This window comes from Pipra filicauda, unplaced genomic scaffold, assembly GCF_003945595.2.
Source record: "Pipra filicauda isolate LSUMZ 115617 unplaced genomic scaffold, ASM394559v2 scaffold75_size2874737_pilon, whole genome shotgun sequence".
NCBI lineage: Eukaryota > Metazoa > Chordata > Aves > Passeriformes > Pipridae > Pipra > Pipra filicauda.
In genome coordinates, this window is record NW_024104931.1 from 57,457 (window position 1) to 129,545 (window position 72,089).

At 38.9% G+C, this 72,089-nt stretch overlaps 1 protein-coding gene and 1 long non-coding RNA gene across 2 annotated transcripts; one reads left to right on the forward strand and one right to left on the reverse strand.

Annotated features, from left to right (window-relative positions):
• Positions 1-4,972: 4,972 nt before the first annotated feature.
• CLEC14A (C-type lectin domain containing 14A) lies at positions 4,973-7,036 on the reverse strand. The gene is given in 2 exon segments (XM_027720053.2): positions 4,973-6,878; positions 6,881-7,036. Coding segments are annotated over 2 exon segments (1,413 nt in total). The 5' UTR covers positions 7,026-7,036; the 3' UTR covers positions 4,973-5,610.
• A 17,797-nt stretch (positions 7,037-24,833) lies between these two features.
• On the forward strand, positions 24,834-31,682 carry LOC120324910. The gene is made up of 2 exons (XR_005566603.1): positions 24,834-25,054; positions 29,694-31,682. It is a non-coding gene; the product is annotated as an uncharacterized LOC120324910 (long non-coding RNA).
• Positions 31,683-72,089: the final 40,407 nt, after the last annotated feature.

Sequence of the window (72,089 nt, forward strand, 5' to 3'; positions counted from 1 at the left end):
CATTGTATAATATTAATAGGTGGATGCTCATGTTGTATATTATCTTCATACTCCTTTAAGCTTCAGAATTTACAGAAGAATGAAAACCAAGCTTGTTTTACTTAGGAAGACTAATGCATAGTGTTCTTATAATTACTTATTCTCTTAGGATATTAGAATTGCTTCAAATGGACCAGAATCTGCATCATCATCTCAGTGGCTGGGTATAATTGAAAGGCAATCAATTCACTTGCAGTGCCACCAGTAACACTGCAGAGTTGGGAAGGTTATTGCCATGAAATCTAGGAGGCTTGTGTACTGACAAAAAGCTGCATGCACTGCTTACACATCATTCAGTACTTGCTCAGAGAGAGAAGAATTTAAACACAAACGTATTGGGTTGAAGTTCTTCACAAATTGCTCCAGTGTGGGTCCTTCCCATGGGGTTCTGTTTCTTCCTTCAGGAACAGACTGCTCCAGCATGGGTCCCCCATGAGGTCAAAAGTCCTGCCAGCAACACTGCTAAGCATGGGCTCCTCTCTCCACAGGTTCACAGAGCACCTGCTCTAGGATGGGCTCCTCCGTGGGCTGCAGGTGGATATCGGTTCCACATGGACCTCCATGGGCTGCAAGGGGACAGCCTAGCTCACAAGCTGCAGGAAAATCTCTGCTCCAGTACATGGAGCACTTTCTCCCCCTCCTTCTTCACTAACCTTGGTGTCTGCAGAGTTGTTTCTCTCATATATTCTCACTTCTCTTGGCTGCAATTGCTTCTGTGAAGCTTCTTCCTCCCTTCTGAAATGGCTGCTACCACTGCCAGTGATTGATGGCTTGGCCACAGCCAGCAGTTAGCTCTGTTGGAGATGGGGGAATCTTCTAGCAGCTTCTCACAGAAGCCTCACCTGTAGCTGCCCCAATACCAAAACCCTGCCACACAAACTCGAAGAAGGGAGTCTGTATATAAATTAAGAAGGATGATAAAAAGAAATAAAAGGAGCAGCTAAAGGGTAAAAGCTTGCAGGTGGCACCAGGACTATTTACTGATATTACAGGTTCAGATTAAACATTTATTACCTATCAAAAGAAGATATTAGAAGAGCTCTTTCCCCTCAAAAAGCCTAAAAGGTTAAACAATATATGACAGAAAAGGACGTAATTTAAAGTTGAAGCCATGTGCAAATAACAAAAACGGAACAAAAGGTGAACTTTAGCAAATAAACAATAGCATTTTAAAGCAGGCCGAAAATCGATTATTTGAGGAACAATTGTATAAACACACAGCAACTACCAATGCTAAATCCAGTAGAGCAGGAAACCAACCACCGTACTTGCTGCTGATGAGTGATGATTGTATTTCGGAGTGTTTCTGGAAGAAAGAGCCATGCAGAAAAAGCCATGAAATCTTATTGCCTCTGTTTATTATAGACTATTTTTTTTCTTTTCACTGTGAGGAGACCTGCTGAAGGCCCTCAGGGTTCTGTCCTAGGAATTGTCCAGGTCAAATTTCTTATAAATTATTTGGAAAAAAATCTTATAAAATATCAACACAGTTCTCTGAAATTGTCCAAACAAGAAAATGGTTATGTTTTAAACTTCTAAAAACCAGAAAATACTGTTAAGCCATCGTAGAAAACTATACTGCACTAACATCTCCAAAAGTTTCTAAATACAGATTTTACAAGGAATCTAATAGTATACAAAGAGCTGCAAAAAAAGGATAAAAAAACATTTAGTTCCATAGAATTATTTCTGGAAAAGAAGAAACTAATTAGACTTCTCAACTTGCGATAGAGATGAATAAAGGACTGTATGGCAAAGGTATGGGAAATCAAGATGACGAACTGGTCTACTTTTTGATGTGACTGGTTGGATGCCAAAACTAATAAATCAACTCCAAATTCTGTTAGACAAATTGATGGAAATTTACGAAGCCTGACATGAACTCACTCTTCAACTCAAAGTCTTTCAACCTTAGAATACCCAGGAGAAGTGTCACTTACAGATGTCAGATTTCCTATTCTATTTCCTAAAGCATTTGCTGTTCTGGTGGAGACATCACAAACTTAGATAATTTTTAATCTCACTCAAACTATCTGTATTTATGCTCCCATGTTATGTTCCGGGGAACAGTGTATACCATTCTTATCAGTCCAAAACACAAGCCCTGCTGGTTACATTCCAAAAACAAAACCATGCTTTTCTGACATGTTATAGCCTATGTGCTGTTCCTGGCTTAATGACTGAAAATGTTCATTTGTTTACAAACCACCACATTTTGAGTAACACCTGAAAAAATATGCAGCAAGAGGATGGTTAGGATGGATACATCCTGGTAAAGATGCCTGTCTTTCTTATCTCTCCCTCCTCAGCTCATCCTCTCCCTGGACCTGCAGGCTTCTTGCTACTTACATTATCCATAAAATACATAATAGTATTGTTTTCCCAGCATTCTGACTCAAAATGCATAAGGACTGGCAGGTAGGAGGAGGGAAAGGACATAATACATGCAGGACCACCACTATGTCTCTGCCTTCCACAGTTTCACTGCTGCCTACAGTGAAGGAGCCCCCACCTAGAGTACTGTTCTACTCTGCGGCCTTCAACTAAGAATAATGTGGACCTGCTGGAGCGAGTCCAGAGAAGCCCACAGAGATAATCACAGGGCTGGAGCACCTCTCCTACGAAGACAGGCTGTGATAGTTGGGGTTGTTCAGCCTGGAGAAGGTTCCAGGGAGACCTTATAGAAGCCTTCTAATACCTACAGGAAAGCTGAAGAAGAACATTTTACTAGGGCATGTAGTGAATGGGGGGGGAATGGCTTCAAACTGAAAGAGGGTAGGCTTGGATCAGATAATAGGAAGAAATTCTTTACTGCGAAGGTGGTGAGACACTGGACCAGTTTGCCCAGAGAAGCTGTAGATGCCCCATCCCTGGAAGTGTTAAAGGCCACGTTGAATGGGGCTCTGAGCAACCCGGTCTAGTGGAAGGATTGGAAGTAGATGATCTTCAAGGTCCCTTCAGTCCCAAACCATCCTCTGATTCTATAATTCTAGTCAGCAATACAGAAAAGGAAAAAGACTTGCTTGCCAACAGAGGACTCCCTTTTCACATCCACCTTCCAGTCTTCCAGTTCCAGACTATAAGTCCAGAGGAGAAAGGCAAGGTTGCATATTGGGGGGAAGAAGGAAAGACAGGAAGTTTAATCTGGTTTGAAGCCCTGGGAGAGCGGTTACTGCTGCTGCGTAGCTGTGTTTGCCTTTCAAGTCAGTTATATATCATTGGTGAAATATATGAATCACCACTGTACAGCCTCCATAAATGTCCACATACTGAAAAAATAGAAAATAGTATTTCTAGGAGGAACTGAACTGCATCTACCAGTGACTTCACTCCATGTAATAAATGAGGAAAGACATATCGGGACTGAAAACACACAAAAAAATTAAGTGATAGGAAATTACACTTCCTGGGGGAAGCACAGAATCCGTTAATTTTTTTAATCATCTTTAAGCTATATACCACACTTAAAACAGGAAAAAAGTTATCTGAAGTACTTGAATTTTGTCCATGTCCACTTTCAGATTTCACTTTAATCCCGCAGCACATTTAATTAAACCCTCAGCAGTATAAAATAATATTTTAAAAAATGTGGGGAAATTAAAATTTTATTTCTGTTTATTTGATGAATACAATGTATTTGTATTTGATGAATACAAACCATTAAAAATTCATCAAGTGTTCATAAATAAAACGTGCAGCTGACAAATGATGTGTCTACCAGTCAAACTATCTTTGGAGGAATTAAGGAAATCTAAAAATTAGATTTAATAATTGGCAACATGGGACACTTTTCAGGTAACTGCAATAGACAAGAGATCTGGACATTCCTATTCTTTGCAGGAACTACTATTTTAAAACGTGGACTCACAGATTCTTGCACTCACCATTTCATTACCACGGTGTTATTACATCCAGTCTACTAGTCTACAACTATGCATTACACCAGGGAATTAACAATTTTTAAAAAATTCCACCTCATCAATAGAATTGAAATGACTAAATTATTTTAAATCCTCCATAAAAACGTATTCATTCTAAAACTCACAGATACAAAGTTTCTATGTGATTTATATGGCTTTAATATAGGGTGACATAATGTTTTTCCTATACTAGAAAAACAGTTGCAATATAATATGCTGAGTCAAAGGACATGTATGTAATATAAGGGAAAAGGTCAAGATTTGTCTCCATCTCTGGTACATTTTGGAAAAATATTTATATTTGATTGTGGCATTACAGTTAGGAATTAAAAGAAAGTTGCATCCAGTTTCATAACCAGACACTTTTATTATCTCAGTCCTTGTTATGATTATCTGTACTCATTATGACCTTAGTTATTCTCCTCCTATGGATGTAAACAGCAAACCCTGCACTGAATCTGCCTTGCAGACCACTGAATCACGGTTATGAATCAATAATTTCCCTACCCTCCCTGCACACCAAAAGACTTGGATGGATCCAGTTAGTTGTGTCTTACTGCACTCAGAAAACCTTGAATCAATATTTAGCATTACCACTTTAATTGAAAAACAACACCATAATAATAAGAAGTGAGCATCAGCACTCTGAACTGCAAAGAAAGCAAGTTCTGTGGCCAGGATGAAAGCTCCTCTACAGGAATTCCCAAGGGAAATCACAGAGGAAGTGTTTACTCATTTAGCAAGGGGCACAAATGGTGAATATTTCTTTCCTTACTCTCAAGGGACATCATGGAAAATAATATATCTGACTAAAAAGAATGAGATTTGCATGATGCATTTAGACTCACGTTAATTCCTCTCACAGTGTGGTGTGTCAGCACCTTGTCTGATTGTAAGGGAGCAACATAATGCATACAGAAAGCAAATTTTGCGCCAACACACCTTAGGAGAAAAACTTTGTCCTCTGCTACAATAAAAAGTCATATTGTATGGAGTAAAAAACAGAGCAGTGATTTAGCTTTTACATCATCCTTTATTCTTTTCATTAGCTGAATTATGAAATTGACTCCTCATTAACCTCCCACTTCCTCAGCAATTTAATAATCTTCTAAGTATAGAAATGCTCTCTCATTTTTAAGAATGCAAGTATGAAAGAGTATGGGTCACAGTTTCATCCAAAACTATGGCAGTTCACCTTTCCAAACGTTCCAGCAATCAGAAAGAAAATTACAGCCTCCAAGAACCACTCAGGCAAGGAGTGACTTCTAAATTACAAGATGCAAGTGCTCAAAGTGGTCCCCTTTATGCTTGCTCTAAGTAAGGTACTCAACGAAGAGGGTTTGAGAGGATAAAACCCCACAACTGTTGCAGCAGCAATCGCTCTGTCGGCCAGGATGATGTATTTATTTTTTACTTATGTCAGCACCTAAATAACTGTTTTTCGGGCCGACAAAAACTCTTGTCCAAAAGCTTCAAACCCCTCAAAAAGTGCCCCCGCGTCTGACAATCTGCAAGTCCTGCCCAGCCAAGTCCCATGGCACCTCTCCCTCGGCTCCCCGCGGCAGGAGAGACGCGGGCAGACGAGCGCTGGCCCGGAGCGGGAGCTGCCGCTCGGGGCAGCCCCGAGGGACGCGGCCCCGGCCGCCTGGGACTAATCACAGCCCGCTGCTCCGCTCGGCTCCGCGGAACCCGCCTCCGCCTTGCTGCCAGCTTCGGGCGACTCCTTGTCCCCACGGCCCTCGCATTTCTTGTTGAAGCAGATGTTGAACACCCCCAGGACGGTCATGACCATGATGACCAGCACCACCACCGCGACCGTCACCAAGACGAAAACGTAGTTGGAGGAGGAGGAGGGCAGCGGAGCAGCCGTCTTCTGTCCGCCGGCGACCGCGGTGGTAGCGGCAGGCAGCCCCGCGGAACTACCGTGTGTCGGGATGGAGGGACGCCACCCCTCCGCTCCGGCACCCGGAGACTCCGCGGGACCGCCTGCGGCGGTGGGGGCTATCCCCGTGCCCGGGCAGAGAGTCCCGTCCCGCCCGCCCGGGGTGCAGGCACAGGCGAAGCCACCGGCGGCATCGCGGCACCCGGCGGCCTCGGCGCACCGCCCGCTGCCGGGGCGCCGGCGGCCCAAGGGGCAGGGGCAGAGGGGCTCCTCTGCCACCTTCCAGGCGAAACCGCCCGGATCGGACTGGCACGTGAGCTGCACCTCCCCGCCGGGGCACGTCACGGTCAGCACAGTGCCCGGCGGGCTGAAGCCGGGGCCGGGGCTTCCCTCCTCGAACGGGAGGCGGTAGTCAAGGTCGAGAGCGCCCGCAGGGCTGAGGTCGGGGCAGGCGCCCTCGTAGTGGTACTTGCAGACGTAGCCTGGGCTCTCCCGATGGCAGACCCGCTCCTCCCAGCCCCAACTGGGGCTGCTCTCGGGGACTGCCGCCAGGTGCAGCCCAGCGCAGCGTGCGGTGAGGCAAGACCGCACGGGCTCCTTCACCCAGCGGCCGAGCGCCTCCGGCACGTCCTGCGGGGCCGTCCCGCCTCCGACGCCCTCCCAGGCGAAGCCGCGGAGCGGATGCTCCGCGTGGGTGCAGACGGAGGCGTTCCTCTTCAACCCGACCCAGAGCAGCGTGGGCGCCGCCGCCTCTGCCAACAGCCCCAGCAGCAGGCGCAGCTCCGGCTCGCCGCTGACCCAGGCGAGGCCGCCCTGCCGCTGGCCGCAGGCGCCGCTGGCCGCAGGGTAGGAGGCGTTGTCGAGGTGGGCACTGAAGCAGGTGCCGGCGGGCGAGCAGCGCACCGCGGCCCGCGGCGGCGGCGGGGGCCGGCTCAGGGCGCAGGCCGCGGCCAAGAGCAGGCACCAGGGCCTAGCCCCCCTCATGCCGGCGGCGCGGGGTGCCCGGCCGTTCTGGCGGCGTTCGGCCCCGGCTCGGACTGGCCGCCGCCGTACCCGCGCCCACGGCCCTCCCCCGGACCTGCCGGAGGAAACGTGTCGGGGGCCAGGGCTGACCTCGGCATCCTCCATCTGTTGGAGGGCGGGGGACAAGCAGTTCCCTGAGCCGCCTGGAAGCGCTCGCCCATCCCGGTGGGCGGGTGTCCAGCCGCGGGGGAGGACGGTGCCAGCACCGCTGCCGGAGGGGCCGGAGGGTGGCGAAGCCCAGAGCCGCAGCGCTGGGACCGGGGTAACCGGCCCCGTCTCAGGCCCGTATCCCCGAGATGCCCGGGCCCGTCTTACACGCTTCTTGTAACAGCCTTCAAGCCAGGAGAAAAGCGGTCCAACTTCAGTGATCTCTTCCTTGAAGGATGGAGGCTTCTGGGTTAGGTGAGGCTGTGCAATCAACCCCCTAGCTCCCCATATATGAGGTGATTTAACACTCACAAAAACTGATTCAGCTCGCAGTTTTCCAGCAGGTTGGCCTAAGTACATCCCAGATTAGGTGCCAACAATGACTTCCAGTAGGTTGTTCTTGAATGAGTTTAACTAACCCACTGTAACTGCTCCTCTGTATGCAGTCCCCATGTCACCTCATTTTTACACTGCTTAGTGTTATTTCTGTGTGCTGTTACCTGACATATACATTCAGATACAGCACACATCCAAGTTTCTTCCGCAAGTATATTATGTGGCACAAAACTGCAGGCATATGTGTGCATTTCATTTTTCCAGCTGTTACTTTGGAAGAACCCCTGTCAATGTTTTTGGTTTTGTGAGTGTTATATAATACAGATTTCTAGTGTTTGAAGCCCTGGAGGAAGGGGGGAGGCAAAGGAGGAAAAAGCAGAAAATAAATAATCAATCTGGATTTTTTTAAAAAGTGGAGTTCCTCAGTAGTTGCAGTCCATTGGGGCATGAGTTCTACAGTCTTGGATCGAGGCTCCAGGTGGACTCTGTCTTGTGCAAAGTGCCCTCACTGCTCCAGTATGCTTGTAGGCTCTGCATCTGTTCAGCCCTTGCTTAAGAATTTAATTTTTCTTTGGAGGGAATAAATGTGGATAACAAGTCCCATTCAGCCAGCTTGTCACCAGCCTGCACAGATTGCAGACTCTAGGCCTACCCGAGATATAACACATGTTCGCTGGACACCTCAAAGAATTAGATTAGAAAGACACACTCTGCGATGAAGCTCCAAAGCAATATAAGAAATATTTTTTTTACACTAAGAATGATCATTGACCAGAACAACCTTCCCAGGGGTGTGATGGAATCCCCATCGCTGCAGGTTTTCAAGATGCAGTTGGACAGTGTGCCAGATAATAATCTCATCTAGGGTCCCTTTACCACAGAAGGTTGGAGCAGGTGATCTTTCAGGATTCCTTCCAACTTGCACAATCGTATGATTCTATGAGGGGTACAATAATTTAAAAACTTATTTCAGATTTATATAAAAATACAAAAATCAAATAGCCTATCCTCAAAATATGCATCAATTAGTTAATTCATTTTTGCTTTGGGAAACATCTTGCTAGTTGTTTCTGCATCCCCACTGGATGTACACTGGATCCCCACATGTACAGAAATTCTGCTTACTGCAAGAATTGTAATCATAAGAGTTAACAAAGCAACAACATTTTGAAATACATGAAATAGATGAAGTTGTTTAGAGGCAAACTGAATTTACACATTCATAACTTTTTAGTTAAGAACTTGTTGGTGTACTTCTAGATGAAATCAGATTTTTGTTTAATCAAGATATAGAGATGGTAACAGTGACCCACCTAAAAATCTACAGTGTTGTAGCAGCTGTGTTTTCAGAGATCTGCTGCCTAGTGGAGTTGTGACTCCTGCATTGAATCTTCTCCACAGTGCATCAGGCACTCAATGCAGCGGCATTGAACCATATGCCTGTGTCGGTCAGCATGTGGAGATTCTCACTATCTGCCTGTGCTTTAAGTTGGAAAGATGCAATTCATTTTGCATCTCGTATTTAGATCTCTAGTTCTTCACTGGATCTAGCTTTAAATGCACCCAAACTAAATGAACTATTGCTTTAGCCCTTTAGTTTTCTCGAGGATGTACAAAAGCTGTGCTTCTGCATGTACCTTAGTATCTTGAGCCAGTTTCCCCAAGTTTGGTGGATAGGTTTGGAAGAGAAGAGAGAGTGCTACAGCTTTACTATTGCTATCTTGCTGGGGAATGCTTACAAGGCTTTGCCTAATATTCCACTATAATCCTACAGCTTCAGTTTGTTTTCTCTTTCAAAACTGAATTCATTTATTATAGCTGAAGAGAAGCTAAACATTATAAATAGAAGGGATAATCTGGAAGCCCCAAAATTTCCATGTTATGCTTCAAACCTAAGACTCTGTCCCTAGGGAGGAGAATGCAGCTCAGTACATGAAAACATTTGCTCCCTTGCTTCTCATCTCAGCTGTCAACAAGGGCGTGATTTGAGCTGTCCGGGATGATCTCTCCACTGGGTAATTGATGGCTACTACCAGCTCATTTCACACAGGCCATGACTTTAATTTCTGATGCTATATTTGAACCAACAAACTGGCAAACCAGTTTAGAAACAACAGGCTAGCCACCAGTGCGCCGGGCAGTTCAGTCTCATTGAGGGAGCCCATAGTGCACAGAAAGATGAAAACCCTGTGTGCCAAAGCCAAAGGCTTTCACCAGCAGGATATAGAGGCGGTTGCTTTGTGTCTGCTTTATCTGCCTGTATACCTGCTCTTCTCTCCTCTGGCTACCTCTGAGAGTCCTACAAAATCTTTTAAAACTAACAGGTCTACTAGATTTCCAGAAAACAGCTCTTCCTCTGGTTTGCATTATTCTTTCTAGTTCTTACTTTTAAGTAAATAAGAATTCACTCTTTCATTAAGTGTCTTCATGGGGCTTTGCCTGAAGAAATAATTTTTTGAAAGAGAGGATTAGTTACACACAAATGCCGGTACCAGTCTGTTTGTGAGGTGACTAAACTTCTACATAAAGAAGTCTTTATTACACGAAATGTGAATATTATGATTGATTGATGAACCCTAATGTAGCTGTTCTTAGCAGTAAAAGCCTTATTTAAGTGTAGTCATTCCTTAGTCTTTTTCCTGTGTAGATCTGAGTCCTTGAAAAACCAGTTGCTTGCTTTAACTGGAATTTTATTAAGAGCCATTAGGTTATTTTTTTTTCATTGTGTAACTGTATATGTTTTATTATTATATGTACATTTTTACTAAGGAGTGATGAGAGAAGCACTGAATTAATAAAACTACTTTTCTCTTTTAGAGTAGCTTCCTTTTGCATTTTTTTAAGGTAAATTAAAGCTATTCTTTTTGTAACTAAACAGAAAATATGTCAGCCATATACCAGCACATACTTTGCTACTGCTAGGGCCTAAGGGGGTATATTTTCATTAGAAGTAGCCTTGTAGAGAGATACAGTATCCTGATCTTACTAAGAGCCATATTTTGCTTCTCGGAGGTAAATGGATGGTGCAGTAACTTCTCATCCCCAGAAGGGATACAGAAAAGTGTCTGGAAACAGATCTGTCCACAAAACCTGGATGCAGCGTCTAACAGGAGAAGGCAGCTGCAGCCTCTCTTTTCTGCTAGTGTAAAGGAGGGCTGCTGATGCAGCTCCATTTATCACCCGGCCTGTACAGGTAAACTTATTGCCGTCTGTTGCATGATACAGATTTCTTTGGGGTTGGAAACTGTGGAGAGGGAGCAAGAGAGGAAGAAGATCAATAGTATGGCAGCATTGCCTGTTTGCACAGCTCCAGCATTTTAGCTTGCTGCAGCCTTGTGGAGTCTACACTAGTTGGCAGTGGACAGTCTGTACTGTCCCTACGAGCTCTCTCCTTCCCTCTCGTCCCAACTCATATGTCTATTGGATCCAGACATCCTTCTGCTGAACTTTTTGTGGGTGAAGTCAAAATTTACTCTCTATCTTTCAGTATTCTGCTAAGATATGAGTAATAATTTAAATAACTGAATGTGAACACGTATTTTGAACAAGTGAGAATTGATGTCATTTGACAGTGTGCCTCAAAAATTATGAGTTAAATCCTCCTTTCCTCACTGTTTCATGAAATTGGTATCTGTATGTAAGAAGTAGTTTATCAAATAATAAGGCAGCTCTACATTTCACATGTAACTTGTGTTTAGGCAAAGAAAAGTATTTTCTCACTAAACGGTTATAGTCTTCTTTAAGGAAATACCTAAATTTTAAAAATAAGATCCTCTTGAAGTCAATGAATGTCTCATTTCAACAGTGTGACAAGATTTGCATGAATTTCTGTGCACTCAGACAAACAACTTGCAACAGGGAGTAAAAATGCCAGTTGGAATCCAGCATGCTTTGGTTACTTTTCCAGGTAACAGGACAGGGAATGAAAATAAGAATTTTTGTCTTATTGTAAGAACTTGCACGATTGTAAGAATTTAATTATTCACCTCTGGAAAGGACTTCGTAGATTACAAGGTTCACCTACAGAGTTTGGAAAAGATAACCCAGTAGGGGTCATGCAAGTTCCTGTCTACTGTAATAATAGTTTCCAATGACATTATCACATAGCTATGGGACTTCTTTAATAATAAGGAATAATATTTAACTGCTGTTATGAACACAGTAGTATATTTGTTATGTTTATGACATGGACATAAAATATAACTAATCCTGACTTGCTAGGGGGACATTTAGTAGGTGAACTGCAGGTCCCTTCCAACTCAGAATATTCTGTGAAATTTGTGAAATCTGTGGATGTAGCATTACCCAATATGCATATGTTCACCTTAAAGCCTGTTCAGTTTAGATGTTCATGTTTCCATTACTAATTATGCATTCCATTCATCTTTAATGAGTTAAGAAAGATTCCAGGGAGGGGAGGAAAGGGAGGGGAGGGAAGGGAAGGGCAGGAGAAGAGAGGGGAGGAAAGGGGAATGGAGGGGAGAGAAAAAAGATAATAAGGCTGAGAATGCAGGGTAAATTGAGGGAATAGAAAGATGCAGCACAGAATAAAATGAGTAGGCAGGAAAACAGGGAGTAGACACAGAAAGAATAGGGAAGAAATCTAAAGAAAAGACAGGAAAATTAAGATCATTCACCACCATTGAAGTACCAGAGTGGCAGAGGGGGCTGAGAGGCCATGTCCCTGCTGCCGCTGCCCAGTGTGGCACGTGTGCTGGTGTGAGAGCTGGTGCAGCTGACCGCAGGCAGGTCTGCACATCTGGGCAGTCCCCACAGCAGCCTGCTGCCAGGTGATGCAGGGCTCTCAGCAGAGAGCAAATGACAACCACAGCTAAAGTAAGAGGCAGTTACCACATAAAAACAACCTATGGTTCTTCAGGCATATTCTTTTAGGCAGCTGAGGGAGACCCGCTGTATACTGAGCGATGCTCGCAGCCTTTTTAAGCTACTTTGTGGCTCAAAGACCATCCTTAGAAAGCATTATTGTCATAATGAGTTCTACACCACCTTTATGCCATTTCCTTCCTGGTCCATGGGGATGCTATCACTAACCAGTATAAACTATAGGGTTTGGAGGCCTGGAAAAATGTTGAGTACAGTTCTGATGTCCTCTTATCCTAGGAAAAAAGCAAGCAAAAGAGGAGAATAAGAGACTAGTTTAGATTTACCCATATCTTATCAGAGGTTTCTAATATTTCATCAGATTTTGACCTAAATAAAAGCATTTTTGAAAATCAATGAATTTTCATTTGAAGTGAGAAAACCACACCCACATTTTTAGTAACTTCCTATATTATTGTACTTCTACAACAAAATTCTGAGACTGGCAGCCTTTTTGAGATGAGGCAAAGTTTCCTCAGGAAATAAAGTAAAATAGAAGGAAATCTAGTGGTAAAGAGTTGATTTCACTTCCTGGCCTTTTGCCCAGACTGACCATTTGAGAGAGTCTTGAAGTATTTGCTTGAAAATGGGCAAGGGATAGATATTAGTAAGAATAAATTCAAGAGAGAGCAGCTGTGAGATGGAGAGGCAGCAGCTGCTTGTCTACACAAGTAGCTAATTCAAAATGAAAAAAGTAAAAGGAAGGAAGAATATTCTGAGCCTAGTGAAATAATTCTTTTCAGGAAGTTTATGGGAGATAACCATACCTTCTATGGAAACATTTTTTGCCATTCTTTTTGTGAGACTAGACAGACTGAAAAGGCTTTAGTTCACCTTACTGATACGTTTCCACCCTTTCCCTTTTTAAATAATGGCCCTTCTTGAAACATTTCCTTCTGAAGAAAGTCTGTTTTAAAGGTTCCTCATTGTTTGCTTGCAAGAAATAGAAGCGGAGTGTCTGTATACTACAGAAGGGGGAGAAGATTCTAAGAGGATCTTACTGTGCGGCATATGGCTTTTTTTCTCTGTTTATCATGGTAAAAAGGCCAACAGTGCTGTTCTTTGCACTTGTGTGCTAAATGTGTGTTCAGCAATACTTACCCTTGCTATCCTAAATGGCTCTATACTCATAAAATGGTACCTAGAAGCCTGAAATTTTACAGGAAATAAAGCCAAGGGAGTTCTCTATGTGCTCTGGAAGAAGTCCATTTTAAATGCAAATAGGCTCAAGAAGCAAATTACTGTCTGCCTTTGGACTTCCCACATACCAGGATGTGGAATATTCAGGACTGGGCTGCTAGTCTGTGTCTAATTAAAATAGGAAAATTAAATTCATATCTTAACTTTATTTTCCAGAAATGATTCATGGTCTAAGTAGTGGATATGTCTTACCTGCACTTCTTTCATGAGAAGGTTAAAATCCTAGCAACTCTGACAGTTTTTCACAATTTAAATGAAACAAATATCTCTGTTATGACATATGAGAATGTTGTTTTTCAAAGATTAAGGTTTATCAACACAAAAGGCATCAAATCAAAGCAAACTCATTTCAGAACACAGTCACATATTCCATACATTAGCAATTATACATTCACAATTATTGATCTACTTTTTCATCCACAAGCAGGTTCTGTTATTTTGATTATAGTTTTTAATTTTTGTATTGGGGTTGTGTGCCAGGCTCTGGCTTGATTGACTTATTATTTCCATTAGATTATATCATATAATAGCAGCACACAGACAGACACTCCTTGTACTGGCGGTATGAACATCTCAGGACTGCAGACAATGCGTGAACATCATAGAGCTGTGCAGACTGACTCCCACCTGAGCCTGTCATTGGTCTGTTCTGTGGTGGTTATGTGTATGTAAAAGGAAAGGTGCACATATGCAAATTGCATACCCATTTGCAGTGGGTATATCTATACCCATTCTGCCAATATCTGAACATTTCATCCCCAAATATTCTGGGAATCCTTGAGAAAGATATGCATTCTCTTTATATGACAAAATAAAGCTCTAACTACTGGTTAGCTGAAGACAAAAAAAACCAACCAAACAAAGAAAAACCCACAACACCAAAAAGAATCTTAACATCCACATAAACATATTTAAAACAAGCTGCGAATAATAGGATGTGAAAACAAAAAGTGACCTTGCTTCGTGACGTCATTGAAGTGATGCCAACCAGAGGCTGCCCTTGAAGATTGTCAGAGTGCAGGAATTGTCTGTGAAGGGAGGGACAGTCATCACTGCTCTGCTGGTTTCAGATTTCAGCCATCATGCACTTTGTCTGCTTTTATGTGGTATGAAAACACAGTCACAGTAATTTGTGCTTGGTGCTCATCAGATACACTATAATGCGGGGAAGAGCCTAGGATCTGCAGGAGTTTAATTTATGTACCAATGAGCTCTACAAACAGGTCAAGTTCCCTAGGAAGTTGGTTCACAGTCAGCAGTGTTTTCACAGATAAGGCTGGAACCAGCAGTGCATGTTGCATGTCATTACTTTAGCTGCCCATTACCCAGGACAGTAGCCTGCAATCCAGCTGCACCACGTGGCATTTGGGTTCAGAGGGCCTTGGTTTTATATTAGTTGGATAGAAAAGGTCAATAAAAGGTGAGAGACAGTTAGTTGAATGTGAATAAGTAATACAGGAACGAGAGCTGCAAGTGTTTGACCCATCCCTGATGATGTGATATTGATCTGAACTAGAAATGTCAAACCCTTCTCCACCCAGAGGTTTAGAAATGCTTCTGATGTGTGTCAGTAAAAGATAAGAATCAAACCAAGAATATATTAGCAGATGCCACAGGGAATAAAGCATATACAACCCAAGAACAATAGTTACTGTGTCTTTGGTACAAATAAGATGTTCTTATTTGGCAGAGCGTGTTCTGCTTATGCCTGATCCCCCAGGGCAGTCTGGGCATGCCAAAGAGGCTTCTTCTGAGAGGAGAGGTCAGGTACAAGGAGACTGTATAGGAGTAAGGTAGCGTGTTTGTGGGACTGCATCTGTGCACCACATGGAGGGATGGAAGAAAAGCTTGAAAACAATGGATTTGCTCTACACTGAATTTCCGCCCTATATATGTTCTGCCTGTCCTTCATATTTTACCCGGAGAACACCCAACTGGATCCATAAAGGACTTTAGGCATTGTGCTACCACTTCCAATTAAAGAATGCATCTTCAAAGCCTCTGCTATGCCATGATTTAACACTCTAGAGGCACCTCCTCTACACACTCATTTTTCTTCTTGTAAAGTACTTTACATTTTTTCCATTAAACACATGTGCAGCTTGACTTTACACTTGACAAGAATTGTCCCTTCTGTATTATTCTTATTCTTTGATCTCAGGTGAATAAAATCAGCTTAGTTCCCTAATGCATAAAGCCTTGCACAAAATGCAGTCAGCAAAAGGATGGAGAAAGGAAATCCTGTAGCCTGAAAGTTAAGGCATTTTTCATGACAAAGCAGAGTTACTTCTGCTGCAGTGATATTTCTGTATTTTATATCCACTGAAAAAAAAATTGTCAGGAGAGACTGATACAGAAGCCCAACTAAGATTGATGGATCTTCTCCTGAAGCACAGGTTTTTGTTTCACATCCCTGCTCCATAGTCTGACAGAAGAAGGATTGAACATATATTGCTGACATTCAAGTAAGCATATTAATCACTGAGCTGTCTTTTTTTTTTTCTTTTTCTTATTTAGAGACACTGACTCCATACCAGTTTTTTGATGTATCGGAAAGCAACACGTGGGGATTTGGACTAAATAAAGCTCTTTTCCCTCCTTTTTCCATGACAGAAAGGGTGTCAGTATGTCTTCATCTTCAGACAGCCTAGGAACATGGTGCATTTGACAGAGATTGTTCCTTTGAAGTTGATACTAAATTGAGGCCTGTCTACAACATTCAGTTTGCATTCCAAAGGAAAGAGCTCTTACAGAAATATCTAGAGAAACAGTGCTCTTGGTCAATGTGTTCTCTATTAGTCTCTTACTGGTCTGGACCAAGATTACAATGTTTGCTGCTATAAAGCCAGTGAGAATCATCCACTTTTAAATGTATTGGTTTTAGTCTTACCTGTGCTTTGCGCCAGTGTATAAGAAAAGGGATTTTTATTCTTCAGCATTTAAATATTAAAGAAAAAAAAGAAGGAAAAAATTACTTACTTGAGTAATTCCCAAAGACTTTCTATGTCAGCATAATAAAACTTAGGGGAATGAATATACCTAATCTTAGCTAAAATCTCAACATTATGTTTTAAAAAAGATTCCCAAGCAATTGTGACTTCAAGTCACTGCTCACAATGGATAACATTTCCAGGGAAACAGGAAGGGGGCTTGGTTGCTGTTTTAGATTTAACCAGACTCCTTTGGTGAGAGATAAGCAAGGGAGAGAGGCAGACAAGATAAAGCTTCCAACTCTGAGTCCTCTCGCCAGACTGGTCATATTAGTTACTACAGAGAGAATTTATCCTGTCCTGACACTGTAAAGATTAGCTTACCAGTTTAATTATAATTGGTCATGAAACATACACAGGTTTTTTTCTCTTCTTTTTTTTTTTTTTCTTTTTTTTAATGTGAAGGGACTATCCCATAAGCACAAGAAAAGTCTGTAAGAGCAACTGAATTTTCAGTTTCTTTCAGGAAAATAAGTTAAACGGGATTAAGGAATCCTTCAATAATTTAAATTGCTTTCTTTCTAGGTCAGCAAACATTACATGAAAAACCCTTCCTTCAAAAGTAGGCTTTATATAGACCTTTAGCTTTAGACTTCAAATTTAGACTTGTATAGTCTGTAGTCTATAGTATAGTTAATTACATGTATCTATGTAATGCCAGTTCAGCGGTGTACTTGAATACATTCATTGCTGATGTGGTGGAATTATGGCAACTGGACCAGAGGACTGTGAAACTCTTCTCATTCCCAAAAGGATTGAACAGCTTCTGCTGTTCAATAGTCTTGTATGCTTGTCACCATTAATCTTCCCTCTAATTTATTTCTGTGTGTGTGACAAATGACCTTCTCAATACCAATGTGAAATTTGTAGCCCTAATTCACACAAGGCAAGAAATAGGACAGCAAGATATACGAGTGTGCAGGTCCTTTCTCTTGATATTCTGGGGCTCACTCAGTTCATGGTGCAAGTTGCTACAGATTCATGGTTTCTTCATCATGTTAGAAAGTTAAAAAAATTTATTTTGCACTGTAATGTGTGCGGACCCCCAGATTATACTGTGTCCAGGGAAACATAGCTGCATCACTGATAGAGACCTCTTGTGCAAAAACCTTGAGCGGACTGAAAATGCACCTTCCCAGTCAAGTCTTCACTTTGAGTTCTGTCATTCCAGTAATAGGTAAGAAGAGAGAGGGAGAAAAGAGAGGCATTGAGAGTATCCAGAATTATCATTTATGTGGTTGGCAGCAGTAGCACACCTCCTGCTCAGGAGAAAAATCCCTAAGAAGAGCAGCTTGCCAGTCTGGATCTATCTCTGTGCTCCAGAATTCTGGCAAGATATCAAGGAGGATGACTGAATTGGGTTTCAGGGCTGGGAGAGCACCAGAGCATCTGGGAGACATGTGACACATCTCAGCATAGCCTGTCCTGGTCCATACGTTTGCAGGTTGAGGCTGTTGCAGATGGACTTACAGAAGCTTGAACTTGTGTTGACTTGAGACATTATCACCCTCCATACACATCCTCCCTTTTGCCCACTGGCCAGAAGCAATAACCTCAGGGGGCTAGGATAAATCAATGTATGCTAGTCATAACCCTGTCACATCCAGATTTCCTGACCATTGCAGTGGTCCCTAGTAAACCTGTTCATGGCTTACAACTGCACCTGGCACAGGCTGCTCACTTTTATGGCTCCTCTTTTAGGCACGATTGCCTGTGCAGGGAGTGGGAGAGCTGTCCCATGGCTGTGTCAAACTGCTACATGCAGTGTGTAATACATCCTCAAATAGTCGGGCACAAAAGCACAAAATTAAACTTTCCAGGAGTAAAAATTCATTGCTTTAGTGATGAAAGAAAGTGAATTCGAAGAGTGAGCAGGCTTGGGTGGAATGGCTTCACTCTGAAGCCTGAATAGAGAAAGACAAATATTTTGGAGCCAAGTACCATTTTTTCTCTATAGTGCCATATTTCCTAAGGTGTCTTATTTGACCCCAGCTTGTACTCCAGGATGTGCTTTCTAGAGCATCACTAGTGCACATAAGCACATAGCACAGATCCCCTGTCTGAATGCACAGGGTCACACTGCATGTAAATTGTACCACTTAAAATAACAATCCTCTGTGCCTGAAAAGCAGGGTAAGGGGTTGAATGAGCAGGGATCATACCAAAACAATAGTTGAAGGCTGAACTAAAGTGATCTACTCAAGTGAATGCCCATAAGACACCTGTATGAATATGCATACATAGAAAAGAAAATCCTTACTCCCATCAAAAGCAGTGGAATTTTACCATTGGATTCAGAAAGGCTCAAATTCCATGTAAGGCATGTTGGAAAGTGTAAATTAATGGTTTCTGTAAAAGACATTGAAATAGAAATATCAAATTTCTTTTCCTTCAAAAAGAGAAAACAGTATTTCTACTTTAGAAGAATGCATTAAAAAAACCGTTTTTAATTTGACATTGTCATGTTACTACCCACAGCAGAAATGAAAATTGGCTGTTATCCAGTGACAGAGAAGTAGGTTACTGAAATTACTGAGGCTTTACTGTTCCAGCATTCCTGACACTAAGCCTGATTTCTGTTCTTTAGATAAAAAGATTTTATATGGTTCTATAGAGTAACAGGCAACTTTCCTATTATCTTCAGATTATGAGCATATGCAGATTATAAACATTAAAAAAACCAATCTATACAGTCTGGAGAGAGACTGGTACAGAGTATTGACGATAGCCAAAGCTCTTCTGCCTCATTGTCCTAATGCCATAATTTTTATCTTGGATAACCTCAGGATGTCCTGCCTATTCATTGCTTTAGTGATGAAAGAAAGTGAATTCGAAGAGTGAGCAGGCTTGGGTGGAATGGCTTCACTCTGAAGCCTGAATAGAGAAAGACAAATATTCTCATTCTGCAGGAATTCTCATTCCAGTAGTCATCTGCCTAATAATGCCTAAAGCCTTGATGATCATGGGGCAGTATGCACTGTAGTTACCTATGATGCATAAAGTCTGCAGAAAAAAACCAAGCAGTTAGATTTCCAGCATTATCTGCTTGACACATACCTTCAAAAAGAAACTATAAAGAAAGGGCACAAGGGTTGCATTTATTGTCTTGATTTTATGTGTATCAGCTCTTGGCAGGACTGAATGGCAGTGAAATCAACATTCATAAACAGAGCAAAAAAAAGGTTCATAACATAAGCTATTTATTTTGCTCTTTGTTTACAATTCTTGTGAATACAAAATTAAAACACTAAGCAGCTGTTATCTCCTGTTTATGGCTTAGAGCAAAAGCCCAGCAAACCCCAGAATTTTACATAGTTCCACATCAAAACCATGATTCGAGCCTATCCTGATCCAAACAGAACACACTCCTCTCCCAAAATATTGATGCAAATGGGAAAAATTTTTCTTCTAGATTTTTGTTGGTTGGATGTACTGATAGCCCCAGGAATGTTTTAAGTTATGTCCTCTTTCCATAGCACAGTCTTAACCCCTTAGCAGAATCCTCATGGGCGAATATTAGTATTCCCCTTGAGGAACACATTCTATCACAGCGATGTTCTCCATTTATCTTTATCCTTTTTTTTTCTCTTTTTTTAACTTAAAGCAACAGAATTGCTTTCTATCTTTCTTCATAGTCTTGAAAATGACTGTGACTAACTAACAAACCTGTTGAGACCTGAGGCAGCTGTACTGCTGGTCTGCGAGGAGTCAGAGAGAAAGCCGTAGCTTGCTTTCTGTGCTTAGAAAGCACACCAAAGAGTCGGTCAGGGGAAAATCACTGCTTTATCATGGTGACATTGAAAGATGCTTAAGAGCACATGTTGTGGTTGGGTCTAAACACAGTTATGTAGTAGAAAATGCTTGTGAGGGCTTTAACCAGTAGATCTGCAATCCTTATTGAACTGGTCTTTACAATCTGTGCCCTTTGAACCCAAGGTTCTGCAGGTATCCAATAGGAGTTTTTTTAAACAAGTAATGGAATAATCTTCCATTACACTATGACAGTATTTTATTGCTGGGTGATGGCCCAAAAGTAGTTTCCTAAACAGTTTCAAATTCTTTTAAAAATACAGTGGAGGAAAATACTTCTTTTTAATGTTAAAATTCAAAAGGCAACATCAAAGGCAGAGAGGGCGTGAGTTCTGTTGCCATAATAGAGATGTATTTGTAATAGAACAGAATTCTGAATCTCAAGCTTAAGTGTATCAAGTACCAATATCAACAGATTTCTCCAGAGATCGTAGGCAGCTATGTTAGTTAAAAAACTAAAGCACAGTTTCTGGAAGATGTTGAATTTCCCTCAACTCTCTCTGAACTCGGTGGGAAAGATAAGGGTGTTCAGGGCAGGAGAAATTATAAAGGTATTGGATAATGGTGTTCATCATGTTGCTTTCTAAAATGCAAACTCCTCTGGGTTTCTTTTTGTCTCTCATCATTTCTAGATTATAGCTCAGGGAGAGGGTAGAATATTAAAATACCATCCAATTTATAATTGCTTACTAAAGTCAATTCACAGATGACCTTGAAAAAGAATTAATCCAGCAAGCTTATAAAAGAGGATGACCCAGTCATTCTGATTAACATCAGAGCAGGAACAGTGATGTGGCTGGACTAAAAGAAGACAGACAAGATTAAAGCACCCAATATATTAAAGGATTTCTTTAGAAATGTCCTCTTCCCTTGCATCTTGACAAAAATCTACAGATTCCAGTTAGAAGTATAAATATGTTATAAATTCTGTATCTGGTCAACAGCTCTTGCTACATGTTAAACAGGCAATTTCAAATTCTGTCAAAGTATTATTGGCTAAGATTTTTGCATCATTAGAAGCAGACTCTCTCTATGAAAATATAAACCAAATTTATGAACATTCAAGAATCTAGAATTTATTTCTAGGTTTATCTTCCTGTCTTTTGAAGCAAACTTTTATTAAGTCATTTTACCTTGAGTGAAGACTGTGAGGAAGAACAGACAGGTGGAGGATGGTGAGAGAAAGGGGTTTCCTCAACATTGTTAGAAACAGGATAAAACTGGATGTCCTAAATTGTTAATACTGTCTTTAAAATATGGAACTTCAAGGTTTTTCTTTAAATCAAACAGTTATGCATCTTCTAAGTGTCCTCACCAAGTATCTGGAAGGGATTGACTAAAATGTATGATTTTGTAATGTCTAGAGTTTAGACGCTTAAATGAATGGGGAGGAGAGAGAAAAATCTGAAATCAGCTTTATGGCATGAAATGGAGTCTTAAGGGAACTGCACACCAAAAGGAGCCTGAGTGGCCTGTTACATAATAGCCATAGTTCAGCTGCTGTGGTAAGCTTAGTCAGACTTTTGGACTTTCTTACACTTCATGACTTCCTGAGAAAAGTTTTAAAATAAACCGGGAAAACTTCAGCTGATATGAAATGGCTGCACTCTGATCTTGTGTATTTGCCAGAAAGAAAGTGCCTCCAGTTCTGAGTCCTACAGCTCCTTACTAGTGTTTCCCAAGGGCAAGAAGGCAACCATATTCAAATCCTTGGAAACTATGTATTGAGATTTACCTTCAGGGCAAAACCTTTAAAGTTTAGTGCTGACTTCCATAACCTTCGTGTCAGATGTAAAAATGCAGTACTGTATAACAATAAAATCAAAGAGCACAAGCAGTAGGCGTACATCCTTTTTAAATGAACAAAATATTACACTAAACATACAATTTCTTCCTCAAAGTACTATTAGTGACAAATGATTGTCATGTTTCTTAATGTACTCCTGGAGGCTTTCCTATGAAATATGTAAAATCCAAACAAAAAAGACAATAGTCTTGCAGAAATGTAAACTTTGTTTCAAATCAGAAACAGTACACCTGCTCCAGTGATTTTTAACCTAATTTTAATCTTCAGTGGCCAGTCAAAGTCTTTATACAGATGTTAGAGAGGCAGAGGGAGTTATCCCTGCGTTTGAAACACTAGAAGAGAAAATAATCTATAGATGATGGCATCTCCAACACTTAATGTAGGGTTTCTGTCAGACAGAGCTGCAAACACATAAATATGAGCGAGTGAGGAACAGGTTTTAGTCCTGAAATATTTTCACTTTCACTTACACTCTTTATGTAAATATTGTCCCTATTCAACAGGAATCCTTATAAAACCAAAAGTAAAGAACCAAATAACAGACTGTTGTAATTCTATGTGACTTTCTCAACTGTTCGTTATTAATGTCTATTTAATTACACCAGTGTATACAGTTGTTATTAAACTTAACTTGGTTTGCTCTCTACAGGTGCAGCAATAGTAGACTGAATATGAAAACACAACATTTAATATTAGATTTACTATCATTTTGGGGTTTTTGTAATTGATCAATAAAAGTAGCTATGTCTTTGGATTGTGAAGAAATTGGGGTTTTATTCCATATTTTTAGCTAAGTTTAACTAATAATGATTAAGTTTATTATTTGATAGTGAGCCATTTTTATTTTGCTCTGTGTCAATTTAATGATATTTTCATTTGATTTTAGCTGTGGTTTTAATTTTAGAAATGATACACTATTGGAAAGTATTGTCAAATGTATTACTTAGCCAGGCAGATAGTGAAAAAGAACTTCATGGTTAGCAACTCGTTACTGTTCTCATATCCTTCAAAACCAAATGAGTTAGAAGTGTGTACTTCCTTTGGAGACAAGGATTGCATTTAACTACACAGATCTACACTTTCGGAAGTGCCCAAGACATTTTTTTATGTTACTTTAATTATGCGGTACATCACAAATGTAATTTATTATTGGGACAAATACATCATCCTTATTTGAATGCAAGTTACTGCCACTCCCTAAATCCTTTTTTCTTTTTCCTCTGAAAAAAGGGAACAGAGAAACATGTATTATCTCGTTCAGTATGGTATTTTCAACAGCAGCCAATACCAAATGCTTAAAAGAGACGGAAAAAAAAGACCCTTGAATTAAAGACTAGTGAATCTACTGAAGATATTTTGGCACAGCTTGCCTAGTTGGACTAGATGATGTGAGGTTGGACTAGATTATCTTTCAGAAGCTGCTTTCCAGTCCAAACTTTTCTATGATTCTATGAATATAAGGAAAGATAATATCTTCAAGCATTATTTTCTTCAAACCTGGAGAGTTCACTTTTCTTCTTAGACCTTTAGACTGTCCCAGAACAATCCAATACATAAAATTTTACATATAGTCATATCTCGCTAAGGCTCTATCCACTGGGGATTAGGGATAACATAACAGTTATAGCTGTTTCTAAGTTTCATACTTGTACAGTACAAAGGAAAAGGAAAAGCAAAACTCAGATTTAATTGTGTCATTGCCTGAGGCATTAAGGAATTTTGTTAAACACCAATTCATCATGCTCTAGTGATACAGCTGGGGGATAAGGCTCTGCTTCGCTCTAGTGATAAGTCTGTCTTTCTTCTCATGCTTGACAAGCTTAGAAACAAGTATTAATGGAAAATTTCAGAAGTGTCAGTTCAGTCACTCTGAGGGATCAAACATGAAAAATACAGTTTGAGAAGCTTAAAAAAAACAGCTGAAGTTTCAAACTATCTGCTCTAAGGGGAGCTTGAATTCCTGGTCTGGTCAGATCAGGAAAACACAGCAGTTTCTATTCAGTTTTATATTATTTTGTATAAGAAACTGTCAATTTGAATGTATAAACCACAGCTAACCCATGCCTGTACTTTCAGCTTATAATCTTAGGAAAACTGTTACAGTTCATATTTACATACATTTTTACTTTGAGTCATTGATAGTTCCCTCTACACAACAGTCGTGCTTATGAGCAGATATGTGTGCAATGTGTTATGAATACATGCTATTAATATCTAATTATAATGCTACCACAGGTACATTATCAAAATTGCTTTATAACAATGCAAATACAATGGAACAAGAGCTGCTCTGAAGGGTGAGTGGTGTGGCCAGATGGGCGCCAGTGTCTGCTCTCTCGCGCACATCCCTCTCCCCAGTGGGCTGTACTGCCAGTGCTCGACTTCCCAGGAAGCTTTCCTTTCCTCCCACACCTCCTATCACCCCAGCACAGCCTGCCCAAGTGGGTTGCTATGAGTCCGTTACACAACTTTAGCTAGTTGCCTTTGGAATCCTGAGTGAGCAAGGAAAGGGGACCTATTAGACCTCACAGCCTGTAATTTTATTGCTGCTTCTGTTATTGCTTTTCCTTTACTAATGCCATGTGATAAGGTTGGGAAACCAGTGGGAAGGACACATTGTAGGTTTCATTAATCCTTTCTCTTTGGAAAACCAGATGTCAACTGTTGCTTACATTTCAGGCTCCATTTTCCCCTCAGGTGTAGCAAGATCCCAATGGGTTTAGGCAACTATCAGAATTGAGCATTTTCAGCAGTTTCTGGCTCCAAGTCTGACTGTTGCAGTGTTGTTCCCTTTTATCTGAGCAGAAACGTCTTATCTTTGTTCCTGAAATATGCCTGGGCTCTGTTACAAGCTCACTGTGCTGCTTAGAGATGCCTTGCTAAGGCTTACACACAGTTCTTTTCCTGTTGCTTCTGGTGCTGCTGAATAATTCTCCCTGTTTCTTTAGTTTCTTAGAGATGGATGAGCTTCTTGGAGAATAAGAAAATGTATTGCTGTCTAGAGCCCTGATCCTGCCAGGTGAGAAATGCTCTCAATTCTTAATAAATCATGACTCCAACAAATGCTAGGACTGCCTGTACACTGTAGGACCAGAGGTTAGCACATGGGTCCATGTTACTCACTAGGCAGTACTAGACATGCTGCTGTCTTAAATCCAAATGCTTTCTGGAACTGCATTAGTAGCTCACATAGCTCTAGCAGGAGGCTTTCCTTTCCCTGGTGGAGGTCACTACCCTTAACCTTATGCTTCAGGTTCCTGCGAGAGAGGTGATTTCTTTTCCAGACCTTGCTTGAAATGACTATTTCAATATTTTACAAAATGGTTGTTTATTGTAATGCTCAAATGCATTTAGAAGACAGTTCCCAATGCTATTCCTCCTCTAATAAACATTTGAAATTCCAGCATATCTTGTGCTCAGCTCATTAACATCATCTTCCTCTTTAGTTCTTTGAGTACTGCAGGGAGGGTAAATCAGCTTTAACTGGAATCAGCAGAAGCACTTTTGTATTTTTTGCTTAATTGGAAACCAGATGGTTAGACATTCTCCGCCAGGAGAGACAGAATGATGACTGCCCTCCTGAGAGAGAATTGAGCCCCTGATTTGTTTTCCCTGGATTACACAGTGACTTGGTCACAGAGAGACTCCTGTGGCACTATTTGTGGTAGAAGGAGAATCAGCCCATGTTTTTGAATTGTGTCTCCCGGGCCAAATATTTAAGTGATATAAGCAAAGTAGGTCCTACGATATTTTAAAATACTACAACAAAGCTCTTTATGATCATAATTTTTATTAAAAATTGAGTGAGATCAGAACTGGACATGTAATTTTTAAAGTTTGTATCTTCAAATAGTATTGATATACTTCACTCAGATTATCTGACCTCAAATCTGTTTGTGGTGATTAATAAAACGTGAGCACAAGCATTAACTGTTTTCAAACTGCTGTTCACACTTGTTCATTTGACAGATTTTCTGAGCAAGAGGGTATGACAACACTGTTTGTGCTAAAAAATGTTGGAGTTTATGTTATGTTAAACATTCCTGTTATAGCGCAAGCAATTCATAAAATCATCTCCTTTTTACTCAGTAAAAGCATCCTAATAGTATTGTTTTGCAGTAACTATTTCAAATTCCTTTGCTATACTAATAACTGCAAGAATATTCAGAAAAGCAATCATCATTTATAACACATTTAATTTAAGGAGAACTAGATGTTTTTAACAGCTGCTCTCTTACTCCGTGATTAGACTACATAAAAGTCTTAGGTAAAATTAATGATGGAATATTGTGGCTTCACACCATGCAAGGCTCAGCACATCCTCTTCTCTGCTGGTTTTAGGGAAAAGCTATGTTGAAAACAAAATGAGGAACAAAGTCATCCTCCTTTTTTTCCCCCTTCCCACAAAACACCTTTGAAGTCTTGGGCAGACACCCAGATCCCAGCTCAGAGACATGCAGTTTTGGGGTGTGGTATTATGTAAAGGGGACTTCTGTGGGATTAAGAACTGAAAACAGGTTTCCGAACTGTCCTGCACTGGTTAGCAGCCAGTGAAAATCCTCTTTGCACAGGACAGGCAGGATGACAATTCCAGCTCAGAGAGTCCTGGGGCCAGCATCTAACCTTTCAGTAAACTCTTTCCCCCTGCAGTGATTGGAATCACAATAGTAGCAAGGGGAAGAGGGGGACAGCAAAGAACAAAACATGTAAGTCCTCAATCACGTATCTGATTTAAAACCCAGAAGTGCTTTTGTCTAGAAATAACAATAATAAGAACAACAATGGGACTTTAGCTCAACCAGTAGAATCGTGCAGAGCTGAACCAAATGGCTGTGGTATCAAGGGTACCAGCTAGCAATAACCTCATCACTTCCATGCTCTGAATATAAATTAATATTTCCTGTACTGTTGTCATTACAAATCTCTTTTTGGTTTCAGGTAATACTTTCTCAAGCTCAGATACATTCTTAATTAAAATCAGGTAGAGAAAGCTCCAAGGGAAGCCTATAACAAAGACCCAAAACAAATTATAAAGGCTTCAATAAGTGTAACACTGAAGATTTTTCCAGTAGGCTTAGTTTAAGGGACTGATCAGCTGTTAAAGACTGTAGACTGTAGCTTAAACGTTTTAGTCTTAAAAACTGAATGTCGTCACAGCTTTAGCACAGAATTAATTTGGCTTTACTGGCCTTACTTCAGTCAAATTACCAGTGAAATTTATCACCCTTACAGATTAGTCCCTACTCACCACAGAATTTTGCCAGATGTCTTGTATCTGCAGCTACAACACGCTGCAGGTCAATAAATACTCAGTATCACAACATAAATTTTAACTGGCTTTATTACTTTAATCGGTCAGGCCAATCCTCACTTCATCATTTTGTGAGAAGTCAACTGAGGAGTCTTTTATTTATATTTGTTCTTAGAGCCTGACCCTACATAGTGCCATATGTCGTCAGCTCCCAGGGAAGTCACACTGAATTGAGTTACTTTGTGCCCTTCAAGACCAGCTCCTAAATTGAGTTATTAGCTGTACAGTCATAGGGCACCTTACTTTGCTACCTGAAACAAGCTGCAAGAACAAGTTACTTTGCTAGAATCAGCATTTCAGCCCAGGCAGTTTTAAGAAATCATCAGTTAAGGGACAAACCCTTGGGGCACTGAGCCCTTCTGCTGCTGACCTGGCTGGCTCTTAGAGCTGCTCAGCCCTTCTCTGTCTTGCTCAGCACTAGCTAGATTCAGCCTTCTAGGGTCAGCAGCTGCCATTGCCTTCAAGGTTAATAGCCTTAAATGGCTGCTGAAACATAAAAAGACTGCCAGCCTTTGTCTCCCCATGCAATTGTAGTGCAGCAGTTCTTGCCACAGCAGTCATGAGTGGATCAATCATGATTTTTCTCAACATTGTTTTCAACTGTCCTTGAAAACTTGCCAGCAAAGAGAAGAAATGGGGGAAAAAAAAAAGCTTGGCAAGAATTCAGTGATGAATAGGAGGAAAATATGGAAATAGTGTTCATTTATCGTTAAGGGAAAAGTGGTGATAATTTTGCTAAACTGGTGAACAGTTATGAAATTAATTCAGCCATAATATCCTGGTGGATGGGAAGCCTGTGACACTGAATTGATGGCTTAACAGTAAGATGTGAATCTTGATGAAACATATAATAATGTAAATTTTTTCTGGATGGTTTCCTTTTTCCAGTTCATATATGGACTATGAATGGACTAGACCTTAGTCACATAGAAGAGAGAGAGTGAGCCTCCACCCAAAAGTCTTACTTCCTTGGGCTGTGTGGGGTTTAGCATTGTTGCCTAAACGTGCCATTCAAGATGTCCCACAGGTATTTGAGACATCCACATGGGGCTGCAGATAGGAGCTAGAAAATATTTGACAAGACAGTTTGCTACCATACATCTGTCTGAGATGTTTAGATTTCACTGTAAGACTGCAGGCAGAAAGCAATGGGCTAGGATAGAGCCGGCCTCAGCCAAACCCACATAATTTTGAATAATGAAATGACACAAGTATGCAGCTACTGTCAACTCCTGGATCTCCTTATTTATTCTAGTATTTATTTCAAAATGCTACTTTTATTGCTCCAAGAAACTGAAAGATGTGTATGAGAGAAGATATAACCAATGGCAAGGGAAGGATTTTTGCTACTGTAGTTTTATGTCCCCTGTGCTGTATGCTTTCATATCCCACCATACCAGCTGTGGTGAGTTGAGAGTGGCTGGCTGCCAGACCCTCACCCAGTCACCACCTCACTCTTCCTCCTCAGCAGTACAGGGGGAGAAAATATGATGGAAAAGCTTGTGAGTGAACATAAAGACAAGGCAGTCAACAATTACCATCACAGGCAAAACAGACTCAGCTTGAGGAAGATTAATTTAATTTATTGCTATTTAGAAATAGAGTAGAACAGTGAGACACAAAGACAAAACTAAGCCCACCTTTCCCCACTTCCCCCTTTTCCCAGGCTCAACTTCATTCCTTTGTTCGTGACTCTTCTTCTTCCTCCTCCCTGCTGCAAGTGACACAGGGTTTGGGGGAATGGGGTCTGCAGGCAGCTTATAGCACTTTGTCTCTGCTTCCCCTTCCTCCTCACAGTCTTCCCTGACTCCAGCATGGGGGATGCAATCCTTCACAAACTGCTCCAATATGGGAGCAGGAATAACCTTTGTGCCTACGGGGTCGTTTCTCTCACATTTTTATCACTCCCTTCTCACAGCTGCTGTGCAGTGGTTTTTACCCTTAAATTTTTTCACAGAGGTGCCACCAGCCTGACTGCTGGGCTGAGCTTTGTGGAGCCAAGGGTCTGTTTTGGAGTCATCTGAAACCAGTTCTTCCTGGCATGGGGCAGCCCCTGCTTCCCTCTCACAGAGGCCACCCCTGAAGTCCCTTTTGCCCCCCGCTAATACAACCTTGCCATGGACACCCGCTTCATCAGCATCCCCCTTAAGGAGTCCCAATGCTGTGTGTAAACTCAGAGACAAGGATATGTTTGAGCCGAGCCAGGCAGGATTATTGTGACAGTGTCTGTTTTGATCGAAGTTCCAAGAAAAAACCCAAACACACCAAAAGCAACCAACAAACAACACAAAACCACCGTGATTCATTTCAGGTACCTGAATAAATGAATTCCTTTCCAAACTTTCAGGTCATGCTGGAAAGAACATTTTCGGAAACATCTGTCAAACTGAAAACGCTTGCCTTAAATGATAATGACTGGTTTGGATCTTTGTGTAGTGAGAACTTGAACAAGTATTCAATTACTGAAAGAATTTGTTACTCTATTAACCTCCCCTTTCACCTCTAAAATGTTAAGCACAACTTATATATTTTGTCTATTACACATCTGCCTTTATCTCCTCATTGGTCACATCCACTATGACTTCTGAAGCTGTCAAAAGAAAACTGTTGTCAAGAAGAAACTGGAGAAGTAATTCAAAAGTAAAGTATTCTATATTTCTCACATATTTAGATCCTCATCCAGCTGTTAAAAGAAGCTTAATAAGAATAAGTGGGGTCTAGAAGACAATTTTTGTCTGGCTGAAGGAGTCATTGTACAATTAAACTCACAGCTGGTTGCTCCAGTAGATCTTTGCAGTCTTCTGGCTGTACACTGGCTCCTCTCCAGTTTCTTGTTTCTGTGTTGGATAAAGCTGCTGAGTGATGCAAAGGCGAGACAGTGTTCCCTGCCTCGTTACCTTGTGTTGAGTATCCCCACTTCTTTTACGGAAAGACAAACACAAAAAAAATTATCTCTGCCAGTAGCAACACTTTGAAGAAGTCTTAGATTTCTAGGTGTAAAACCAGGTTTGAACTTTTCCTTCATTTAGAGCAATTACAAGTATCTCTCATCATTAGCATAATGATAATAGGAGCTTAATTATCTCAACACTTCTGCCAAATGGGAGGGGAATTATATGGTGAATTAGGGGAATTCAGAAGTTCTTGGCAGAGATGTTCACTTAGGCTGCTAATGGGACTGCAGAAAATGGTACTCTTGGCGAATTCAATTACACCGCTAAGCCTGACTTTTATATAAAATAGTTTAGTGATGAGACCTACTAGACAGGGCTTTAGACTGGGACTTAGGAGAACTGGAGTTTGTTTCCAGTCCTATTGCAGGTCTGCATAGTGACTATAGCAAAAACTTTTGCTGTTTCAGTTTCTGCATTTGTTAAATAAGTTAGAGAAGATCACTTTCAACTAGAACTTTGAAATCTGATTTCAAACGTGTATTGTTTTTGAGGACCTTAGACTTATTATTATGGGAAGGATAGCAGGCAAACCGATCTGTTTACCTCTGAGTTACAGCAGGACTCGTGTTGTAACATAAACTGGTCACTAGAAAAGTACTACAGCACTTTTGTTTTTAACTAATGTCAACCTAAGATGAAGGTGTTTTCTATACTTTTGCCAGAAGTGTTGCATTACTGCAGAAATATGTAGAATTTATTTCACAAGCATTGCATCATTCTGAGTTACAATTTTTGTAACCCAACCTGACAGGATTGTAGTTTAAATAAGATTTGTCTAAACCTGAGGTATTACTTTCTGTAAAAAAAAAAATATTAAAATATAGGAAAAAGCTACAAGTGTAAAACACTTTATTTTTTCAAAGTCTTAGTAACTTATCAGACTTGTTTTCATTTCAGGTTCTCCCTATTTCTGTTAAGATGTTTAATGTTATTTGCTTAATGTGTTGCCGGGACAGAGAGATTTCTCTGAACAATTTTTCCTGCACTCTTTAGGCCTTGCTTGCCATGGAAGTGACAAGTGTGTATTGTTTATACTTATAGACTGTGTGAAAATATGTGATGCTTATACTTGTTAGCTGTGTGTCTAATTATAAGGTTTGAGAACATAATATGTTTATAGAAAGAAAACCTTGAGAAACTGAAGATAATGAAACACCTGCAAATTTAGTAAAACCCTAAAAGCAGATTAATTAGAAAGAGGTTTCTATGCCAAGGATGATTTCAGATCGCGTGGACAGAACATCAAGTCCAATGAACTGGAGACATGAGACGCGTGCACAGACTGAGCTATCCAATCACCTTCTTATAAGCATGTGTCCCAAACAAACTAAACTGTATAAAAGTTAACTGATTTAAATAATAAAGTTGACATATTTGCCGACCATAATGGCCTGTGAGCATTATGTTCATGCCTCCCCATTGATATTAATGTCTTAGATACAGCACTGAAAACAACTCTGCACTGTCAAATGTATGAAACAAATTACCAGGAACTAGACAGCTTTCCATGAATACATGTAATTCTGGGCCATATGCACTGTTGATAAGCAAGATATGTTTTTCACAGGAGTGCTGAAATATAAAACATATGTACTGATACCTAAACTGCCCTAAGGACAGGAATAACACTTGTATCATGTTGTTCTTTAGGCTAAGTCCCTATAGGAAGACTTTTAAAAGCCTATTGTTTAAACCTGTATTTTTGAAGATTGTTGCCTTGAGGCATGTCTGATTTTTTCACACTGAGAGTCTTTGTCTTTTATCACATCCTGCTTAGTTGTTGAAAATTTCTGGAGAAAACTGTCTTGTGATATTAAAAATAAATGCCCAGATAGACCCACCTGGATTCCAGTTTTTTAACAAAATTAAACAAAACCCCAGAAGCCAAGGTCCACATTTCAATCTGCTGATGCCATGATTATCGGCACATATATTACTGCTACATAAAAGCATCATACTGCACATAAAACTGTACATTTTCCAAGGACTCTTGTTTACTTTGTGCAGAATAGGGTGGCTCCCAAATATTGCCACATTGATTCTCTTCCCATTAGCAAGAAAGGGACATTTCTAGTGATTTCTAGTTTTTGGAAGTAATTGTCCAGGTTCGGTGAAGCAAAATAATTTTTGTAGTAGTCACAAGGATGTGTTTTAGCATCATTTAGTCTTAGAATGGGAATTTGCATTGGTGACACAAGCTTCTCTGCTACAGACATTCGTCACATTTGCTGAATCTTGGAATAGTCTTGTTGAATATAAATGCCATTTCTAATCATGCAGAGGTATTTCAAACATATGGGTAATGTAGAGATACATTAATACATGGACAAATTGCCTGGGTCACGTACTTATGTGGTGTTGGTCACCTTTGTTAGGAGACACTGAATCCAGTAGCCTGAGAGAGACAGAGCTGCAGCAGCTCCATGGTCAAGCTTCCTTGGTTGAGCCAGTAGCATGTATTCCTTGTGGGCACACGTGTATACACCTGATACACACATGTAAGCATGGACAGACACAGACAGAAACACTCATGCAAGCACAGACTGTCTACTCAAAGATGCTCCATACAGGCAGAGAGAATACTCTAGGTGCTCAAGACAACAAGGAGTTCACTATACCTTTAAAATGAATCAAAATGTGTTGTAGTAATTTAGATGAAAATTTTCAGAAAATAATTTAATATTCTCCACTTTTACAAGGTTAATTTTTTCATGGCCTCTTGATCACACAGATATCTAATCAACACCCAGATTTAGCCTTTGAAAGCATTTATTTGCCCTCTGTTTTTTTCAGTGCTGTTACAGTGTGTAGTTTAAATCTTTTTTAATCTACTTCAATTTTGGCAGACTGATTAATAAACATTAATTATAAAGGTGCTGAGTAGGCATTGTGAAAGCAGAGGATGAAGAGGAGGTAGTGACTGGGGAAGGGAGGGTAATGTAATGATCTTTCTAGTCTGATATGTCACTATATATGAGGATGTCTTTTGCTCCCTATTATACCAAGTCTAGCAAGCGACCTCCCATAACTAACCCTTGACTTTTGCTGCCACACAGTTGAAGCTTCCTCTCATGTATTTGCATCACTGTCTCAATCTCTACTCTCCCCTGTGGTTGAATGTTACAGACCTTGTCCGTCACAGGTTGGCCATGTGGTTACATCTTGCACTCAGAAAACCCATAATCATGAGCACATTCACCTGCTGCACCCTGGAGTTAGGATTTTTCTCATATGACCTGATAACTGGCTACATCCTTGAGCTCATAAGTCAGCACAACATTGCTTCATGCATCAGAGTTGATATGATCAGAGCAGCCTTTGTGCCATCGAAAATAGGCCTTGGTGGGAACAAACTGCTATATTCATTTTTGTTTTCTTCTCTGTGTAACAATTTTTTTGATGCTTGATTGAATAAGTTAAGAATAAGAAGGTCTGCATAACTAAACATAAAACCGCACCATCAGTTTGTGCCCCTGAGAGCTCAAAGGATATGTCAGCAGTGGAGAGTGATGTGATAGAGCAGGAAATGCCAAGGAGAGCAAAGAAATCTGTGAAAGAAGAAAAACTTATTTTCCAAGTCAGAAAAGTCAATGAGGATCAGGTTCTCTGGGAATAGAAGTGGAAAATAAAATTCCTGCTAATTCAGGAAGATATATTTAGACCTGCTGAAAAATGGTTGCAAATATTTGTGGGTATGAATTATGATTAGAAAAAGTATGTCCCTAATTTCTCCTACTTGCTAAATCCAACTAACAACACAGCATACAACTTTCATATTTGACAGTATGATTTTGTGGATGAACTAGTGGACTGACACATAGTTAAATTAACTCATTGGTCTGACAAACCCATTAAAATGGAGAACTGTGAGAGAGTAATACCTTCAACTTTGTAAGCAAAAACATTTGCTTTCCCCATAGATACTGTGATATTTCTGTTTCTACTATGATGTCTGCTAGTTGGTTTCCAAGTCCTTTCTATGGTCACTGTTCCTTTATTACACCAAACAAACCCTTTTCTTTGCTATGTGAAGCCATTAAATTGTTTTTCTAAAGTCTCACAGAGCAGAATTATACTAGTCACTGAAAAAGACCGGACCTTTCACCAGGCACTATTTTTCACCATAAAGACCTAAAATCCTGTAAATGCTTACACAGTCATCCCTTGGCTCTGATACTGAAGTAGGCTTAGGAAATCCAGATTCTTCTCTTGCTCCTGCTGCAGGTTTCCTGTATTGTCTTGGGCAAGTGGCTTAGGCCAAGACTTAAAAACATGGCTGTCATTTTTATGTGTCTTAACTTGAAAAATTTTTAATTGTTTTTCCAAGAAAAGCAGCTCAGGATATGCAGGAAGCACCAAATAATTTTTAAATTCTGCATTTTCCTTCCCATCCTTCCTTTTTTTTTATTTTAATGCAATGATTATTGGTGTTTATAGTAAAGGGAGTAGCTACAAGAGCTGAGAATTCAAAGTTAGAAAGCCAATCTCTTTCAAAAAGCCCTGATTTATACCCTTAAGCTTGGTGTTCTCAAGGTTCATTCATCTTGGACCTCTTAGTATTCATCCTGCTGAGTCTCAGCAGGACAGGCATAGAAGAGGGTGTACAAATATATTTACATCTGATAGAGGTGTGCCATAGAAAGACTTGAAATGAAACAGACCCCTGAACTTCAGAGGGATGACTCGGTGGCAAAGGTTTCTGTCATCTTTCAATCACATGAAGGCTTTGCTTCAGAGTCATTATCTTTCCTTTGTGTCTTATGTGCTGTACACATTTTAGAAACAGTCTTCACTGTATTTTAATGTCTTCTAGTTTGTTTATTTTGTTAGGAAAGGATATAAGTTTAGATAGGTGCAATGATTGATTGCTTTTTCTGTGTTATTACACCATAGCATCTTCCTTGTGTGTTTTCAATTTCATGGTGGATTAGAATATATTTCTTGTTCACTAGCAGAAATTGGCATCTGTTTAATAAAGTATCCCAGAGATATATTAATTCTTATGGAGGTGCTGTTCTAATGATTCCCTCCATTTTCAAAGCTATTTTGAGGCATTCAAAGTCAGATTTATTAAGCTGATAGACCAAGACTGGGAATTTAGGCACAGAAAAGCTCAGCACTGATAAACCTAACATATGTGTCTAGCCCTCATAGTGTCATTTACAGTGCTGCATTATGTGTCTAGGCATAGTATTTCATAAGGTCCTTAGCTCTTCCTGGCTTCATCCCAAAAACACATAATTTCTGGAAGACAGTTTTTATTCTCTTTAGACCCCATTCTATTGTACCCATGGGTACAACTCTGTGAAAAAGCTGCCTCTAGTCTTCATGAAATATTACTTTCACATCCTGGCTAAATCTAAATTAATCCTGAGGCACTGTCAAAAATGCCCTCCTATACTTTACCTGACAGAAAATGACTAATGATTATTTGGCAGTCATGGCATTTAAATATTGATAGCTTTCCTCAAAAGCTCTTTTATTTCTTTATTTGATATTTAATTTTTTTTACTTTCTATAAATGTGCAAGCAATTTGCACCTAATTATGCACTTGTCACTTAACTCCCACCTGCAGTTTTTCACACTCCTATTCCAGATAAGCATAAATTAAAATGATTTAGCTGCAGTGGATCAACTATCTTTTGCTTGAAAATTCTTCATGTCCAGAAACATTGATGTAATAATGATAATAATTATGATTATGATGAAAGTAATAATAATAATTTTAAAAAGAAGAAGAAGAAGGAGAAGTACTGTTCTAACTAAATAAATGTAAACTAATAATGCAAACTACTGATGAAAGCTAGTAGTATCTATTCCAACTATCTATCCATCCACATATCCATTGTTTTGGAAGGAAGCTGTGATTGCAGGGTTTTGTATGAATCTTTAAAACAATGGCATTGAAAATGGAAATAAAAAAATGTTTCCTTAGCACCACTGGCTAGACATCTGACTGAAAGTTGGAAAAAGAATATTGAAAGGCAGGAGCTGTGAGAAAGCACAAAAAAGCTTTTGAATGAGGAAGCATGATAATAAAACTCCAAAGCACTCCATGGTAATTCTGATGCACTAAATTTTAATAATACTGATGTATTTTTATAAGGAGTAGGTAAGAATAATAACAACATCCTCTGCACAGTAAGGACATTGACCTGTTGGAGCAGATCCAGAGGAGGGCCACCAAGATGGTCAGAGGGCTGCTGCCCCTCTCCTATGAGGAAAGGCTGGGAGAATTGCCATTGCTCAGCCTGGACAATAGAAGGCTTCTGGGTGACTGTATTGCAGCCTTGCTTCTGGGACTGTATTGCAGCCTTTCAGTACCTAAAGGGGGCCTACAGGAAATCTGGAGAGGAACTGTTTACAAGGGCATGAAAAGATATGACAGGAGATAATGTCTTCAAACTGAAAGGGGGTAGGTTTAGATCAGATATTAGGAAGAAATTCTCCCCTGTGAGGGTGGTGAGTCACTGGAACAGGTTGCCCAGAGAAATTGTGGATGCCTCATCCCTGGAAGTGTTCAGCGCCGGGCTGGATGGGGCTCTGAGCAACTTGGTCTAGTGAAACGTGTCCCTTCCCATGGCAGAAGAATTAGAACAAGATCTCTTCCAACCCAAACTGTTCTATGAGTCTACAATAGAGAATGAAATTGTAATTAACTTGATAATCATATAAAAATGAGAGGTTGTGTCTGAATTTGTTCTTTAATGAGTTTTCATTGCATATGAAAATAAGTAAAGACACAAATGTTACTCATAACCACAAAGAATGCCTCAAAAGACGCTGCAAGAAAGAAAAGTACGAATAGCTAACATATGTAATGTTGAGAAATAATAAAGCCAAGGATAATTCAGCTTGTGATCCAAAAGCCATTGCGCTCTTCAAGAAGAAAGGTTTGCAGGACCCAAGGGACTATGAATTAGCTGAGACTTGCTAGAGTACAAAAGTATTTCTACTGCTGCCTAACACTGTTATATGTACACCAGTGGGAGAGCCTACATCCCAGCCAGCTGGACAACTCGCTGAGCAGTTGAAGCTGAGTTCCCAGAAGGAGAAAGATAGTACCCTGAAGTGTGAATGAAGTTAAATATATTCTATCTGTGAAGAAACCATACATTAATAACTAAAAACTATCTATGCATCTTTCAGTATTTATTTTGACAGCTTTCACTAGGGTTACTGCAAGATGTAACTGTTGGCTACCAGGTTTTGAGTGGTCTAATGTCCCTCTGTGACAACTGTATGTCAGAACCACAGGAAACCTGTGTGTGTGTTTGTGCATAGCGTAAGAATTATGACTTCCCTCCCACTTTGAGTTTCTCAACACAGGAATGTAAGTCCCATTATCCCCTGGTGCTTTTATTTAAACTGTGTATCCCACGAAAGCAACAACTAGCAGTTTGCACACTTAAACAGTGCTGCAGTTTAGTAGATAGATAGCAACATGGATAGCTCTTCTGGCTTTTCAGCCTTTTCAGAACAAAGATGTAGAAGCACTCTTGAACATATTTTCCCGAGCCTAACCTTTGTTTCAGAATTTGGACTGCAAAGAGCAGAGCAACAAACACTCCCATGGTATTTCCTGGTTTCTATTTTTGGTTGACATTGACAAATTCAGAAATATGAATAGTGCACTTCTCTGTGTTCTTCATGATGGGATATGATGTAGCACCTCAGGGAGGGTGGTTCCCTGTGTGCTGAGATCAGTAGCTGTTGAACCATTCTGCAGCTCTCAGCTGTGCACCTGAGCTTACCTCCCACAGAAGGTGTGGTGGAGGAGTGCACCTTGTCCTGAGGTGGACAGGAACAGCTATACAAGGGAGGCAGTATGGACCTTCAAGCAAAACCACTCAGAAACCATCTAGGTTCCATGGGCTGATCTTGTTCCTGTTAACTGAAGTGTATTGGAGCCAAGAGGTGATAATAAAATCGTGTAAGCACAGAAATTTTAAAGCACTGAGGGGTGAAGAAGAAATAAAACAAACTCAGAGAGATCTAGAGAAAAAAATATCAAACTGCAAAATGAGCTTCATTCACTATGTAAATCAATCTGAATCTGCATTTGTTTTCTGCCTTACAGCAGGCTGTAATTAAAACTGTGCTGACTACTGTTTGTTGCTGATACAGGAGCCGAAAGTAAATCTAGTTAATTGCCTAAAATTGCAAAAGCCTTACAGCTTGGAGGAGAGCTTCATTTAATGAATCAAATTCTGAACTTGGTCCACTGATGCTCAGGGAGCTTTTATACAGTTTATTTTTCATGCAAGAACATTTCTGACTATCCCTCAATCCAGCTGAAGGTTTGGGGAGGGATATTATTAACTCAAAAGTTTAAGCCTGTCTGTCTCAAATTAAAAAAAAAAAAAGTTACTTATTAACATAGTGAATGTATTTTGTATACATCAGTTCAATGGATACCATTACTGGTTAATATTTAAAAACACCTAAACTATAATTTACAGGCTATATGGTTTTTAAAGGCATTTGCAGCTGAAGGTCCTTTGTGTTAGCTGCCCTTCACTTGCATGTCCTTTGCTTATAATATATCTGGCAGGTTACAGCGGAATAGGTTATGATAACTCAGCACATCACTTTAAAGAAGCTACTTAGATTTGTTTTCTCTTATAATTCTAAGTCTAATTACAACTGTCACCTTTAGGGACAGAAGAGATCAGAATTGCTTAAAAAAATTAAAAGATTCAGATAACAACAAGAAACAGAAAAACAAGTATAATGGACATTAAAAGTGATGGTATCACACGACTGGACTGTCACATGAACAGTTTTAGGAAGAAATCCTGAGTCTTCAGTAATACATTCAATATTTATAAGCACAGAAGACTGCCATGAAGACGTCAGGCACCCCAGATATTATCAGAATGTGAGTTAAATATTGAGTAACAAGATTGTAACACACAATACCATGTAATGGCCACTGCACAAACATGCTGCCCAGTTTAATTAATTAGTTAATGGATTAAACCAGTTATTGAACTAAATAATTTGATAGATGTATTCTACTAATTATGCTCACAATAATTAAATAATTTCTGATTCCATTCTCATCAATATTTCTTAGTGAGTTTTAGCTTTCCTAAATGAGCTCCAGGAAATTCACACTAACAATTATTGTGGTGAAGCTGTTATCCAAGTTGCAAAAAATGTACAAAAGATTTATCATAGAATTTCTTACCTACTGTCACAGGTTTGAGACCTTAAAAAAATAAAAATGCAAAGATAAAAGTATACTTCAAAATAAAATCTAGTATGACATGAAAAAAAAATTTAAACATTCCAATCTAACATGCAATCTCTTAGGGACAAATTCATAATGAACTAAAATCTACCAAAACCCCTCTAACATGGCATCTGCTTTAGGCTGGTTCTTCTTCTGAGAAGCCTAACCATGAAAAACTGTGGTTAATCTCAACAAAATCTTCTTAGAAAAACAAATCAAGATAAGCCAGTGTTTTGGCAAATGGTTTTCAACCTTTTCTTTTTTTAAGAATTTCCATCCTCTTAACAAGTTTTGTGACATCTTTGTTTGGCAAGTTTTTCTACCAGAACTGCCAGAAGCACAGGATTCTGTGAGTTGATGCTGTAGGTGACAAAATCCAGGAAAAATTCCCCATCCCTTGCTAGTGCCCTTCCTGCAAGAACCAGGTGGCACTGGGATGATCCCTGAAGCCTCACAGTGAATCATTCTGTTGTAATAACATTTATAAAAGCAACATATAACCTGATGTGACTGCATGTCAATAATGATAAGTTTCTTCCCTCAGGATAATAAACCATTCTAATTATTATATATTAGCCCTCTAGGTTATTATGGAGATGCAGCATTCATTGCAGAACTGTCTATAGATTTCTTCTACAAACTTTTACAATAGCAAAAATGAACATCACACAACTTAACATCACCTTTTTTGAATAGAAATCCATTCTATAAGAATCAAAATTTGCATCTTCCATTGATTTCAATACAGATTAGATATTCATGTTTTCACTGAATCGCATGTAATAAGTGGGTATGTGACATCTCACAGTTGCTGTTATTAGTTTGTGAATATCATCAGTTGAAAGACTGAGCTTTACTAACACTGAACTGCTCTAAAATGCATTTAAAGCATGACTTTATAGTTTTCTCTGCAAAAATCAAATGCCTTCAAAGCTTTTCTTACTCTGAAAACCCAACAGCTCATAGTGAAATTACATTCAGACTGCTTGATGCACCTTTAATCATAGTGATTCTCCTCAGTTTCACTGACAGCAGTGGCATGATGTCCTTTGTGCACAGCTCTTTATCTTTCAAAGATTTTTCTTCCTTCTTTCTGAAGTTTACAATTGTTAGCATCACTTTGCTTGACCTTTCTCATTTTTTTATAGTGAGTTACACTTGCAGAGGACTTTTCCAACATTCCTCTAGATGCTTATGCCAAGATTACAAGTGTAGAGGATTCACAAATTAATTTTACTTTCTTCCCATGAGACCAGATGCGTGAGACACTCTAATCTTTCCTCCTTCTGCAGTAATATATGACTGATGGCTATATGATTACATGCACTTTTCCCTCTATACAGGGACATGAATAATAAGTAGAACAATCAGAATGCCTTGGCACAAACTCTACCTTGCAATGAGTCCATGAGGCTTGCCATGACTATTTAATTAATCTTGAGCATCCTCCTATGACTGTAGGGTTACATCCACAGTTTTCATAGTTTGGCACAGTTGCCAAAAAAGTTAACATAAAAAAAGTATCTGAATCCCGGTCTGCCAGAATGCTAATGGCAATTACAGTATCTGTCTATTAAGAGGCAATTTAGTTTTCAAGCATGGAGTCCTCCTCATGTACACAGATATGGAAAGATGAACCAACTGGCACAGAAGCTTTGGGAAAACATGGGTTTTTTTAGTTCACCTCAGATAAACTTGTCGACACAAAACAGTGCTTTGAAATATATTTGGAAACAATTGGGCATTACTTATTCATATCCAGAGAATTCAAAGGTTAGTCTGCTCTTTTATTCAAGCAAAATTATCAGCTATATTTAACTAACCAATAAAACTCTCACCTCCTGCCAGAAAGGAGAACAAAACTGTCCCTCTGCATGTTGGGGACTCTGTGACACAGCTATGCAGAGGCCTGTGTCGTGTTAAACTATTATCTCCACTCTACCTGTGGGTTATTGGCTTTTGTGAGCCTGCAGGTCAGATATTCACCTGGTTGCAGAATATGCTTCTAAACCACTAGGAAGATCTGAGCGAAATACCAGTTTTATACAGACCTCTGAGACTTCTATACCTACCTCCAAGTAAAGTATGGCATTTAAATTGGACCACTTTGGGATTTGAGCAGAGGGCTGCTACAACTCAAACACACCTCTGAAGCATTAAGTCTTTCTTAAGTACCAATTCACTGTCAACCAGCCTTGACAGAATTTCATTACTGTTTTCTTGCTAGGTTAGCTACTGGTAGAGAAAGGTAACAAGAACTCCATTTCTCATGCATTTTCTTCCCTTATAGTGCTGCGTTCTTTCACTCAGACTGTACAGGTATATGCCTATACCATATAAGTAAACTAGCCTCTTGTTATGCACAAACAGTACACTCACTTTTACACTACAACATTGTAGGCCCTGAGAACTCTTGTATGTCTGTTGTTAAAGCTGCCTGAATGCTCCAGATTGGAAGCAAGCCAGTCTTATTCCTGCATTTCTAGAGTGAAGCTGAAGTCTCACACCTTGTTTATAATCCATCTAGAGTCATGTCAGCAGCTAAAGTAATTTTCCACACCCCTCATATTGTCACCATCTCTGATGTTGATGAGGTTGCTTCATTGAGTGTTCCCTAATACATTTTTTTGGAAAATGAGCTTAATTGACCTTCTAATCTGTATAAACAAATGGAAAAAAAGGAGCTGAAAAGGACACTATCTCTTGCCCCATTTGCAGATATATAAACCAAGTCACAAGTAGCCAATATCATGCTTATGATGTTTTGCAGCAGAACCTTCTTGTGTAAAAAATCACAAAGCTATTTGGTCAATTAAAATAAAAAAAAAGCTAGTAATTCTAAGCTGAAAGTATTTTGACAACCCAGTGAAAAGTATGTTGGACTAAAGAGTAAATACAAGCTCTCAATAGCAAATCAACCTTCATGACACTGTGATGTATTGAAAGTATTTCTTGCATTACAGATTCTGCTTCACTTTTAAAAGTAGATGATAATTATAGAGAAGACACGCAGGTTCAGAGACACTAATAATTCATGCAACATTCAGCCCATCAGTAGCTATCTTTGTCTCTAATGGGTCTTTAAGAGCCCATTTTCATTTCATGTTGAAATGGTGAATACTGTCCCGCAGAACACATACTGATAAAAAAAAGAAATGCATTGTATTAGACTGGCAAAATAATTTGCGCCTTCTTGACCTCCAAACTAGTATGTTCTGTGTGCTGTTCTGCAGTGTGGTAGGAAAGAAATTAGTTATTCTGATAAATGTTAAACATAGGGTCATAGAAGCATGGAATCACAGAATGGTTGGGTTGGAAGGGACCTTAAAGATCATCTAGTTCCAACCCTTCTGCCATTGAAGGGACGCCTTTTGCTAGACCAGTGAAAGGGTTAGCCCATCCAGCCCCATCCAGCCCGGCGCTGAACACTTCCAGGGATGAGGCATCCACAATTTCTCTGGGCAACCTGTTCGAGCGACTCACCACCCTCACAGGGAAGAATTTCTTCCTAATATCTGACCTAAATCTACCCCCTTTCAGTTTGAAGACATTATCTCCTGTCGTATCTTTTCATGCCCTTGTAAACAGTTCCTCTCCAGATTTCCTGTAGGCCCCCTTTAGGTACTGAAAGGCTGCAATACAGTCACCCAGAAGCCTTCTATTGTCCAGGCTGAGCAATGGCAACTCTCTCAGCCTTTCCCCATAGGAGAGAGGCACCAGCCCTCTGACCATCTTGGTGGCCCTCCTCTGGATCTGCTCCAACAGGTCCATGTCTTTCTTGTACTGAGGGCTCCAGAGCTGGATGCAGTACTCCAGCTGGGGTCTCACCAGAGCAGAGTAGAGGAGCAGAGTCACCTCTCTCGACCTGCTGCCCACCCTGCTTTTGATGCACCCCAGAATACAGTTGGCTTTCTGGGCTGCAAGCACACATGGTTGGCTCATGTAAAGCCTCTCATCCACCAACACCACCCAGTCTTTCTTGGCAGAGCTGCTCTTGATCCGTTCATCCCCCAGCCTGCATTGCCAGAGGGTTGATCCAACTCAGGTGACTTGTACTTTGCCTTGTTAAACCTCATGAGTTTTCCATGGTCTCACTTCACAAGATCACTCTGGATCCCTCATTTCTGAAAAAATTATAGTGAGCTTTTGCACAGAGTTGTAACACCTGCTTGTGTGGCTGAGCACTTAGTCATACAAGTAATATTACTGGAACCAACAAATTTTCTCCCAAGTGTCAGTCTTCATACAGTTAATCAAAAATTCTTATCTGGCTCAAGGGTGTTTAACAGAATATTTTCTGTCTGCTTTTTTGTTTGAGATTGCAAGAAACTGTCTCCTGTTTATTTTGGATCTGTTCCCTGCCTGGGGAGAAATGTCCTTCCAAGAAGAGGATGACAGCAGGGTTTATTATTTGTATGTGATTTACTACATTTAAGTCAGCTTACTGCATGATTATCTTGGGAACACTGCAAAATTTTCACACACAATTACATTTCAGTAGTGTACTGTATCAATAATTAATTATTTAAATGAGAACAAGATATAGAAATTTTCCTCCAAAAAGATGTACTCTATTCCATCAGCTGTAAGCTCCCTCTCCATTTTCTTTCAGAAAAAGTAGACAAATGATGAGGAGGATGGGAAAGCAGTGTATTCAGTGACTGGTCCTAGAGCAGACTTGTAACTCTGCTCGCCTTCCTGCCTCCAGTCTATTGGTCTGGAAGCTCTTTGCATAGCACTAGAAATTTTCCTCCAAAAAGATGGAAAGTTTGCATTCTATTCCTGAATCTGTAAGGTCATCCACTCCATGTGAAATTGAAAAAGTAGACAGATGAGGAGGAGGATGGGAAAGCAGTGTATTCAGTGACTGATCCTAGAGCAGACTTGTAACTCTGCTCGCCTTCCTGCCTCCAGTCTATTGGTCTGGAAGCTCTTTGCAGCTAGCGCTTCTTTTTCTATAACATAATTGGTTATTTGTAAAAATGCAGAGCTGGAGTCTGAGTTAGAGACTCTAGAAGCCCTTTTTCCCCTAGAAAGAAAGGCTGCAGTTGGAAAGTTTGCATTTTCTAAACTGAATCTGAAGCCGGTTCATCATTCACTTGTGAAATTGCTTTTGTGTTCAAGAGGAAATGCAAAAAGAATAGATACAGTAATACTTCTTAAATTAGTTCATACTTTGAAAGCATACTACTGTTTCAGAAACAGTAAAAGGAAGCTAACACTGTGAATTCTGTGTAACATTAGCTATTCTATTCTTCTTCAAATTCAGATAAGGCTAAGGAAAAATAATGAAGTTAGATGAGGATTGCCTTTGTTTTATTGTCTGTTGCCAGGGAAAAGCAAAATTTAAATGTTCTTTTCACCCCATGGAGTCCAAATGTATTCAAGTACTAAAGATGATTAGTAACAATGCAAGTCAATATTAGGGTAAATTAAACTGTAAATCATTATATTCTACATGATGGGATCAAATAACTTTCAACGTCTCATCTAAAAACTAATGAAAAACAATAATTAAATAAAATCAAGACTTTTAAGTCATTGCTAGCTAAAAACATATCTGAGTGTGTTCTGCCAAATATTAACTAAACTGAATTAAGTGTCTGCTACTCTCTACACTTGTCTTCTCTGTTTACAGGGTATCAAGCTATATGGTTAAGAAAAAAATCTTGAACTAATAATTTATTAGCCTTCAGTTAGCACTGGAAATACAGTGGTGGGCACTCTGAATGTTCAGTTAGCGCCACAGGGAGTTAAAAGCAATGAGGACTGATGACTTTGATAATGTAGTTATAGAAAGAACAAAAATGACTGTTAGCATTTCATAAACTGAGCAGCTCCTATGTACAACTACTAGACAAGTTTAACAGGAGCATTTTCTTGCATAGTAATTGATTTACTTTACATACATAATGCATTATAATTTTACAAGGTTCTCCATCATACCTTTGGACTTTAACTGAGCACTAGGCATGAACAGGATGAAAAATTTTTTTGTTAGTTATGGTATTGCAAAGGGGTGTCCCTCCAGTTGCTGAAATTTTTTCTTTCTGACAGCATCAGACACAAATCTACGTAATATTATTATCCCTCTCTTTGGCAGAATTCCTGGTTCCATTATGTTTACAAGTATCATTCCTGTTTTACTGAAATTAATTTGCCCTAAGGACCAGAATTAACCTGTGTTTGGATCAATAACTTTAACAACATAAGACCATGAAAATAATTTCAGACAGTCATCCCCTCCTAATTCCCCCCCCCCCATTGTACATTCAATATATTAGTATAGCTTTTACTGTTAAACTCATAGCTTTGTATCAAAACTGTGTAAGAAAGTTTAAGTCCATTCTGCCTGCCCCATTGTCCTGTTAGGGACCTTTTTACCAAGATCCTCTATTATGAGTTTTTAGGTATACGTTACTTTTAAATTACCAGATCCCTTGGAAGCTGAAACTTGAGTCAATATTATGCTAATTTAAAGTTTCTTGTAAAACTCTGCCCTAAGCAGAGTTGTCAAGTGCCATCTCAGAGTAACCTGACCTGTTCTCTCACATCATTTAGGGTGTCTCCTCTCAGATTGCTGTAACAATGTCCCATTTCTCTCAAGCTGGCTCTGGGCCAGTCCAGCTTCCTAGCGCAGCAATTCCTGTTCCAGTATAATAGGTAAGATAAGCTGCTGTCAGTGTCTCTTACAGTAAAGTCTTCATAAATTGCTTTAGTTTGGAAGGACTCTATCTCCTGGATGTCCCATATAAAATTCTGGAGACTAGTTTGGCTAAAAAAGTATTCTCCAAGCACACATTGCATGGCACATTACACAAAAACACTGCCTGTTTACAAACATTTTACTTGGACATAATGACAAGAAGAAAACCTGTGTTCCAGAAATGTGCATATGCAAATGCACATTTAACACAATTCATCCAAATGAATTAATTCTTTCTAAGTTTAGTACAAGGAGTCTTAAATTCTCTTTGCTTCATATAGACATGAAAATATTGCAGCTCTTTCCTATATAAAGGAGATCGGTCAGATCTGGTGTTACCCTCACCATGCAGCAATAATTCCTTCTGTATCAAAGCCCCTCATACATTGAGCAAAATCTACCAAGACAAAGCAATGGGATGGTTTCTTACACAAATTCCAATACACTCTCCTTTTTTCTCAAATGTCAAGTGGTCCATTCACTGTATGTCAGGAAGCAGCATATCATGGCTTAAGAATACATGTTCATAACTCATTGAACTGATAGATACTGCCAAATGAAAAGGTAAGTTTTCTGGCACACAGGCCATTTTTATGGTCTGAAGCAGAAGTAGCAAGCCCCACTGGATGGAAAAAGGTACTTGGTAGTTGTGAAGCAGGAGAGGATATTTGCAAAACAGGAGGTGAGAAGGCAGCTATCCCTGTGTTTAGAAGAAATAGAAACAGGTATTTATCACCTCTAGAGCACTGAAAGATTTATTGTGGGAAAATCAGAGTAGGAGGTAAAATCAGTATCTTGATGGATTCCTTGATTTTAATATCTCTCAGACTTATATTTTAAAGGTATTCATAGGCCTGGATTGTGACAAGACTTCCTCCACTTGAAACTTTTTTGTTATGATGACAATTGTTTGCTTCAGGGTGCATAACCATAATAGGGTTTGCCTCCACATGTTCCATGAAGTATACGAAATACTGAATAAGGTGTATATAAATTCAGTGCCATGGAAAGTGGATTATGTGAGGAAAAAGTATGCAAAAGAGCTTGGGAACACCATGTATTTCCTACAGCCACCTTTTAGATAACTCCACAGAATGTGGTGCTAGTGGCAAATTGTGTTTTGCTTCTTTTTGTATATTTCTGTACGTAGTATTCTGTTGTTTCAGTTTAAAGCTCTTTAGAGATACTACTGTTTGTAGAAACAGCTCTTGCTTTGTTAAATAAATAAAAAAAAAATCTCATTTTTAATTTTCTTTTCAAAATAGAAAATTTTCCTAGAATACGGGTGGGTGAAATCTATAGAGTGAATGCCTCATGAATGCAATGTCTTGCAATCTATAAACTCAACTGGAATGATTATTCCAAATTCTTTGGGTTTAGAAGTAAACTTAAAGTTTCTAAAGGAAAAGTGGCATGAATCATGATTTATTGTTTTCCAGCTGTGCTAGTGACAATTCTCCAGTCATTTGAAACAATTTTCCCTGACAGGATTCTCTTTTTACAATTCTAAGGTGTGTTTGGGATGAGCTCCACAGGTCTGGTGCTTCTCTGTGCTGAACAGAGCAGGAGGACCAGTGCAGCATGATTTTCTTCTTTCTGCAGGTCCTGCTTTATGGTCTAGTTTGTCACAGTCAAGGTCTTGATGCAAAAAAAAATGGGAATTAAAATGAGTTGAGTGGGACAAGAGAAGAATCATAGAATCATAGAATCATAGAATCATAGAATCATAGAATCATAGAATCGATTGGGTTGGAAAAGACCTCCGAGATCATCGAGTCCAACCCTTGGTCCAAATCCAGTCCATTTACTAGATCATGGCACTCAGTGCCACGTCCAATCTGCGTTTAAAAATCTCCAGGGATGGTGAATGCACCACCTCTCTGGGCAGCCCATTCCAATGCCTGAAGAGTAGCTGTACAGGACTGTGTGCCATTGTTTATGCACTGTGGAGAGTAAAAGGCATGAAAAGGCAAGACATAACTGTTGCATAAGCCAACCACCAGAATTAAATTCAGTGAACAGAAAAAACTGGACAGCTGTGTAAGAGAGTAATGCTGGTGTTCCTCCGTAAATCCTTATAATACTACATTAGATTTTTTTTATTTATCTTCCTCACATGCCTTTAACTATGCCAAACTCTTCCTTTGATTGGATATTTTTGTTATAGCTGTTTAGTGGTAAAAATCAGTTATGTTCTTTTTTCACACTTGAGCTTTACCCTGTGATACAGAAAATGGCTAGTTATTTTTGGAACAGACCTGGCTGCTGCTTCAGGGGGGAATAGATTAACTTTTATGATTTTATCCAGTGGAAATTTTTTCACAGGCACAGCTCCAAATAAAGCAAAGGTATATCAGTCTCTGACTGTCTCCAGTCCTAATCCAAAGCTGAGAGGCCAGTTCTGATAGTGTTTCACTAATTTACAGTAGCAAAACCAACAGAATTGCATGATGAATGCTGCAAGTACACTGTACACAGTATCCATAAAAGATGAACATAGTTTGCCATTTAAAGTATGCTCAAACCTTTTTAACCAAATACCATTTTACCAAGAAGCTCCATGATAGATTAACTAATACTAGAATGCAATAAGTAACACATTTTGTTCTACAAGCACCATAAATATGGTATAAAAGCCTCTACAAACCTTTTTTTACAAGGGTCCACTGATGAACCCAGTTTTGATGGTAGATAAGGCAGTGCAAATATCCAGACTTAAGGTCTGTGAAGCATGGTCTCAATACCCAATGCTTTTCTGCTATTAGTAACAATCATGAAGCCTTAGTGAAAATTATAAGGGCACTTAAAAAAAATTTAGTGGAAACTTTCCTAATGCAGAAAGATTAACACAAGTTATTCAGTTAGATGTCAGTCTGTAGAATGCCCGATTCTCTTTCAGCACTTGAAAATCTGTTGTCAGTGTGAACAGGATTGTGGTTATCAAATGCTCTTTTCCACAGTCTTGAATTGCAAATTTGCATTTTAAATTCAAATTTAAAAATATTGTGCATCTGCGTGCTTATAGCTATATACATTATGGGAGGAAAAATGCTTGTCACAGATGTATGTTTGATGTTAATTTTGTTTGCTAGATCCTCAGGGAAGGTTATTTCAAAACAGCCTTGTTTTCGATAATACATCAAAGCTTTTCCATTCCTTCAAAATAACTCTCTTATTGAAAAGCTGTAATAGCTCAGTTAGAGTGCATGTGAATGTGTGTATCTACCTCGTAGCACATGAATGACTGACAAGAATCAGTTTGTAGTCCCAGATGTATACTACATTACCAAATCCCAATCAGAATCACCTTATTTATTCTATTAACTTATTCTTCAGCTATAAATGTTGCAAACTGCACAAGTTTTCTCATTTTTAGGAATCTAATCAGGTCTTTATTTTCTTCAGTTTTATGGTCTAATCTACAGCATTGTCTGCTGAGATAAATTATTTTTCAATGTTAAAAAGGAAACTGGTATAGCATTTCTTTTCTGAGATGAAAAAATATTTGCCAAATAAATGCCAAGGATATATAGTTAAAAGGGAAGACATTTTTCGAAAAAATGCTTCCATGAAACAGTTCTCTAGTTATCTAACCTGTAAAACATACACAGCAGAAAACTTCACCAATTCAAATACTTCTTTGTCAGGATGTTGAGTCATGCTGAGTTGAGGTGAACATCTATACCTGATCTAAGTATTCCATTTATAATGTCCAACTGGGGAACAAAATAGGATTATCACACTCCCATAGCTAAACATCTATCTATCAATAGATAAGACTATATGAATATATTTTAATAAATTTCTAAAATTAACATATTAATCAGAAGATTTATTTTCTCATTCAGGAAAAAATTCATCCACAGCCCACAAGCAGACTCCAGCTGGGCCTCAACTCAGTGGAATGAACTGATGGTCCTATTGTTTTGCTTAAAGGTGAAGCAAAGCTGCTTTTTTCCTAATGTGGAGGTGAATGTGTTACATTCTTACTAACATGGTGTTAATGACCATGCATTTATGTTGTTAAAAGGTCAGTCTTCAGGATTTCTTTTCAAAATTTTTTGGTGAGTGGATTTGATGTAGTCCTGTAAACCAATACTGAATTCAAGGGAGGATATTATCAAGATAGTAATTATATTTATTTATATGGAAAATCTCACATTTAGCACTTTTTAATCCTAATAAACAGCTGCTTATGCTAGAAATGTCATTATGACTTTCTTTCTTCCATCCTGATATGACTGCAATGCTGATCTTCATTTGACAGCAAGTATGTACACTGTCACCGTTTATATCAAATACCTAGATATACTCAGTAGAGAAATCTGTCTGGAACCTTTAACTGATCACTGATAAAACAGGAGATTTTTATGCTGAAATCTCCATCCTGTAATTTGCAGTAAAAGTCAGGATAGCTGATCTGGGTCCCAGCTGTCTCTTTTCAATGAGACAACCATTCGGGATACAATTTTCTGTGGTTCTATAGAACTACCAATTATTCACTGCCACAGTGAGCCATTAAAGACCATCAGTCAGTGATTCATGTCTGGTAGTTATTTTAAAAATCTAAAAGGATATCTACAGAAAAAAAATCTTCATAATTCCTAAATTCAAGGGAAATTCTGCTTATAAAAATAATCATCTTCAATGAAGGAATGAATTAAAGTTTTGGAAGATGCCCCAAAGGGGCAGTTAGATCTATAGGTTAGGACCAAGCTGGAATGGGAAGACAACAAGGCAGTATGTCAACTGAAACAGGATCTGAGGTCTGCTAGAGGAGCAGAGCATTGAGCCAAGCTGCTGAATATGGTTACGTATTAAATACGGTCAGGAGTGAACTGAGGTTCAGGAAACTGGCCAATCAGGGATGCACAAAGCTGAACATGCAGCCTCACCTTGAATATTGTGTGCAGTTTTGGGCACCCCAATATAAGAAAGACATTAAGCTCTTAGAGAGCGTCCAAAGGAGGGCAATGAAGATGGTGAAGGGCCTTGAGGGGAAGCCATATGAGGACACACTGAGGTCACTTGGTCTGTTCAGCCTGGAGGAGACTGAGTGGAGACCTCATTGCAGTCTACAACTTCCTCATGAGGGGAAGAGGAGGGCAGACACTGATCTCTTCTCTGTAGTGACCAGTGACAGGACCCAAGAGAATGGCCTGAAGTTGTGTCAGAGGAGGTTTAGGTTGGATATTAGGAAAAGGTTCTTCACCCAGAGGGTGGTTGGGCACTGGAACAGGCTCCCCAGGGAAGTGATCACAGCAGCAAGCCTGACAGAGTTCAAGAAGCATTTCTTTTGGACAATACTCTCAGGCACATGATGTGACTCTTGGGGATGGCCCTGTGCAGGGTCAGGAGTTGGACTTGATGATCCTTGTGAGTCCCTTCCAACTCAGCATACTCTGTGATTCTGTGAAGAACTAAACAGCAGCACTGCAAGAGACTGGGTGAAGGCCAGAAAGCTGAAGACTATGAGTAAGACAGGGCCAGGGAGATGCGAGAGAGAGAGATGAATGATGTTGGACAAGCTGGTCACCATTCAATCGGTGCTCCACAAGGAGTAAGGAATCAGGAATGAAGAGACAGAATTTAAACAGCAAACAAAGCAAGGAGCCTTAACCGATGTAAGGAACAAAGACTGGAGAATAAGATGCAAACAAGGCTGCAAATGAGAGATGCAGAAATGAGAGAGACAAGAACCTGATGCGTGGCAATAACTAAAAGGAACAACTGGGAACAACAGATAGGATTGTCTCACGTCTCCTGTAAGTGAGGCAAACCACCAGACAAATTTAAGACCTGTCCTCAGGATGCCTGCCTTCCCAGTCGTCCTGGTTCCCCAAATAGCTGATGACAGTCACTCTCCCTGGAGCAAACTAGTGTGGATAAGGCTGAAGCAAGTGGAAATAGCTAGGAATTGGGATTTGTCTGGCCAAACAAGCAGAATGAGATGGTCATTCATCACAAACTAAGGTTAAAAAAAAACAAACAAAAAACCCCAAGCAAAACCAAAAACCAATCAAAAAAAAAAAAAACAACAAAAAACCAACAACAACAAAAAAACTTCCCTAATCTGCTTCCAGAAAAAAAAAAAAAGTGTTGATAAACAATACACTGAAATTTCTGAAGAGTCACTTAAAGATGGAGCAAAGGACTGTGACTTGACTAAAATATTTCAATACAGACAAAAGAAAATATTTTTTATTTATGAGTGAGATATCTTAGTAGGGTTTTTTTGAAAAAAAGTTTAAAAATTTTGTAAATGGTTTTCCTGGAATAAAGTTGTGGCAGTATATGTGCCTGTAATGTATGTGTGTGTGCGTACGTAAGTATACAAACAGTAGGTTTCCCCTGCCCCTGCAGGCCTAATCCAAATCACTGCATAATTGTGGCTGATAATATGCTGCCTTTTCAGTCTCTATGGAGACATCAAAGGACATTAGGAACTCTGATATTTTACATAAGCATTTCCCAGGCTATTTTTATCTCATTTACTGCCATCTCAGAGAAATTCAGCTATTCACATCTCCTGTTTATTAGCTTCAACACGGAGCTGTACTGACACAGATATATTTGTAATGTTCCTCAAAAAAATTAGCTCAAAGTAATACCTTTTCCAACTCTCATCTCATCCATGCAGCTCAAGGGAAACACTTGGAAACACTGATATCCCAAGCTTTGAAAAGGTCACTTTGAATAAAGTTGGTACCAAGCAACCCCTGACACTGACTGAAAAGCAGATTACCTCTCCAAACGGCTAGCTGCTATTTGTTTTTAATCAATAGCAAATAGCATTTCAAAGAAAGTTCCTCAGTAGGCATGAACTAGTTATGGACATTCTTCTTCTCATTCTTACAGGATTAGCTGATTTTTGTTCTGATCTCCTTAGGAAAAAATTAAAAAAAAAAAAAAAAGAAAAGTAGAAACCCAAATCCCAGAATTTGAATAAATATATTTAATAAATGTATTTAATTAACTTTTCTAATGGACCACATCCAATAATTTATGAGTCTGTTTTGAAATCAGTAAATGGATTTTAAAACTACTACTCTAGAGTAATACTAAATCAATCTTTTAAGGTTTTTAATGCATTTGAACCAGATCAAGATTAAAATAGAGATAGGAACTATAATGAGAGCTTTCTGAATGGGCTAGTCTAAATGACTTGCTAATAAAAAATGGTAAATATTGACAGTGATGCCAGCTTGCAGTAGATTCCATAGGTAAATCTTTGTCTTACATAACATGTTCAAACTAAGGAGAAAAAAGATCACAGTTAAAAAAAATCTTAGGATTATCTTCTATCTGTGTATGTGGAGGAACACTTCATTTCTTCAGAAGGCTATGCAAACCTGTCTACAAACTGATATGCTTTCACAGAGATCTAAAATACTTAATCCTTTTTTGTGGCTAAAATTCATTTAGAATTTAAAGAGTGCCTCAGTCATATAGGAACTCTTAAGCAGCTGTGTTTAAATAGCTGTGTTTTGTGAAATGCCATATATTATGTATATAATATATAAGCACCATACTTTTATCTTCAGACATATAAAATAACAACATTCTTTGTTCATGTTCTCATTATTACTGAGAATAAAAGGCATCAACCACTATCCAGTTTCTTTTTTGAAATAGACTTGAATAAACTTTCAGGTAAATTTGTTTGGTAAAGTAGATTTGGAAGTATAAAATCTTTGTGCAGCTCAGAAGGGATCCAGAAATTCTTATATAGCCTCCTTTTTACTGAAGAAATTATTTAGAATGCTCAGCTATGAGGCTGGTTCAGTTATCTGACAAGTTACTTTTCCTTCTGATAGCATGAATTGCTTGAGGGCTGTGATAGATAGGGAAAAGTCTGACTGTTAAAATTTAACTGTAAGAGGACAGGAGTATTGCATCTGCCAAGGAGCTAATGAGTAGCTGAATGATCAGAAAAGGCAGCATTGACATTTGCTGCAATAAAACCAGAAGAGATAAAGTCGAATGATGAACCCTTTGGAGTAAATATCTTATTTTCCCCAGTGTATTAGAGCTAGCAATGAAACAACTGGTATTTCCAATATTAGATTTTATCTTAGACCATATGGTACAGCTTGCAGAAATAATTTTGGCAGAACCTGATGTGTTTTTTTTATGTGCTTGCTGAGTTTTTTCTTGGTATAAGCAGATGCCAACATTAAAAACATATCACTGGGTACTACTAGAGTAGGTACATTAGCTAGACATCAAAAAAAATGAGCTAGTCTGTATTTTCCTCAATGAATAAATGTGCAATTCAAATGCTTTAAATTCATAGGTGTAAGCCACTGCCCTTTATATATGATAGTGATAAAGGACATAAATTTGAGCGTGTAGTTTTACCCAAAAGTTTCTCATAAAATCTGAACAGCTGAACCCTGCTCATTATGTAATTTGTCAGTGGATGATTACCAGTTCAGGTGGAAAAGCAAGGAGCTGCTTTCAGAAAGACATTCAGCACTGCCTGAGATGCTGCTGTGTAACCCTGGCAGAAATATGAATGAGACGTTGCACAGGTTGATGCCAAAACAATGTTGATCGTTGGATCAGAAAAATGTTTTCTTGAAGCTTGTTTCAAGATAACTTAACTTTCACTACCCTGTGATTAGCAATTACTAGTTTCTCTTAAAAAGCAAAGCAAATGAGATCTTGGATTTTGTAGGTTGGAAGTGTTATCAGCACTTTATCTGATGCTGCTCTATGCGGTAACTTGCTCCTGATTACGGGTAGATTAACTTGGAATAGCTGCTGCACCTACTGCCCCCTCTGATTCCCCCAGATATCTGCTATCCCCCTAGCAGATACTAAATACAGTGTCGTGAATGAGAGTCCAGATCCAGAGCCACTAAATTCAGTAGGAGTCATTCCTTTTTCTCCAGAGTAATTGAACCAGTGCTTTGGGTTTCTGTGCTAATTGAGTAGAAACGACATGGAAAGATGCCTCCTTACTTCCCTGGCTCCTGTTGCTTACACATCACAGTTCATCAAACCTCGGCATCGGCAGGCACACAAATAAGCAGTTTAGGCAGTGACTGAGGGGAAGCAGATTGCTAGGGATAGCCTCACTTACAAAGAGCCTTCCAAAGCCTAATGCCACCAGGCTTTCTTCTGTGCCCAGCTCCATGCTGGCTGCGCATCCGCGTGTGCACTGCTGGGGGAGCAGCCAGCGAGCAGGCGGGCTGAGCAGCGCCGCAGAAGCTCACTCACGCAGAGCTAGACGAGAGCGAGAGAGGTGCAGGCTGCTAATTCCTTGCTGTTACCAGCTGCTGGATCACTGATGAGCTCATCATGTAGAGAAGAGAAAACATGTGAGAACAGAAAGGAAAAAGTTTGCTCAGTTCTAATGGGGGCTTCTCTCAATAAGGTAAAGGTGCCAGATTGACATCCTACTTGCAAAGTTCACTTGCTCTCAAATTTTACCTGGACTGCTCTGAATATATGGAATTATTCTAAATTCAAGAAGTTTGTTTGCTTTTACTTTACTGAAAATCTCAATTTTAATTTAAATTTATAGATTAAATTTCTAAACCTCATATTTTTTTAATTGGGTCCTTAAGGGGCTTTTTGCATGTAAAAATAACCACCCAAATCTACAAAATCGGTTCTTTTGCCCCAACAGTTAAGGTGTTAACTAGGCATGGATAACTGCAGAAGTAATGATTAGTTTTGCAGTAGCATCCAATGTTCAGTTGACATTGTCCTAATGTAATGAGAAATACATAAAGACCTGGGAGGGAAAAATTCATTACATTAACTGTCTGCCGTTTTGCAATCCCTTGCTTTGACAGCTGGTAAAACAGCCTTTTGTTTGGTAGATAGTATTAGAGGGTTATAGATTAAATTCAGTCTCATTTTGCTGTGGTAATTCTAGTAGGTAGATTTAGGATATAAAGGGGTAATTGTCAGAGAGAGTTTTAACATACACTGCTGATTTAAAATCTAAATGATAGATACAATTTTCCATCAAACAGAGAACCTCGCCTGTAATGTAGAAAATATTTCCCTTTTATTACAAGCTAAATGATCTAATCTGTGTGTAAGCCAAGAAATTTTATAACTGTTTCTATTCATGCAGGTCATAAATGACCTTTTTATACAAGCAGATTATGGAAGTATTTATGTAAAAAAGCTTTAAAAAAAGACACTGAAAATCTGAAGTGTTATATTACAAATCTGTCTTGACTCTCACTAAAAATAAAAAAGTTATATTATGAAAACTAAAGAAGATCAGTAAACTGACTCAAAAGGATTAGCCACACAAACTAACACAAAGTAAAAAGTTATTCTCTATCAGCCAATGTGTAATGCCTATTCATCTACATACCTTTAGCAAATGCAAAGTACTTTAAATTCGCCAGGTTCTTTATAACTGAAAGCCAAGGTAACTGAAATTACCTGACATTTTCTGTAGGCTAAATAAGGCACTCCTGCTGAGTCTGAGCTAAGAACAACCGTTCCTTAGAAGGTTGTTAAGAAGATAATTATCCAAGGTATTTCCCTTTCTGAAATTAAATTCCCTGAATACTCCTTTTTGGGGTGCACAGATGACCATGTGTATGCATTTGCAGGTGGGTTTTTTTGTTACCTTGTTTGCTTCTGATCTTTAAGTCTGCATTCATCACTCAGAATACTCAGCCCCAAGAGCTGAAAGAATTTTATTTTCCATTTTGCTTTCTCTTTCCAGCTGTATTTCATTAATATCCTCTGCCAAAAATATTTCTTGCTCCAATGTATCTTCAAAGATCTTAAGACCTTTGCAGCTTCTTGCATCGTTGGCTTGTTCCGGGAGAGAGGTAGGATATACATATAAGTTACCAATAACAGCAGCTCTGTGCAAATGCACAGAATTTACTGGGATGATTGGATCATAGAAGCTCTTTTCATAAATGAGAACTAGAATTTGCTACACTCAGCCTAGCAACATAGAAACCATAATTCAGATATGCTACTTTCTTTGTTAATTTCCATGAAGGCAATACTTTTCAAACAACTTATTTTATATCAACAGTTGTAAAAACAAGATAAACATCACATATGTATGTTAATTGAAAAACAGGTCTAACCCCCAATTGAGAAAGAAACAAGAAAATTAATCAAAATTTCCATTAGAATAATTAGTGCCAGGTAAATTGAACCAAATGAAGAGTCAAACCACCTCCAGCTGACCGTAGCTTGAGCAATGTTGTCAGTTTAGCCCATCTCCAGAGGCCTCTTCCAACATCGGCAATTTTGTAACCGTTAATCTGAGAGTGAAATATCTGCCTTTCCATTTAAGTTCTGAAATGCATCTGAAAGGTGTCGGCTAACAGCAGTTCTTAAGCAGAGACCTAGAGTTAAGCTTCTTAGCACTTAACATTTTCTTGTAACCGTGGTTATCCTAACTGATCCAGCAGCCTGGACTCTCCTGAACAGCTCAGCGTTTTTTAGCAGTGACAGTGAACAAATCCTAGAAAGAATTGCATCACAGAAAACATTTGTATTGCCAGTGGGGACAAGATAGCAAAAGAAATGCAGTAGGTTGACCCTGGCTGGACTCCAGGTGCCCACCATAGCTGGTCCATTACTCCTCTCCTCGGATAAGCAGGGGAGAGGAAATAGACCTTATAGAAAGTGACCCTGGATGATCCCATGGGTTTACAAGTCCTATTACAGTTAGTAAGAGCTGTGCAGTCTTTATTATAGAACTCATCTGTGTGTCATATCTTCAAGGTCATGGTTTCATTAACATTTATTCCCTTTTTAGCCATAGCCAGCATTTGACATGAAAAACATATGTGCTTTCTTCTCATCTACAACCACTTGTTACTATACATTAATGTTAAAATTATTTGTGCTGTTCAAATTCAACAGGATTCACTGCCTAAAATAGCACACTTGATCCTTCTTTATTTACTTGCAGTACCACAAAATTTCTGTGAGTACACAGAAGGAAAATGTGGCCTCTGCACCAAGAACCTTGAAGTTTGAAATGAAAGCAAGCATATGAGTGGGCCAAGGAAAGAATGATGTAGCACACAGACAGCTCACCAGCTAATAATGGTGTAGCACACATACAGGTCATCAGTGTAAACTTCTGCATGAAGTCTGTAACAGAAAGTTTATGGATAAAGTATTTGCCTTACAAGGACCTCTACCAGTCAAGAGAGCAGCCTGGAAACCCATGGTATGAAAAGTCTGGAAACTATCACCAAAAGAAATGACAGGTAAGGATGGATAAAAGTCCTTGTCATGGTTGGCTACTCAGTACCTGATTCTCAACTTTCTCAGCATATGCAGGCAAGACTGAAAATAAACTCAAATCGAAACAAAAAATAAAGTCATTTTCCTGATTCAATTCATTCTACAGAGGTTATAAATTCTGCTCCCTTTTTGTTTTCCTGAGTTCAAACTTTACAAGTTTGGGCTGGAGGAAATAGGAGAAGAATGGTTTCTAGTGTTATTTCCTGGAGATAAAGCTCATATCTAAAATGTGAGAGAGATGAAAACTGTGAACTTTAAAAGACTGATTGATGATCTTAAGCACAGAGCAGTTTAGATGTTTCAGACTGGGCCATTAGTTTCATACTAAATCATGTTTAAGGCATATTATTTAGTGCTGTATCAAAGCACAACACACTTATCTTCCTAAGTATGCCATCACTATTGAAATGAAAGACGACTGAGCTGAAAGTAAGCCTTTTAAAATGGTACAGCTGAGACTGGATTCCACAATACAATTCCAAGGAGTTTGCAAGACAGGAGATGCACAAAAAGCCTTCCCTTGTCTTTGCTGAGCCCAACAGGATCTCACCCTAACCACCTCCCCGGTCATTCCCACATCCCCTTCTCAAAGCTAGTTGCCATAAAGCCTTCACTGAATGGCTGGTACCTGATTTTCTTAGACAGAAGTCAGTAGAAGCTCATATTTCAATTTTTGGTAATGAGTCCAAGGCACTCACAAACCCCAAACCAGAAACTTGATCTGAAGTGCAGCTCCTTTCAGGCAATAGATGACCCTAAGTACTGTTATCTTTAACAGCATATAAAATGTAGTATATTTTTCCACTGAAAACAACTGAAAGATTCAAAAATCCCTGCAATGTCTTTTCAAGCTTGATGAGACTTCATTATGCACTTTTCTTTAACATTTCTTTCCCTTGAAGAACAAGGTTATAAGGCAATGATTTAATGCACTGTACATATTTACATCCAATATTCCTCTAATACTGTACAATAACTTCATCTTGTTCTGCTTCCTCTATATTTTTACCATGACACAACAGTATTCAGAGCCTGTATCCACATATTTCCATCAGTCATTGTTCATTAAGTCACAGACATGTAGAGCTTTGATCAGTTTTCAAACAAAACCAGGAATATTTCTAGCTAAAAATTTCCTGCAAGATTGCCATAACTGCATTGAAAAAACCAGTTCACTGTACAAACAGGCAAGCAGTTTTCCTTTAGAAGTCAGTGAAATCTGGCCCTGCTCTCATTTTTTAACTTCAAAGCTGGAAATGATGTACTATTACTGAAATAAAAGATAGGTGGATGATTTAAACACGACTGTAAGTATCTATACTGCAATTATTTTGTACACCATAGGAAAAGAATCAAGCTCCTAATATGTGTCCCACATGCTTATTTTTGAGGGTTTAGGACAGAGTGATCACTGCAGCATAACGTAGACATACACCAGCCACCTTTAAACTGTTTTGTTCAGACAATAGTAATAGCTCAATGCAAACTAATTTATCCTGTTTCTCCAAGATTTTTCAACTTATTTTTATCTATATTCTATCATGCAATACAAATACTGGAGTTAAACAGTTCAAAGTTAGCAATATGTATATTTACAATTATTTGTTGTATAATAATTAGTAGGGATAAGACTTTTCTAGTTAAAGTGAAGTAGGACTGACTATAGTAACAGCATAGGTGGATTCTTCATCTAGATCCACATGGGATTGCTGGGGCAGAAGTTCTGACTTAAACAAAGAATTAAAGATTGATGTGCTTTGCATTCAGGATAAATCAGTATTTAAACCCACATTCTGAAATAATGCTTTGTATTTCCAGGATGGAACAAAGACCATACTAATGAAATATATGCTAACACATAGCCAGGATAAAACATCTGTAGCAAAATGTGGAGCAAAGAAAATTAAACAAGTCCATTTGTATTACACCACAGGGAATAAACATTGACACAAGATTGCAGAAAGAGAAAAGGATGCTTGTAACAGTGAAATAGAATCACTTCCCTAAAATGACATTCTGCTTTTGTTTGCAAGAGTCAGGTGGGATTCTCTTTCGTATAAATGAGAACAAATGATTTGCTAATGAGTGTTTTGTCTCCTTTCCTAATGCATCTCAGGTGAGCCCTGCTCTTGCCAAGTACATAATTTGTCACCACAAAGCTGTGGATATTCTGATTTGCATGGCTGATGAGCAGTGCTCTGGATAAATGTATTCAAATGAATATATTAGTGTAACACATCATAAGATTACCATTACTGCTGGTAAGATTTATTATTCAGAGAGCAACACTAACCAGCAGATCAATGGAGAACATTGTATATTTTATTTGTGTTAACTTTAAAACTTGACAAGGAAACGGAATATTTTTCATTAGGCAAGAAAATTAAAGATGTGCAAAATGAGCTGCAAATGTTGCTAAGTTTTGTCAACCTTTGGGGAAATTTTCTCATTATTCCTGACTGTTAGGAAAGTATATGAGAAGTGGTAAACTCCAAAGAGTTGTTACAGGAGTCCAGATGAAAGCATGTGGATATAAAGTCATAAAGTATGATGAATATAAAAGCTCATTTTATTTGCAGCAACAGTAGAGTGAGATAAATGTGACAAAATGAAAGATACTATGATTTAAAAACACCAGAATCCTTTTGCATTTTGACAGATTAGTAAATGTTAAATGTCTTATGCAGGGACTATATATCAGATTTGATAGAGTATATTACTATGGGCAAAGAGAATCCACATATGAGTTAAATTTCCTTCAATACAGATAGGAAGAGGTGCCTTATTGAGAGAAAATTTGCTGATCTCTACACTTAATGTGAGATTCCCAACAAATTTGGTTAGGTGAAGCCGTAGTAGTTATAAAAGTTAATTTTAGAATGTGGACATTTGTAATAAGTGAAATAGTAATTAAAATACAGCAGGGGCAAAAATAAGGCAAAGAATGTAAAAAGGGAGTGAAAACATGGAAAAAATTATGCAATCATTTTCCTTGGACCCAGGTGCCTTAGTACCTACACCTTCATTACACAGTGTAATTCAGAAGACAGTCACCATATAAAATTGCCCTCCATCTCCCTACTCTGCCAGCCCCTGCTACTTTTTTGAGCTGAAGGTTATTCTCTGTAACCAAATGAACATCAATAAAAAAGTGACTAGAAACACTGCTGGTTAACAGGTATTGTGAAATAAAGAATGGAGAACAGAAAACAAGTAAAGACACTGAAATCCTGCTACAGTTTGAGCTGTAAGAAGCTGAATGTTTCAACAGAGACATCATTTAATAAAGTGCAGGCAGAATATACAACCTCTGAGTTTCTGCCAAATACTATATCACTGTCACTGTTAGCTTTCACTTCTCAGTTAGAGGTAAGGATTATATAATTGATGAGGGAAGTAACCCAAACCTGTCTTCAGCTTTCACAGATCTCTAATGTTAAATCTGTCAGTGCACCCTTTCGAAGACCTTTTCAGACTTCTGTGTGCTTCCTTCCAAGTGACAGACTTGTAAACCCCACATCTTGTGGTAATGCAATGCCATATTTCTGTCAGTCTCTGTGCTGCACTATGATAGCAAAGAATATTCATCAGTAAACACAATGTTTTGGGCCCTTGCCACCTATTCCCTTTGGGAGCCTGAGCATATAGCACAGAAATCAACTTAAAAGCAGAGCAGAGCTTTTGTGTCAAAGGCTTTGCAGTACTCACAGAAATGGATTCAAAATGAAAGACTTATACTGCACATTCAATGAGACCTACATTTGGCATCCACCTCATTCCAATTTACCTCAGTAATGTGTGTTTAAAAATCTTCCTACAGGCATGGACAAAGATGCAACAAACACAGTCAAGGACAAAATTTAACACCTGAACAAATTAACTCATTCTAAAAGCAAAACCAGAATTCCAAGAATGGGAAATATGGATCAAAACCTCCAGTTTTGTAGATCTGATTTCACTGCACAAAAGTTTGCCTTAAAACTTGTGTCACACACTTCACAGTGCTCTGCTTTCTACTGGGAATACTTACATTGTATGATTTCCTAGCCAACAGATGTGTTATCTTCTACATGTTTTAGCAAAACTGTGAAATGCATAGTATGTTGAAAGAACAGAGCAATACACTGAAACCCAGGAAAATATTTCTTTAACAGGTGATTATTTCTTTTGAGTTCTGAAAAGAATATAGGGAATTGAAATACGTTTCTTTTGAAACTTGGAGAATTCACTTTTTAGTACTGCATTAATACTCTGCTCTTAGTTAATTATAAACTTATAGAAATGAAGGAAAAAATCTCATTTATAGACTTATTGCATAAAATGGAAAGATAAAAGGATGAAAGAGAAGGAAAAGGTCTGTCATTACTAGTATGTCTTGTTCTATATGTGCACATTTACCTTAACATAGGACAGTCTTTGTAACTATTCTCTCACATCTCTAATAGTCTGAGAGTCAGGCATGCATTTTTAAAGATCTTTCATTTAAAGGAAATACATAAGATCTACCAAATTGTGTACTTGAAGCTTGCATACCACAGTGTGTGGTATAACACAGAGGAGAGCTGGGCCATGCAAAGGCCCATCAAAGGTTCCACAACAATATAAAACAGAAATAGTCTTAATACTTCCCTCAAAAATGATCTGCAGTTCACTCATTGTATCTGTTCATTTTCTTGACATTTCTTTACAGTGAAGTTGACTATAAAATAGATGCAGGTAGATACATTAAGTTCTTGTGAGAAATTATGACATCAGGTAAGTTCATTGACATCAGAAATGGCTTCTCTGACCCATGAGTTTAAATGTCCTGTTGCAGACTTATCTCAGAAATCTTCACCCTTCTGGAAAAGGCTGGTTTGAAATTTGTCACTGAAATGCTATTTAATAAACACTGTTACTTTTGTTCAGGCCAGAACTTGAAAGAACCAGTGATTCTTATGAAAAGTCACTTTTTTTTTTTTTATTATGCTATATACTTATTTATCACATGGACTTAATGATCTCTCTGTTGGATTCTTACAAATATTTTGAAGGTATCTGCTGGTAAGTTCTGCTTGCAAAACCTCTTCTGTAGAGAAGTGTATATCTCCTGTTGTTTACAGTGAAAAATTTGCCTATACAAAAGAAAAAAAGCCAGTTACATATAAGGACGGAAGTCAGTGCAACCACACAGATAATTCCTAGTGCTTCCCTTCCCCTGCATATAGAGAATCGAATAGGAACATACCATGGAATGAGGAACTCTCTCTCACTGATTTATTATTATAGTCACAGTTCAATACCTAAGCAAATAATTCTAAGAATAGAAATCATAAAGTCTGATTTTATATGAGATTTGCCTGCATTACTTAATATATGATAAAGTACAAGTTCTTCTTGAAGTTTTCCTGTCACCTGAGTGTTCATAGTGTCTCTCTCCAGGGGAATCCTTTGTTTCTGGTAACATAAATGATCTCACACTGTGGGGTCCCCAAGAGTAGGATGCTAATTTGACTCTTCCTCCTGTTCTCAGGAGCATATTTTCCTGCAGCTTGAAGGAATTTAGTATTGCTGAGACCTCTACACCTCTGTCCAGAAATTTAGTTTAAAGTAGCTGGTAGGCTCAAGTAGTTAGACAGTGACGGATTGGCAGATACCAGGACAGATACAATGCCATCCCATAAACCTCATTTCCCTTAGAAATCAAAACAATGTAGAAGAAAATGCAGCTCCATATTCATAGCAACATTTAATACCAAGCTATTCTAGCCCCTGCTATTGTGACTTTGCTTCTAAGGCCTGTTTAATCTCAGACCTGTTTCATAAGAGCCTTATCTCAAAGGGATGTTTTGTATCCTAATTACTGTGGAGACAGCAACAATAGGCTTTTAAGCAAGACTGGAAGTTCTCACCTGTAAAATAGCTTTTTTTCCCCCCTCCATAATACCTAATTAACAATTAAATAGAAACTTATCTTTTAAGTTCTCTCTTTAAGGTTAATAATTTTTCCCTGCTGTGTATTATACACAAATTGTATGAAGACAGTCTGTTCCTTTTAACTATCTCCCTCCACAGTAGATTTATATTCCAGTTATTGGTCTGAGGACTTTGTAGTACAGAAGTCATATGTAATAGACAAAGACAGTATAGACCAGTTGAACCAGTTAGCTGTTCCCTTTGCAAGTGACCATTTTCTTGTGACAAATTTCAGTCACTATTGGATTGTATAGGAAATCAGGTTTAATATATACATTAGGTGTTACCAATTCAATTCCACCTTGGTGTTAATAGTAGAAAAATATTTTAACAGTCTGTAACTTTGATTAAGAGTTGATAGGGTGGACCCACTAGAGAAACTTTTTACATAATAATGTTGAAACCAGACCCCATAAAAGAGTTTGGCACCTTGCTAATAGAGATGTTCATACTTCCCCATGTGACCACACCCCTGGGCAGGAAGGATTTTTTAGGGAAGGATCATTTCATGCTAACCTCTAAGATAATTTCTGCTGAGGCTGCAGGACTCGGATTTTCGATATTTGGTTCTTCAACTAAGAAGCAAAATCCCACTGTCTAAGAACTCTATCCAATTCCTCATGGGGACAAGCCAAACAAACAGCATGCTGAGCATAGAAAGACATACTGCTAGGATACAGGGAAAGCAAAGAGCAAGGGAAAAAATATCGGCAACCCACTCCTTTCCAGAAATTATGCTTCCAAATCAGGGCTGTAGGTTGTGGGTAAACACCTCCATCTGTTTAGCACCCCAATCTTCCACAGAGACTAAAAACCTTAAAATGTCTCTGAAAGAATTCAGCAATTCAGTCTCTCTCATGCTTTTCTCTATAAAAAGTGGACTGAATAGGAGAGGAGGGGGAAGAGTAGATGGATAGTCAATACTCCTCCTGAAAATAGGGCATCTGAATTGTAGGTTTTTGTCTAACTGGGAAAATTAAACACGTATCTTACGTATCCTGCAACACACCTAGGCAAGGCTTAAGATGGGGAAAAAGGCACATATATAATTGACAACTTGCATACTTGATTATGTTGTTTTTCTGTTCCACAATATCACATATTGCAAGGTAATGCATCCTTGAAATGCTGTAAGGTCTTTAATGATTAATTTGTGTTCAGTGAACTTTTAGTGGTCTGTAAGTAATGGCATACTAACTTTGTGGGAACAAAACCCTGTGAATTCTGGTAATCAGGAGTACCACATCTAAAATCAGAAAACATTGGCATATGATCTGGAAGCAAAAACTAATGTTGGAAGTTAAATAATTAAAAGTATTTTCCCTTTCTTTTAAGAATTGGTGAGGGTTCTTTAGCTTACATAAATTCTTTCCTCCTTCCTCTTCCATACATAAAAAATTATTTTTTCCCTGAGGCTTTATAATTATTGTCAAGAAGTAAAGATTAATGTACCTGTACACATTCATCATTTGGTTTGGCAGAATTCCAAATGGTGGATTTTGATTTCTAGAACTAAAGTAATTCAAGATTGTTTAGATCCATGATTTTGAATCCATATTTCATTAGAAATGAGATTTAATAACAAGATAATTTTCTCCTTTGCACAAGCTGTCTTTGGGATGACTTTCCCCTGTTGAAATTCAGCATTGGATTCAGAGGCTCTGGATGTGCCTCTGAAACCTTCCTTCTCTGCAGAAGCATTTTAGAGCACTAGTTTGAAAGTAGAGTTTTTCCTGCCTTTCTCTTGCCTGTTTGTGAGCTGTTGGTCTGATGTTCACAAAGTTCAATTTGACAATATTGAACATCCTGGAGTATACACTGTATGAGGACCTGACCATCACTCTTCTCTTCTTCATTTCATAAAAAGAGGAAAGCCTTTTTGATTCAAATTATTAACTAGAAATTATATTCTTGGTTGATACACATTGACACTATTATTTAATGAAACAGAAATGGAATAATAAAAAAAACTGCGAATGCTATGAAAAGCTGAATTAAACTAAAAAGCATGAAGACTGAGGTCTAAGACTCAATATATTAAAATATTCATGGTTCTGTCCTCTTAGAGCTATTGCTTCTAGTTTCTGCCTTTCAGCAATGCCCTTTCCATGGGCTTTTCTCACTCAAGGTATAAGCTATTGTAGATACACTCTATTTGGGTAAAAATATAGTAAATAAGATTGCGTGACTTTCTCTGTTTGCTTTGCAAATATGATAATATGCAAATATCTGTTTCGTTTCGATTTGCACAATTTTTGTCCCAGTAATAGAATTTCTGGTGCTGAGGAGGATACTTATTGCACAGATTTTAATGACAACGATACAACATAAAAAAACACCAATTAAATTTTCCTTGACCTTACCAAACTACTAGAGATTCCCATGCCTCTTTCATAGGTTACACAAAATGCCAAACTTTCACAAAAGTACTGTAACAGTCTTATGATTCCTTTTACTAGTAGGGATTGTGATCAATGAGTAAGATACTAAATTACATTAATATATCAAATGAAAACACCCATGACAAGAAAGGAATCCTGTGAATATAAATCAAAATCTCCTAATATGTAGCTAGAGACAGGATCAGATCTAAAACCACAAAATTATGAGAAAGTTGAAATCCAGTAAGTGAAAAATCAGTATTGACACTCAATGGATGTGATGCTGCCACTTGTAAAAATAAAATTTCCATCATATAGACTGCTTATCTCCATCAACATCTGCAAAAACACAGACACACACTGTGTGATTGCTGGACATTTGTCAAGCAGTAAGCTTTAGATCATTAAACAACTTTTTCAAAGCACTTTGATTGTACTAAGAGTAAATTAGACGTAAAGGAACAAGAAGAATTTATAACTGCCATGAAATTCCAGAAAAGAGATGTAATTAAAAATAAGGAAAAGCATTAAAACAGGCACAAGAGTTCCTAAGGAAAAACAGCCATGTATTTTGCTACTTACCTACTCTACATAAATAATGTAGATCACAAACTAATAATTATCCCATAATAAATTAATTAATAAATTTAATGCCATCATATGTTGTGTTCTTCTGAAGTTAATGGGTAGTTGACATTTGCAGGTAAAGAAAATCTATGCTCATCAGATGAAAATGCCAAATTAAATTATGAAATTATTTCAGTCTACTCTAACTTCAAAACCAGAAATTTATGTAGATATCAGAGTTCTTTGAATACAATGACTCTTCTGAGCAGCAACACATATGTTGACTTCACTGTCCTCATCACAACTTCCAGAGCATCCAGCAGAAATCTTCCTTTTGAGACACAGATTCCACAAAACTCTGTGCCAATGAATAAGAACTCTTCTCCCATGTACCTATTGTAAGTGCTGCTTAGGGTTTTGGACCTGAGAAACATAAAGGTAAAGGTGTTTTGAAGGGGGGAAAGGTTGGCTTATGAGGCATGATTGAACATAGCAGAGGACTTGCTTGCAGGCAATTTCTTCTGTCTGGCCTGTCTATCTCCCAGCAGTTCCAACCTGTTCCAGTCCTCATCTACTCCATCTCAGCCTTAACTCCTCTCTCTTCATGAGCTCTTATCGAGCTCATCCCTATCCCTGCTTTTGACTGCTCCTATCACCTCATTTTATTTTTAAGTTTGCTTTCCTTCTCTATCCAGGCACCATTTGCAACCAGACTCATTCCCTTTCCTTTCTTTATCAGTTTGGAGAGTACTGAAAAGGCAGGAGGGACAACCCAGCTCCATCCAGCCTTTAAACACAATTCTCTGTCCCTTCCTGTCCTAGTTTCAACCAGAGCAGAGTTATTGTTTTACAGACTGGGAGGGGGCGTGGCCATATCCTAATGTTACTAGGTACCATCTCAGGTCACTTGGCAGGGCAGGAGTGAGTGATTTCTGGTTGGGAGAGTAAGGGTGGTGAGGGAAACAGTCTGGTGTTGTTTTACTTTCAGTGTAAATCCTTTCTTTGGCTTCTACCTTTTGTTATTAATATTGTTGCTGTTACTGCTCATTTTCTTATCTCATTGCTGTTTCCCGTAAATTGTTCTTCTCAACCCATGATTTTCACCTTTTTGTGCCTCCAGTCCTCAACTCCATCCCTGGAGAAGGAAGGGGGAGGGTAAGGGGAAGGGGGAGGGAAAGAGGGAGCGGCCTCTGTTTTGGGAACTGTGAGTGAGAAAACTAAATTGGGGAGTACCATTCCTAAACTACAACACTTCCTTTGATCTCTGTTGTAAATGGAAGCTGATGATATCATTACCCCTTCTGAATTCAAATAGATGTCACTGAGTGTGTTAAGCAGATGTTGCTTAATGCTTATGGACAGCTTTTGTATTTATGTCCTGCTTGGCCATTGTTGAAGAAGAAATCGCTCTGGAGTTGCAGATCACATCTTATTTGGCACACAGTCTTGTGTTCTGCACATCCTGAGATGAACTTTGCTTGAAATTGAGTAGGGGGCATATCCCTAAACCACCACCGGGGACCCCCAAAGAGCAAGCACAGTAACAAATATTGCATAAGGTTGCACAAGCTAAATGACTATGCATTAGGTGGATGGCAACTATGTATTAGAAAGGTGGGTTTGTGAAAATTTCAGTGTATAATTCTCTTGTTGTTTCACTCTCTGGCATGCTTGATTTGTGGAAAACTTCCTCCTTGCACCCTGTACAGAATGAACAATGTTTCCTCTCTAAACCTGACTCTGTGTATGTCTAGAATATTCCTAAACTCCAGAAACACTACCTGCAAAAAAGTCTTTTGATGTCAGCTGGTTCCTGCAGCCCCTGGCAGTATCATCCTTCATCTCATGTCAACACATCTGAGCTGGATCACTCAGAGCTGGCAAAGATTTGAGAGCTTCCAATGAGGTGCTGTCTTTCAGGAACTATAGATGTAAAAGTCAGAAGAATCTTGGAGATACTGGAAGAGTAATTTTTTTTAAATGCATATGATGGAGCTAAGATGGTTTCTCCACAAATCTGTAAGACAACCTTTCAGAACATCCCATGTTCTGGGGACACCAAAGAGGCAGGAAGGTGGTCTGGAAAGTTCAGGGAACTGATGCAATTCAGAATTGCTTGGATTTCCTGCTCTCACTAGAAGTGGTGTTCAGCTTCAAAGAGGAAAAAAGAAAAAAAAAACTATCATCTTTATGTGGGAACAAAAATGTGATTTTATCACATTTTAGAAATATTTCTCACTGTAGTTATTAAAATTGAAGGCCAGATTGGAACTTGGGTTTTCCAGGTTTGTAGAGGTTTTTGTGACAAATCTATTTGTTCTGCAGAGAAAACCATAACAATATAAGAAAGGTGTCAGGTTCTAACATGTCTTTTATCCAGTGTGTCTCAGATCTAGTGTTAACAGACTAGGAATACTGTCTCTGTCTGTCAGTGCATTATATTCTGTAGGCATTCTGATTTTCCATTTTCAGAGAAAAGGTAGAAGAATGTCTGTCTTCCAGAGGATGAAAATGAGTCAACTGATTTTTAAAAGACTGCACCATTTTTCTGTGGTAAGATCAGTAAAGGAATCCATGTTCCTCCATTCAAGATGAGTACTGTAGCCATTAGTCTATGTTATTTCTGGATGAATTCACTTGGAAGAATCATCTAAATAGTTCAGTTACATTTCCTGCACATTCTGCAAACATTAAATGAAGGCTATGGGTTACTACAAGAGCTTCTTTCCACTATCATTTACAAAAAGTAGAACTCAAGAACTTGAATTTTAATAATTACAGTATTCAAATAAATCAAGAAAAGTGAAATACAGCCTTATTAGGTGACTTTTTTTTAGTCTCAAGCTGTGCATATCCCTTCTTTCTCTTCCATTACAACTTAGTAAAGTAGAATGCAGATAGCTCAATTTAGTTAAGAAGCCAATAGTTATAAAGCAAAATCAAATAAACACATTAAGGGGAAATAAAAAAAAAATCTAAGAAATTAAACCTCTCCTTAATTTATCTGAATTTTTTTGCAGTAGTCAAAAAGGAGATAAAACCTGAAAAATAGCAGCAAACACTATTAGCAAATTCTCCGTTCAGATTACACAAAGGAAATGAGCACATTCTGAGAAGACAATGGGTTGAATGTAAAGACCAGCAATATAGGAGACAATCACAACTGGCTACTCATGGAAGATGAAACCACAAGTGTTGTACAGAAAGCTCAGGACATTATGGAAGAAATCACTCAGCTGACCTCTGGTATTTGAGGAAAGGAATATTGTTAGGATACAAAACTGCTGAGGCCTGGGCAGACCCTCCTCACCAGGCATGTATTCTGGAGCAAATGATGATGTTTCATGGTACCAGCCATATTATAGCTAAGGAAGAGGTAGTCTTGCTCCATATTTGCTTCTCAATTTTTGACATTTAGGAAGGATGAGAATAGGTTAGGGTTTTAGAAAAACAAAGTTGCTAAGGCTGCTGAGGGAGAAAACATCACTCTTCTGTAAGACCACATGACTCTATCATTAGGCAGAGTAACAATCCTCAGATATTACTCTGAAAACTTGCTTTAGATTTACCCCTTTCAGACACTGTTTCTGCACTGTTACCTTCCAAGATGCAAATCAAACCAGGGGCAAAACATAATCAAGCTAGCCTATCAGCTTTTCTTTTTTTAAGTGGAGACTCTTTTGAAGCACAGAATTTTGTTTCCTCTGAATGTTCTTCAGATCATTGCAGTCTTCTAAGAACTCCTCTGAGATACAGCCTAATGCTACCAGCATAATAATCAATCAAAAGCCTTGTTATACACAGACATGACCTAAGTACAACAAACATCCTTGTCAATCAAAATACGTGTTAAAATGGGAGCTCATGTCAATTCTGTTATATCTTCCTGACAGCTAAATGCAGATAGAACATTTTAGAAACCTTTAGCAAATCAGTGAAAAGGACTGCTCTGCTATCGCTTTTGTTTTTCTACACCTGCTAAACCCATGCTAACAGTTCCTGCTCCCCTCAGAAGCCATCAGCCTAAAAGCTGGCTTCTTTCTCCTCCTTTGAGATTAAACTTTACGTCTGAATTATATCTGTGCTCTAGTTCTTTCAGAGGACGTGGAGTTTAAGAATTAGTGCATTTACCTCAGAAAAAAATAATATGATAATGTCTCTTTTGGCCTTAAACACTGCAAAAATCTGCTTTCACTTGGTCATATAATGACACTTCAAATCACATGGGAGCTCTTCAAACCACTGTCTAATAATAAATCATCACTGAAGAATCAGTTTATCTATGTTCACATAACACGAGTTAGTTTAAATGAAGTTAGTACAAAAAATGATACTAAGCTACAAGTGCTAGTGGTGGTGGCTGTGGAATTGTGTATAGGCAATTTCCCACAGACAGACCAACCACTGTATAGGCATTGATACACTTAAACTAGGCATTTTGGCTTGTGGAGAGGGCAGAAATTAGGTGCAACACATACATACTCATTAGACAATAAAATAGTTTTATTCATTTAACCTCTGCAGTGCAGGCAAATCCTAAGTATACCATAGCATCCACTGAGCTGAACCATGAAGGAATCTTTGCCAGTAAGGCAGAGAGATTACCTTCAGAAGTAGTGAGAAATGCTGGGATGACTGACTCCCACCTTTTCCCTTGTTCTCAACAGAAAATATGCTGACAGG